This window comes from Lactuca serriola, chromosome 7, assembly GCF_051521515.1.
Source record: "Lactuca serriola cultivar US96UC23 chromosome 7, Lser_US96UC23_V15, whole genome shotgun sequence".
Lineage (NCBI taxonomy): Eukaryota > Viridiplantae > Streptophyta > Magnoliopsida > Asterales > Asteraceae > Lactuca > Lactuca serriola.
Genome location: NC_136414.1, coordinates 41,996,857 through 42,068,945, shown reverse-complemented (window position 1 = coordinate 42,068,945; position 72,089 = coordinate 41,996,857). Strand labels below are relative to the sequence as shown.

At 34.5% G+C, this 72,089-nt stretch overlaps 3 protein-coding genes across 3 annotated transcripts; all 3 read right to left on the bottom strand.

Annotated features, from left to right (window-relative positions):
• Window positions 1-32,232: 32,232 nt before the first annotated feature.
• LOC145063906 (uncharacterized) lies at window positions 32,233-33,062 on the bottom strand. The gene is made up of 2 exons (XM_079011469.1): window positions 32,745-33,062; window positions 32,233-32,703 (listed from the first exon to the last, which is right to left on the bottom strand). The coding sequence occupies exons 1-2, from the start codon at window positions 33,060-33,062 to the stop codon at window positions 32,233-32,235; spliced, it is 789 nt and encodes a 262-aa protein (XP_078867595.1).
• Window positions 33,063-33,116: 54 nt separating this feature from the next.
• Window positions 33,117-34,163, bottom strand: LOC145063905 (uncharacterized). Its single transcript, XM_079011468.1, has 2 exons — window positions 33,486-34,163; window positions 33,117-33,401 (listed from the first exon to the last, which is right to left on the bottom strand). Exons 1-2 carry the CDS (start codon window positions 34,161-34,163, stop codon window positions 33,117-33,119), a joined length of 963 nt encoding a protein of 320 aa, XP_078867594.1.
• Window positions 34,164-54,707: 20,544 nt separating this feature from the next.
• LOC145061172 (Galactosyltransferase family protein) lies at window positions 54,708-59,923 on the bottom strand. Its single transcript, XM_079008572.1, has 7 exons — window positions 58,611-59,923; window positions 58,292-58,524; window positions 56,999-57,289; window positions 56,719-56,847; window positions 56,039-56,212; window positions 55,820-55,927; window positions 54,708-55,110 (listed from the first exon to the last, which is right to left on the bottom strand). Exons 1-7 carry the CDS (start codon window positions 59,545-59,547, stop codon window positions 54,904-54,906), a joined length of 2,079 nt encoding a protein of 692 aa, XP_078864698.1. The 5' UTR covers window positions 59,548-59,923; the 3' UTR covers window positions 54,708-54,903.
• Between the last annotated feature and the right edge of the window lie 12,166 nt (window positions 59,924-72,089).

Sequence of the window (72,089 nt, the reverse complement as noted above, 5' to 3'; positions counted from 1 at the left end):
TCAGATGCTCCGGAAATGAACAAGTGTATAAGCATCCCTCGATATCAGCAATCCATCTCATCGCAGCGATCGAATCCTGCGTCCCGTCAAACTCAGGTGGCTTCGTGTTGCTGAACTCCCGGAACAGCAACGAGTCACCTCCCTGTGGTCTAGCAGCGGCCACAGCTGCGGTAGCTGCAGCGGCTGCAGCCTCAGTCAATGCGGTGTACCGCTCATCAAATGTCTCCATCAAAGTGGTCTTAATAGACCCAAACATCTCCGGAATCTCAGCCCGGATCGCTGCAGCCACCTCCTCATGAATCATCTGACGAATCTCCTCGTCACTCTCACTGCTCGTACTGGGTCTGTGGCGTGGTCCAACCATGATGCCTCTGAAATACAACATAGAAATATCAGAGACTCTATCGAGCATAATCGCACTCGATAACGCAACCCTACTCAGTCTCCGATACCCAGGGATTCTTACTTGGGTTGCCTACTGACCCGGTGTCTTCGGTAGTATGGGCCCAATACTACCGACTACACCGCATCAGCATTCACCCCAAGTCTTCCTCCCTAAACCCCGGATCCTGAGTACTCTATTCTTGCCATGCACTAGCTACCCACTCGCTCTCAAAGCACCTCATAGCAACAGATTTCCCTAGACTAAGGCATCACAAATCAGGCCACTCTAGTCCTAATATGAATACCTAGTCTTCTAGCATGCGTATCATATCATATCATATTTCATAACACATATTGTAAGGGTATTTTGGGGATTTTTACCGTTCGGGCGCTGGCTGATCGTACACACTGCTTCTTCCTTGGTTATCACAAAATCCTTTATAAAAATTTTATGCTTTTGTTTTTTTCTGAAAGATCTCCTCAAATCCTCGGTTTGAGTTCAGTTACGCCCGAAGGTGCACCCGAATCCCTCAAACCAAGGCTCTGATACCAACTTGTACCAACGGAAATTTTTAAAACAATTTTTCATTTCTTAAAAATATATTTCCATCCAAAATAAGTCATAAAGATCCAATGTATCATGTCATAATACAAATCATATAAATCCCAAGATCATAAATCCTCCATCAGTGTGTACAGATCACGCCGGCGCCTTCCCACGGTCCTCGCTGGTACCTGAAACACATATCACAACAACTGTAAGCATAATTGCTTAGTGAGTTCCCCAAAATACAACCTACGCACATACGCCTTTCCAGGCCCTGACCTTCTGGTCCATGTGTCTCAGGGGACTTCCATCCCGACTAGGTAAACCTTCCGGTCCTACCCACGCCAACCTTACGGTCCACATTACAACGCCTTCCGCCCCATAACATATTTGCCTTCCGGTCCATATCAAGCATATCATACATGGCACATATAACGATTAACTTATCACACACAACACATATATCTCATACCATATCCGACCTTCCGGTCACACAGTCAAACCCTTCCGGGTATAGTATAGTGAGAAGACTCACCTCGTGGAAAGTCTAAGATCTCGTGTCCTCGCTAACACCGACCCCGAACGACGGCTCAACCTCACCTAAACATAAAAATATCATTTATTACACAAGGACTTCCACCACTTAGAACTTTACTCCTTATCATTATTCCTCAGAGGGTAAAATACCATTTTACCCTTCCTTGACCTAAAGTCCTCAAGTTGACCAAAACCTTAAAAGTCAACAAAAGTCAAATCCTGAGAGTACGCGGGGCGTACGTCGCCAACCCCTCCCTGATCGGGGTCTCTACCCAGTACGCTGCGCGTACTGGAAGTTACGCCCAACGTAACCCCCAGAATCAGCCACTCTCCATTTCCGGTCTTAATCGGTTAAGCCATTACTTCCACTTCTAGATCCGACTCTTCTAGAGTGTCTAAACCCATAAAGTCGAGACCTTTAAGCCTTGGCACGACTGTAAAGGCTCCAACATCACATAACAACCCTTTATTCAAACTCAAGGACCTAGATCTCATGCATGGTGCAAACCCCACGTCCAAGATGCCATTTTTATGAGTCTACAACCCCAATAGATCAGAAATATGAAGTATCTAAGCTTATGGAGGCCATTTGCACAAAAGTCTCCACCTTTGGGACTTAAACCCTAGAAAATGACCTTTTAAGCATACAACATGAACCAAGTGACAAGATCCGAACTTTATACCTGGAAATGAAGCTTTAGCCCTTGCAAAGTTCAGATCTACACTTGAGCACCACTTCTAGCCTCTCCAACAAGCTCTTCTTCTCCTTTGCAACCTTGAAATGACACCACCAAGCTTAGAATACACACACAATGGACTAAGAATGAGGGTACACTCTTTTTAGGGTTTCACTCTGAGGGATGGTGGCTGAGAAGACCAGCCACATGTTCCTTTTATAGCCCCATCAAAGGAATTTAGGGTTTGGGTCTGAATAAGTTACGTCGGGCGTAACTTTGGGTACGTCCCGCGTACCTAAGGGGAAACGCGTCCAAATGAGGCGCGCGAGTACGCGCAGCGTACACCTTGTACGCCCAGCGTACTCGCCTACCATGAAAACCCTAAATCATCAACTTAACCAAGATGTAAGGCCAAAAGAAGAATATCTGGATTTCGGGCTGTTACAAAATTACTAAATTAAAGATTCATTAATTTATTTTATTTATTTATCTAAATTATTTGTTAAAATTTAGAGAAAAAAAATTAAATCTTTATAATTCAAATTTTTTTCTCATTTTTCTTATAAATTTAAACTTCTTAATTTAAGAATTTTATATTTAGTTTTTTCTTTTAAATAAACTAATGTAATACATGGGTTATATACCTATTCATCCAATATATAATTCGTAAATTAACTATATATAGCTCCCCATCTAGACAAGTCATTCATTAATTAGTTATTTTTTATTTGTTTTTGTTTCAATAAATTGTTTTAAGTATAGTTACATCGATCTCTCTCATATCATTCATTGAAGTTATGGACATTCTTAATAAATGATTGATTTATGTTGCATCTTAAAAAGCATGATATATAAGAGCATAACAAACGATAACTTACAAATAAATTTATTTCAAAAGCATAACTTTATCGACATCCTAGCTATTCCAAAAACATTCAGACTCATACTGTGATACTCATGAGTCATGACAAGTTCGCCTATGGTTTAGCATTTGACGTGGGAACCATGACTAGCCCTTATAAGTAGTTCACGTGCTTTCAGTTGCCAAAATATCTTACTTCTAACGTGCACCCAACATTTACTTTTGGATTGGCAAGGGCACACAAAAAATATATATGATGCTTTAGTTATTTAAGTTTTTGGTATTGGTTAAATTACTATATTTTTTGCTGGGGACTTTTTTGTTTTATATATTCTTTATTTTCTTTTAATTCAAATAATTATTAAATATTAATATAAGAAGATATAAATTATTCAATATATATATCACTAAATGGATTTTTCTTTTTTTGAGATTTAAAAAATTAATCCAATATTGAATGTATTTTGATATTCGTATATAATTATCTTATTTTAGTTTTTATATATAAAGTCTAGCATGTTGAATTGTTGATTGTTCAACACGTGTCTACAAAAAAGCTTTACATTGCCTAAGGCTATACAGAGTGAGCGCGGTTTGGAGCCGTGGTTTTGCCACCTGAACCGCGAACACCGTCCTTTGGGTGCGGTTTTCTGCTGTTTTGGCCGCAGTGTGGCTAGAAAGTACCACGTATTTTGATGGCTGCTGCACTCATTGACCGTTCAACGGTCCTTGTGTTTGAATTGATTTATTTATATATTTTTTATTTTTTATTATTATTTTTTTTACTTTACTCTATATATATACTTACAATTTTTTACATAACCTTCAATCAAAATCCTTACAATTTTACCTTATTTTCCTCAAATTTTTTTGAAAATGTTTTCTTCCAAAAGGTCCATCAAAGAAAAAACACTCGTTAGAAACATCGTAACCCCAATACTTTCATTTGATCAACCGAATCAAACGTTGAAGCTCCGCCCCTGACCGTAACCCCAATACTTTCATTTGATCAACCGATTTTGTCGCCTCCGTATTACCACTATGGCTGTATGCTTCCGTAAACACAACCACTACCACAAACACTGCCACAACCCGACACAGATTTTAATCCATTTGATTTTTTGTCTCAACCCAAGTTTGTTCAACAAACACAAGCACAACCACAAACGATCGTTTCTGATTCCGAACTGGAATTCGTTAAAGAAACTCAGCTCACTCGAGCAGCAACTAAAAGAAAAGAGAAGGCGGAGAAAATGATGAACAAGGAAACCATGTTTTTTTAATGATTTGTATACCAACATGAAACGTCAATGGAAAAGTGGAGAAAGCGATGATGTGATTTGAGGAAAAGTGTAGAAAGTGTATCAAAAAGAAAACCTGAAGGCTTTCAAGTTTCTTGAAGTTTGGAATTTTGTGAAAGATAACAAGAAATGGCAAAACATCAAAACATCAGATGAGCATATCGACAGTGGCTCAAAACGCAGCAGGACTTCTGAGTCCAACCACACTACATCAGATGCTCGTGTTTAATTTGATCTGAATGCAGATGAACCTGTTCTAGTTTCACCACCTTCCCGACCAATGGGAAGAGATAAAGCAAAAAGCAAAGGCAAAGGCAAAGCGTCAGATTCAAATGAGTTGAAGAAATGGGGCCCGACATGAAGGGTATATAAGATAGAATAGACAAGATTTTGCAAATTGCTTCTGAAAGAGAGCTTTGGATACAAAAGGGACAACGACATGAGTACTATCGATGGACACGTCGAAAATGACCGGGGACGAGCTTCAAGTTCTTTTGGCGATGAATGAGGAAGTGAAAAAAACGTTATACAAATCGTGACTAACTTTTAGTATTTTTTTAAGTTTCTAATCGTGTGGTTTTTTTTTTTTTTTTTTTTTTTTTTTTTTTTTTTTTTTTTTTTTTTTTTTTTTTTAAGTTGTAGGTTTTATGTTTCTAATTTGCTTTTCTAAATTTTTAGTTTTTTTTTAAAGTTAAGCAATGTATGACATTTTATTTTTAATTAATGAAATATTATCTTTTTAAAAAAAGAGATTTTATCCATTAAAAAAATAATAAAATAAACCCAAGTAATGCAATGTAATGTTTTTTTTAAATGAAGTTTTATTTGATTAAATTATTAAAAAAAAACAACAAAAAGTGTGGCACCACTCCTTGGGTGTGGCAAGAAACCACATTTATGTGGTAAAAAATAATGTGGCGCCACATATGGCATTGAAAAGAGTACGGTTCTGGTGGCATCACTCCCTCTAGCCTAATTGGTTTGGGGTTCTTTGCTCGAATGGATCAATCAAAATACAATTTCTCTCGAATTAGGTTTAAAGTTTAATGCATGTGACAATTTAGGTTTTCGCATATTTCGTCTTTTATTATTATTATTATTATTATTATTATTATTATTATTATATCTAGTAGGATACAGTTGGTTTCTGTTTCAATGTCGAATCATGGAGGATGAAGTTATGTTGATAAGCGTAAGGGTTCGAATGATACTAAGGGATGCATATCTGATAGGTGAGGGCTAAGAGGGTATACACAGAATGTTAGCTTTGTGATAATGATTTAAATCTCATATCGAATAATATTACCGTTGTTTTACACCATCAACATTTGGGAATAATGGAACGAATGTGCGAAACACAGGACTTTGATGGATGTCTTTATTGCTATGTGCCCATCAAATTATTTGGCAAAATGTTTTGATTTTTCTGATTCATTAAGATGGAGGGCCTATAAATATTAACAATAAAGAACTCTTCTTATTGGATTGGAAGTTACAAGGTCTTTTTTATAGTAGCAAAGTTTGATAGAACAAAAAATGATATGAAAGCCATGGTGGTAGGGTTAAATCCTAACAATAGATTGCCAAATGTAACGCTCGTAAACTTGGGGCTATATAGAGGTGTAAACGAGCTGAGCTGATGTAACGCCCGTAGATCCGGTCTAGTTAATTTAGAGATAATAGGGGTCGAAAACTGTGACAACCCGAAGTTCGTTCCGTCGTCGTAACCCGATACGTCATTTAAAATTTTGCCGTCTTAAGTTGTTTCCGTTCATTTCTAAATTTAAGTCATTTATTTTTGATATTATGACTTAATAATTGACCAAATACGTTAAAAATCCATGGAAACGCTTCAACTTATTAATTTGAAAAATAATTGTTTTATTCCGTCAAGTTATAAAAATAACTTAATCGGGTGCGACCAAAAGTCACGTCTAACATCGGTATCGGGTAGAATTTCACCGTGTCCCGAACTTAGGACCTATTTAAAACTCAAAAGACTTCATTTGAAGCGTTTCCTCTCTCTCACTACTCTCTCTCTAACCTCTCTCCTCAAATCAACTCTAAGGGTCCAAAATCATCAAATTAAGGCTTCTAATCATCAAGGTATCCACCCTAACTCCTAGTATAGCATCTTAGATCTTCAAATTCGAGTTCAAATCATGGAATAGGACCAAAATCATGTGTTTACGGCCCTGGAACCCCCTTGGGATGTGAACACATATAAAAGGGGTTTTTATGCCTTAAAACCCTTCCAAAACACCATTGAGGCTTAGATATGGCTTGTAGAATTATGGAATTGGACTTAGAACACCTTGAACTTAATTTTTAGAGAGTAAACATGAGTTTACTGCCCAAGAACATGCTTGGGCCGTAAACTCCATATCATGGGGAGTAAACTCATTTTAAAGTGTTAAATTGTCATTTAAACACACCAATAGCCTTGGGATAAATTCTAGAATCAACCACAAACATATTGGAAGCCTTAAACTCAATGAAAACACCTTCCTTAGGAGTTCACAGCCGTAAACCCTCCCAAAAGGGGTTCCTGGGCCGTAAACTCCCAAATCATGGCCAAAAGACACCCTTAATTCCTTCCAAGGTTTGTGTAGTAGCTTAAAATCACATGTGATTAATGGAAGACCACCAAGAAACATTTTGGGCATGTATATATATGAGTTTATGGCCGTAAACATGTAGTTTACTGCCGTAAACTCCTCAAATGGTCCCTAAATTGCTTAAATCAATTTTCCATACCTTGAAACCAACCCTAGAAATTCCCTCTTAAGTGATTCAAGCCATTTTTGCACCAAAAGCACCCCACCATGAGTTTACGGCCGTAAAATCATGGGGAAGGGTACATTAGGACCGAAAACTCTAGTATGAGTTTACTCTTGAAGAGTAAACTCCATATCCAAGCCTTATGTGTCCTCAAATGCCACCCGGGTCCCTCCAAACGCTTGTAATGAAGTGTTTTCATGATTAGAAGTGTTTGTCCCTAACAAATAAATTATTCAAATCCTAAATGTGTATCTTTTTATAATACATAGGAATCTTGTGCGTTTGCAAACCCAGAACTGACATTTAGGATCCAAACCGACGCGTTTCTCAATAGGTGAGTTCATACCCCTACCCTTTTTCAAATGTTTTTCAAATGTGTTCAGGGGGAATACAAGCAAAAGTACAAGGAAATCTTGTACTCATACTTATTGTTTTCAGTTTAAATGTCTATATTATGTATGTTTTACTATCGAAAACTGTGATTATCAAATAGTTCGAATGACGAAGTTCGCTTTCAGATTAATCATAGAATTCTTGATAAAATGTTATAATCTAAATTATATTTCATAATCTACGAATAATTCATACTAATCATCATTTAGAACTAATATGAATACGAATATGAAAGTACAACTAGGAAAGAGAACGAATACGAAAACACAACTAGGAACAGAACGAATACGAAAGTATAACTAGGATTAAAACGAATACGAATACGAATAGTACTAAGAGTAGGAATAGGGATACGAATACGACTGCGAATACGAATACGAATAGTATTAGGATTAGGAATAGGGATACGAATACGACTGCGAATACGAATACGAATACATATACGAATACGAATAGTATTAGGAGTAGGAATAGGGATACGAATACGACTGCGAATACAAATACGAATACGAATACGAATAGAATTAGAATTAGGATTAGGAGTAGGAATACAAATATGAATATGAGCAAAGATAAGAATATGAATATGAAGGCACACATCTAAGTACATTCAAGTGTAACACAATTAGGATATCAGAATACCTAGCTAATATGACAAGTATAATGGATAACTAAACTATTAGGAAAATATGGGATTTTCCTGGGATAACATAACAACTAGTAAACGAATTAAGAAACGAATGGATAACTAAACTATTAGGAAAATATGGGGTTTTCCTGGAGTAACATACAACACGTAATCGAATTGGTAACAAATGATAACTAAACTGTTTTACATAAGAAAATATGGGATTTTCTTGGATAACAACCTTTCCAGAAAACAAAGGAAATTCGTTCTTTTCAAAACAAAACCGCTTATGAACTCACCAACTTTATGCTGATTTTCAAACTGTTTGTATTCTCAGGTCCATATTAGACAGGTACCCGCGATCTTTTGGAGAAGACGGAGCATACAAAAGACTCGTCTCTATTTTGTTCATATATACATATGTATAACACTTGTAACAATTTACTTTTGAACATATGTAAATTCTAATAGTTAATGTAATGGTTGTTTACTTGCTTACTATGTACATTGGATTTGATACTCAACGTGGAGTCCGCCCCGGAAATGTTTTCGCCTTTGGTTTTCGGGGTGTAACAAAAACGACTTTTCGACAAAAGATTATTTAGAATAAATAATCTTAAACAAGTTGTATAATATGTCTCAAGGGTTCCGTACATATAAAGAGCGCCGAAATCCGAGTTATAACGAAGAAGTTATGACCCGTCGAAGTTTCGCGACGGAATCGACACGGCACCAGGAAGACGTAAATAGTGAATTTATAATAGAGCGACTTTTAGCCTTAGTAATCTAAATGAAATTCGTAGAATATGTTAACCTGAGAGCGTCCAGAAAAACAACACCCAAATTTGACTTCGTATTAGGAAGTTATGATTTTTCGAAGTTTCGGCTTATCGGTGTACAGCCCGAAGTTCGAGTATTAGATCGAGCGATTTTTAGCCGACACAACCTAAACAAGAATCGAAGATCTCGTTATTAGTAGTGTAATGATAAAAAGACAGACGAAAATGGACACCGGATGAAGAAGTTATGAGATTTTAACGGACCAATCATGTTCGGGTCTGTTAAAAATATAACTTTAAAAATAAAGTCAAAATTAGTCGACGGAGTCTAAACGAAAGTTGTAGAGTACATCTCCACCTACGCGTGGATATAAATAACGTCAAAAACGAAGTTCGTATAAACGAGTTACAAATTATAATAACATATTTACGTATTACAATAAAATATAAATCATATATATGTACACATATATATACATATGTATATATATCATTAGAAAGGTACCGACGATGCGGTCATTATAAGACTAATGTTGAGTTCTTTCGACATTAGTTTAGTACAAATATCGTTAAATCTATTTAAAATAGTAATATAAATGGGTGTTTAGTTGTTTATATAACTATAAGGTCATTAAGTAATTATGGAGGGTAGTTTTTGAAAATTCAATTAGTATAAATAAGAGCCTCTAGCTCTCACATTTCTTGCATCATTCTCTTGATTCAAGAGTCTTTCTTTTCTTAACACCCCCCCCCCCCCCCCCCCCCCGCGGAGCATTTCGGTCCCTCGTGATTCGACTTCTCTTTCTGTAGTTTTAGTATAGTAAGGTGAGCGCTGAAGCGCTGTACGAATCTTTCTTAGAAAGATTCAGCGACGAAGTTCTGCCCCTGTAGAGCCCGACTCCCAGCTAAAATCTCATTGTAAGTAAGTTATGCTTACCCTATTTTAAATATAGTTTATATTTAAAATTAGTATTGTTATTATGAACTTATAATAAATATTTGAGCTATTATTATGACTTATATAAGTGTCATTATAATATCTTTTTAACTACTCGCGGTATGGGGAATCTGGTTTAAAGGGCCGCATAGGGTTGTTGGATTTCAGAAGTGCTATATGCCAAAATGGTCATGCCCTCCGGTGTTTTTTGTCTGGCCCCTGTCTGTACATAGTGGTTGGAAAGTATTGTTTAAACGCTTATATAATAATAATAAGACTAATAATTAGTCAGGGCAAATATTAGACTAAAATCTAGTGGTAATAATACTAAATGTCCTTATAATATATTTTTAACAACTCGCGGTATGGGGAATCTGGTTTAAATGGCCGCTAGGGTTGTTGGATTTCAGAAGTGCTATATGCCAAAATGGTCCTGCCCTCTGGTGTTTTATGTCTGGCCCCTGTCTGTACATAGTGGTTGGAAAGTATTGTTTAAACGCTTATATAATAATAATAATAATAATAATAATAATAATAATAATAATAATAATAATAATAATAATAATAATAATAATAATAATAATTAGTCACGGTAAATATTAGACTAAAATCTAGTGGTAATAATACTAGGTTTCGTCGAAAGAAATTATTTTAAAGTTAACGAAGCGTTGTCCAAGTACCGAGTCACCACCTTATCAAGTGAGTGCATAGTTACTTTCATCTTACACATAGATATGAAGTATTTTATATAAATTACGTGTTATATGTTCATATTATCTGAGTACTTGTTGTCTATGCTAGATGAACGATTTTATACATGTTTTAAATGATTTAAACTGTATATGTAAATGTATTTTATATCTACGATAATGTTGGGGTAAAACATGGTTAGATGTAATAGATGAAATATGAGTTGGATGATGAGTTGAGAGGTGTTATAGACCACGAGGTGAGGGTGAGAGGTGGACGATGTGAGAAGCCTTTCTCAAATGATGGCCCCGTCATTCAGCAGAGTATGGATGACAACCACAAACTATTATACAGTGGAACACTACCAGGCTTGCAACCTGTAGGTGTTGTGAACGATGTGTTCACCCGGTGTACTCTAAACCCTGGCGTCCATGTTGACTTGGTGCCTAAACCTAGGTGATCATGCAGACTTGATGCCTAAACCTTGGTGATCATGCAGACTTGATACCTAAACCTTGGTGATCATGCAGACTTGATGCCTAAACCCTGGCGACTATGCAGGCTTAGTGCCTAAACCCTGGCGACTATGCAGACTTAGTGCCTAAGCCCTGGCGACTATGCAGACTTAGTGCCCGTTGTGTAAACCGTGGCAACGATGGACTTCGTGTCGATTCCTTAGGATGATCCTTAGGAATGAATGAACGAGGAATAGCTGATTCTTAGGGTAGATCCTTAAGACTAAAGAAGATAATGGGGTTGGGTAATTGGGTTGATTGTTTGATTGTTTAAACATAATAAATATATTATTATGGGTTGAAAACTCTATGTAGTCACCGGGTTTCCCAACCTAACACACTCAGTTTATTTACATCACAGGTGTCGATATGAAGTGACATTACACTGAGAGATTAAGGAGATATAAATCACCAGTGATAATAAATGTAAGTTCTGTTTATGCTTATGTTTCTGTATTGACAATGACATCCCAAATGTTTTAAAATGAATAAAATACTTTTATTCGGAAATGCTTTGATATCGTATTTATCATGTTTTACTGAGAATAAATTATGCAACATTTTTATTAAAAGAGGTACTCTGATTTTTATAAAGCATAAACAAAATCGGTCTTTTCGGCTCGTGAGCAATTTAGTGAGCTCGCGAGCCTAAACGAGCTAAAACGAGCATATATATATATATATATATATATATATATATATATATATATATATATATATATTAAAGCTCGTTTAGACTCGATTAGGCTCGCGATCCCACTAATTGAAGCTTGTCTCGAGCTCGTTAAATAAACGAGCCTTATATTTAGGTTTGAGCTCGGCTCGGGCTCGTTTAATTCGATCTCAAGTCGAGCTTTTAACGAGTCGATCCCGAGTAGTTCACGAATAGCTCGACTCACTTACACCCCTAAGGCTAGAGTTCTAACCCTTAAGCGAATTTCTATATAATTAAAATTAAAATAAATAAATCAAATAATAATAAATAAATAAATAAAATTATAATATAGTAAATCATAATAATAAGGACTTCATGGCTTTAAATAAATAAAATCTAGAATTTTAGTCAAAGTTTAGTAAATTAAGAGTTGACTTGGGTAAATTAGGAAATATCTCTCATGTAACTCACTTCACCCCGATACAGAATAACTTTGTTAAAAAATAAGTTGGTTAGGGCTGATTTGGTAAATATAAAAGCTACTCAAAGAGTTAGCATCATTTTGAAGCCAAATAAGTGAAACCACAAGTTGAAGGTCCAAATATGTCAAATTGAAAAATATTGAACATAAACTCTCAACTCTCACTCTCTCTTATTTTCACAATTCACATATTATAGAGAGAGACTAAGAGGCGATTTTGATGATTTAAAAAGGAATGGATGCTTAATTGAGGTTCTCTTGAAGATTTGGTGTTTGAATTATCAAAAGAGGCTTACCAAGGTAGCATTTTCATTCATCTTCATCATCTTAGTGACATATGGTTTGATTTATCTTGTGATCATGAATAGGTGTTAGAATGGAGTTCTAATTAGAATTAAATTTGTGATGTGATTTTGAAACTCATTTAATGTTGCTTGAATTAAATTTATGATTTGATTTTGAAACTCATAAACCTTAGATTAATGAATTAGTAATCTAGAGCTTTAAAGGACAAATTTTAGTAAGTGTTATAACTTGGATGTTTGTGTTGAATTCTCAATCTAAGGTTATGAATTCAAAGCATGAGGTTAATAACTTATATTAGGTTAATTGAATGATTTCAAACTATTTATGGAGTTCATGTGTTCTTATGGCCATTTTGAATCTAATATGTACATGAATTGGTTTATTTCATTAGATTATCAATTATTTTTATGAATTTAGTTTGGAATTATCATTTAAAATCATAATGTTTGAGATCTACATTCAAGTGTTGATGATTAATACCTTGAGTTAAAGTCTATGAACTCTCAAGGTGAATGTTGGAATTAAATCATTTGAATCTTCATTTTAGCTTGCTAATCATTAAGTTAATGGTTAAGTTGGGATGTTAATGAGTGTTTAAAACATGTAACTGAATGTTAGATAACTATAATAATTCATTAGGAGCTGAAGGAATGAAGTTAGGATGGATTTAGACATATTTTAGAGGCTTAAAAATGTTTAATCTCAAATTTGTTTTGTTTGGGAATCACTCTACTGAGTGGAATTTCAAGGAAAAATCCACACGATCGAGTATAAAGCTGAAAGGATTGTGAAAATGTTATAACTTTGATTTTGTTGATCTGTTTGACCTCAAACCACTTCCATTAGTTTTCAAATGCTAGTTGTCTTTAAGTGCTTAATTAGTGGTTATGTACTTAGTTAAACTTTGATGTATGGGTAACCATTAGTCATTCAAACACTATTAGAACTATGTCTGTGCATTTTTTTAATGAACTTTTGAATATTGGGATTCAATTGGTTTGAAAAGTGATTTTGATATGAACATTTGCATTCACTTAGGATAAGCATGAATTATGTAGCCATTTATGTCATGGGTATAGTAAATAAATTAAAATTCACGCTTTTAATCTTTTAAAATGGCAAATTAATGTTTGGGTGATGATCCATACATAACATTTATTAATCATAGACAATAAATCATATTTTATACACTTGTATAGTACAACCATATTGATGATTGTCAAAACAATATTATGTCCAAATTGCAGCAAAGTGCAATAGTACATGGGAGTGAAATAAAAATACTTAGATTTGTTCAACAATGTGGTGAGTGATATAAATGGAAAGCAAAGTAGTCACTTTGAGAGGGATATCTCTTTGACAAACTAAATATAAATCATTTGATATGTCACGTTGCTTATTATATTATTTATTTATAGATTATAGATGACAAATAAAGTTATATTTGATAACGAAATTTAAAAAAATTAGACCTACTACGTATACATATGTATATTTTAAATCCACTATGAATTATAATTTTAATACTTTATGATCATATTTCTACTTATGTTACATCTGCAACCATGCCGAATCCAAATATCCAATTTCTGTTTGGAATAGTGCAAGCCATTAGCGAATAGCGAAGCATGATCAGATGTTGTCAAGTTCAGTCCTTCCAAACCAGAGGTGAATACTAATTTGTGATTTGGTATATTTTATAGTAAATCCATCTAAGTAGTGGTTATGCTTAACCGTTTACACAAATTTGTTTCAAGGCCAGGTCCGGATACCAATAATTTTTCTATAAATATTTATTGATTGAAATAAAAGAATTGTTAAGAAAATATACGTTTATAAATATTTATTTGATTAGAGTAAAAAATGCTTAAAAGTATATTTTAAGTAGTTTTTAGAAAAGAAAATAAATGCTTAAAGAAACCCAATTAAAATATCTTGATTGAAATTAATCTACACCTCTAAGAAACCCAATTAAAATATCTTGATTGAAATTAATCTACACCTCTAAGGTCATCTATTATACCACTACTAAGATCATTTTCAACTCATTTTCATTTTTTCCACCACAAATGAAGTAAAAAGGGATAAATAGTGTTTCATCTCCAACCCTACTTCATTTTTTATTCCATTTTTACCTCCAAAAAATATATTTCATTCTTTTAACTTATATAAATTATCAAATACATCCCTCTATTAATTTGGTTTTAACAAATATATAGTCTATATTTTTTTTTCATTACAATAATATTAAATAAATAATATTATATTTATAATACGTAATTATAAGCTTTTGTAAAATACGTTATCGTGTTTTAAAATTTTCAATATGTATTTAAACTTTAATATGAATTTGACAAACAAAAAGAATATTTATATTTATAATTAATTAATATAATTTAATATATAACACAATATTATAAGTACTAAATATTACATTTAAATAATAATTAGTAGGTAAAAAAATCAAAAATGTATAAATATATAAAACGAGAGACTAAAACAGACAATTCAAAGTTCATCCCTATTTTGGGGGAAATGAATAGTATAACACCTTGGTGTTATACTATTCATTTCCCCCAAAATGAGGTAGGGTTGTAGAGAAATGGGGGAAGAAATGAAGGAAATAATGGAGAATGAAAGTAGGTTGGAGATGCTCTAACCACTATAGTAGTGGATGTCACATCATAACCACACTCCCTACCACTAACCATGAGATACATACCACTAAACATACCACTCCATCTTTTTTTTAACTAAATTTAAATAAAAAACACATAAAAATCATATAATTTTCTTTTTTAAAATACTAGCTTTCATTAATTTAAAATACCAAATTACATTAACTTAAATAAAAAAAATAAAAATTACATTAATTAAAATACAAAAAAAAAACATTAAAAAAAACCCTAAAATTACCAAGCTTAACTAAAAAAACTATCCCCTATTCCTAGGTTGGACTCGAACAGACTCCTTCATCGCGAGAAATAGCTTCAAATTTTCGCATTCGAGGTCGTCCGCTTTCATTTTTAAGAATCACCGATTGTTTTTCTATCATTTTTGTTCTACCCGACTCAACATCTTCGCATTCGTTTCTTGAACGTGTACATAACGATCAAATTTCTCTCCAAATTGATCCATAACACTATATCCTTAAGCCGTTTTTTTTGCTTTATTTCTTCCAACGGGCCGATGAAGAGGTTGCTCGTCTTCAAGATCGAGCGGATCATCGTTGATGTCAAAATGTGTTCGCTCGTCCGATTGTTGGGAAGTTGCATCGGGGTTTCTTGGACGCTTTGAACCAAAAGATTGTGAACTTCCTTCCCTTTCCTCTTTCCATTTCGAATCATCTTTCAACTTTAGCCAATGTTTCACATACGGAAAAGCGTTGCGAGTTGGCGTTATTTTTTCAAATTGGTTGAAGACATCAAAATCGTTTTACCCGCTTTTTCGTATGTTTAGGATGTTGTTGTAAATTCTTCCAAATTCAATGCATTTTAGTCGAATATCGCGCCACTTCGAGCTAATTTGATAAGGATTTCGAATTTCACTTCCCGTTAACTCATAAAACACCGCACAGACTTTCTCCCAAAAACAACCGAACGTTTGACTATCGCTTTCGATCGGGTCTTGAGAAGCCGAAATCCATGCATTAGCTAGCTTTTGTTCTTCGTCTTTTGTCAATGGGACCCTTTATTGGGTGGTGTTGGGTCGGGCTAGTTTTTTTTTCCTTTTTTCTTTTTAGGTCGAGGTGGTGGTGAAGGTTGAGTTTCCGAAACAAAATCCGACGAATGAGGGGGTGGTGATGGTTATGGTTGGAATTGTTGTTGTTGGAATTGTTGGTAAGCTTGATATTGTTGAAGTTGTTGTTATTGGAAGACCGGGAAAGCTTGATATTGTTGTTTGTTGGATAGGGGAACTGGTTTGAAGCAAATTGATAAAACCACCTTGAGGTGATTCCATGGTCGGGAATTGGCAAGGGGTTGTGTCTAACGCAAAAGCATTATCGGGTTTGCGGTTTCTAAAGTTTTTTTTTTTTTTTTTTTTTTGGGGGGGGGGGGGGGGGGGAGGGTTGTTTTGGTTGGGATCCATTTTTTATTGATATGAAATTGTTGTGTGTGTATTGTATATAGAGAAAGAAAAGAATGGTGTAAAGAAATGAGTGTAAAAATGTGGTATTTATAGGTAAAAAAAGAAGTTGTTTAAAAATTGTAGTCGTTCAGCGACTACATTCTTCTCCTATTCTCCCATATTTACTGAAGCATCAGTACATCATGACAGAAAGAGTTATCGTCCTTTGTGGTGTATCTGAATAATTTGTATCAAGATGTACTAGATCTATTAGTCATTCACTTGCCTCACATAAACATGTGAATAATGAGTTTAGTCATAATTTTTCAATGAACAAGATTCTCATGCATCACACAATTCGAATTGTATGACTCCAAGTCTCTGTCCAATTGAAACTTGGTGATGAGATTTATTTTCACATGGTTGATTATGACAGTACCACAAGCGATATCATAAGAATCAAATCAGCAATTAACATTGTCATTATTAGAAACACTATCAACATATTCATTTACGCCATTGCAAGAAAATATAAATTGAGAGAACCATATGAACCAGAACTTCATTTTATTGAAAAAGAAAATTGAAACTTGTCCTTACAATGCATAAAGAGAAAACTATGTTTCTAGATATCTTTAAAAGGTAATATCAATCTATAGCTCCAAATTCCGACCATCGAACCATATGACAAAAGTCCATCTCTCACGATTAGATTTAGGTCAATTTTCTTAATATAACACTCGGTTCCAGGTATGCATTTAATCAAGTCAATTTTATAATTTTACCCTTGGACTCGACGAGTTGAAGGCCCAACTCGTCGAGTAAGATCGGATCCGGGGCGGTAACTAAGTAAGTCTACTTGACGAGTCGGAAGACTGACTCGGCGAGTAGGCGTTGTCTGATGAAAACCCTAATTTCAAGGGTTTGTCCCCCTATATAAAGAACATAACGCCCCTATGACCTTCCTTATCACTCCCTCAACGTCCAGAAAACCCTAACTCGCCACCTTGAACCTTGTGAGTGTTTGAGTGCCATTTTCTAGTAAACTTGTGTGGTTTGAAGCTAGTGTGAAGAAGAGGAAGAAGGAGGACTCCGAGAGAAGTTTGTAGATCCAAGAACAACAACAGTTTCTCCTCATTTTCTGGTAATCAAGCTTTATACTTGACTTGTGGTTTTATAGATTTTCTCCTTTGCCCCTTTGTGGAGTTTTGGGGGTCAACAAGCTTGATCCTTAAGACTTAGACGTCCCAAGTTGATTCATCTTCATATCTAGACTCTAGAACCGAGTTCATGGCATAAAGATGCAAGCTTTATGGCCATATTAGCCCATGCACCCCCTTTACACCTCATTTTGGCTCCTTAAAGCTTATACTTCCATGCATGCACGTAAAGTTCATAACTTTACGTGCTAGATCGATCTTAGAAGCCCAAATCTACATTATGATTGAGAGTTGTACGTCAGAAATCGAGTTATAGACTTGGACAATAGGCGACTCAACGAGTTGTTCTTGGAACTCGATGAGTCCGAGGTTTCAGTCCCCAATCTGTTGTAGTTCAAAGGAACCCAGCTGAGTGATAGCAAGGATTTAGACAAGTCCATAGGAGTGATTCAATGTTTTAAGACATAGCCATTATCTGGAAACCATGGAACTCGACGAGCATTAGAACACACTCGGCGAGTCCAAGACAATCTTCTTACCACAAGAACAGACTCGACGAGTTGTTCATACAAATCGACGAGTCATAGTCTGGATGTGTTCATATGATGAAGGAGGACTCGATGAGTTGTTCATACAACTCGGCGTGTCAGACGAAGGTTGAATAGATATAATTATAGAAGAGGAACTCGTCGACTCTTTGCAAAACTCGACGAGTAGAGTCAGATACAAGGATAAAAGAAAGGATAGGGACTCGATGAGTTGGCAACCTAACTCAGTGATTCAAGTCAACTGGAAGTTGACTTTGACTAGGGGTAAAATGGTTATTTTATCCTAAGATTAGTTATCAGTGTTTGATTAAGTGTCTTTATGGGAATTGTAGCCAAGGAGTTACCGGAGCAGCAGTCAGACGGTTCCCGATCAGCTTTTCAGCCGTCATCCTTACGAGGTGAGTTTCCCTCCAGTAGGAACGGGTCTACGGCCACAATGTTGGTCCGTTTAGATGATAGTAGTTCCGGACTTCGGCCCGATGCCGGGCGGGGCCCGATGCAATAGTATGAATGCTTGATGTCTTCGTGATTCATGCATGTTGTGATATGTGTTATATGATTCGGACTTCGGTCCGATGCAGTATGTGATTATGCTATTTGTTCATGTTATGTTATGTTCAGTTTATTCCGGACTTCGGTATGATGCCGGGCGGGGCCTGATGCAGTGGGCGGGGCCTAGATTATGTCGGACGTTGGTCTGATGCGGGGCGGGGCCGATGTAGTGGGCAAGGCACAGTATGTGTTATTTGTGTTATTGTATGGTATGTGGTAGTTTGGGGGAGCTCACTAAGCTGTGTGCTTACAGTTTTCAGTTTTGGTTACAGGTACTTCCACTAGCAAACAAAAGGGCTCGGGTTGATCGCATGGCACACACCACAGTCACAGCCTGGGAGTTCACTCTGATGATTTGATATGAGATTTTGATTTGAGACAGATACTATGATGTTTTATGATACATTATTATGATTTTACTTATGATTTTGGATGGTTTATGGTTTTATTAATGTTTAAAAACGAAATTTTTGGGTTGTATTTCGGGATGTTTCACTTAAGCTTCCTTCTTTCTCTTAGATCCTACAATATAATTAAAATGTGATCATCACATCATGTATTAAGAGTCTATTAATAGGAACTTATAACACAATGGAGTTAGATAATGGATGTACCTGAAGTAGAGTCATACAAATTGACTTTACCATCTCTGAAATCCTTCAGGTACTTTGGGTAGTTTCGCAACCAATGCCCTTTCAACTGGCAGTAGAAATAAATGGACTCTTTGGTGTTAACACATGAAACAATCCCAGAAAAACCTTTTCTCTTTACCATATGATCAAACAATTTGATCTTGTACGGCCCTTTTCCATTGGGACGAAAAATATTTGCAGGACCACCATTGCTAATGTCCATGGAAACCTTGGAGTCAGACCCTATAAACATCTATGCTTAAGAGTTGTTCTTATGCATTTCTGCTCTAAAAACAATTAACATTTGGGTCAGATCAATTAGGGCCACATCGAGTTTCCTCATATAAAAGTTCTCAATGAACTGATCATATGACGTTGGAAGCGAGAGAAGAACCAAATCGATGGCTTGCTCCTTTGGGAAAACGACACCCATTCTATCTAACTTGTCAATGTATGACTTCATTTTTAGAACATGCACACATACATAATTTCCACTTTGATGTTTACATCACATTTAGTCTCATATCTTTCAACTTGGGGAAAATGTGACTTTAGGAAAGTCAAAAGAGCAAGAGGTGGAAGAGTTGATGAAGTGTGATGTCCAGTTCCACCATTACTCGAAGAATATAAGACATTTTCACCTTGATCAGAATGTGGAAGACCATCTTCAAAAGATTGAGGAAATCCATTTACATAAGAATGAGGAAGACCATTTCTATCTTCATAATACATCTAAAATGGGAAAAGAGAGAATTTATGTTAGTTGATATTAGCCCTTAATTATTAACCCAAAATTAAATTAAGGCTAGGATCGATGTTTTCGATTCGAACTTTGAAGAGGGATGTCGTAATCAAATTCGAATTTTTTTAGATAGGTAAGTCTTTTACCAATTTCAATCTTATGAAACTCCTAGATCTTTTGAGATTCACTGAATCTTATCAATGACATGTTTAATATTGGATTATGCTCTCACTTTTGTGACTAAGACGCCGATAATCACAAACGAGATGTGAATAACCATGCAAACCCACTTGGCAACATCGATGTCTTTTATCATCTCCAATTGATGTGTCGGTTAACCACACACGCTCCATCAACAATGATAATTTACGATTTGCACCATCATTCAACTTTATATTCCCAAATTAGTATGTCGGTTAGTCATGCACGATGCACTAACGACATATAAAGAATGATGTGCGTTTTCATGGATTGGTATACAATTTCACATTTTTCCTAAAGTAACTAGAGTAGGATGTTAATCAAGATTCTAGTACTTTATATCATTATACTTTTAATGAGGTTATGTCCTATCGAACCCATTCGGCTAACGACCCTCCACCATATAGGAAAGCGGTGGGTGAAAAGGACATCCATCCAACGATCATTTATAGGTCATTTCCTTATACCTCTTAATAGCATAGTTTCGTGAATGAGGCCTACTATTGATTTGACTAACTTTTCTTATACATACAGTAATTAAAATTTTTATTAATATATAAGGTGTATTTTAAAACTTTTCAAAATACAAGGTTTAAATATTAATTATATGAATTAAACTTTTAATTAATTAATATTAAACCAATTATGATTTATCTTTATCTTTTAACTAAACAATTAATTAAATTATATAAATCATTTAGGGATTGAACAGTTATTTGAGTTAAAAAAAATTAATAAAATAATTCAAATTTAATCCTAATCCAAAACCCTTCTAATTTTCGAAAATTAGGGTTAGCACTATCAAGTTTTAATTATTCAAATTTTAAAACATTTAAAATAATAGTTAAGGAAACAAGATAAACCCTAAGGAAACCTTAGAGCCATATTTTTGATACAAGGGTGGAGGCTAGGGTTTCAAGAACCCTAGCCAAAATCAAAAACATTTATGATTAGGGTTTATTTTTGATAAACCATATTTTTTTTGATATATTCATTTTATGCACAATCAATAGAAAACAATGGCTATGATACCACTGATGAGTTTTATAGGTTGTAAATCTATACATGAGGCAGAAAATACTTATCTCTTAAGTTCACATGCAACCTATTTGGATCTATGTTATCTCTATTGATAGCAATAAACTGTGAACATCAAGAACCCTAGTAAACCCTAGGTAATTTAAAAAATGAAAGAGAGTTAGGGTTTACATACCTTTTGATTATTATAGTAAATAACCAATTCAAATCCCTCTTCAAAAACCTTGGAAAGCAAGTACCATAAATATAATGCATCTAATGGTTTGTATCCAAATCCTAGTAACAATAAGACTTGAGGAAAGAGGAGAGGGGAGGAGAATTTTGTCTATTCTCTTAGTAAAAGGTTAGATGGAAATGAGGCACCCTAAGGGTCCTATTTATAGTTGATAGGGAAACTCTAGACACCCTAATATTGAATAAAATAAGAATATTTCAAAATTCAAGATTTAATCTTGTTATCTTTATCATCATGAGGCTTCCAGAAACCCTTATGGGCTCCTACAAAAACGGTGCACATCTGGAAGGTTCTGGAAGCCTTTTTTTGCTCAACTTTTAAACAGTTACAACCTAAGTCTTTGTACCTTTAATTAAACCAATTAATCCCAAACTTAATTTAAACTAATTTCTGATTAATTGTTAATTAAACAATGTTATTTCTAATTAATATAATAATCTCATAATATATTAACAAATCACTTATTTCTATTTATTAATCATATAATAAACCAATAATCAACTTATCTCTCCAAAATTCATTCTACACAATTACTAGTTCTAAGGGTAACCCAAAATGGACTTTGCTTCTATTTGTAGCTTTATACCAATTTAGTTATGGTTTTCACCTTAATCTAACAATATTTGGTAAATACTTCTAAGTCTTAAGAACAAATACTATACAAGTAAAGAATAACATCTTTGGTAGTTGATTCATGATTGGTGGATACTTCTAGAGAAACTCTTCTTTTAGTAGTTAGCCATCTTCATCAACTTCCTAATTATCAAAAGGACCAAAGTCTTCAGAGGTTGTAAATTTCTTCCTTTCTATGGTTGTTTTAATATTCCTAAGCTTTGCAAAATAATCATTGGCGGGTAAAATTATTTTAGTGTATTCAAATCTAAAATTGATTCCGTTGCTAATCATGTCAAGTTTGACACTATATTTAGACTATTTTTGAATAAAACCCAATAATTTATATAAGAACCATTTTTACAAACTTGGCTAGATTATTTGATAAGATGTTAAAATCTTTATCTTTGGAAAAAAAGGATGATTTTCTTTTTGTAAGAAAATTCATATATATTTTTTATGACAACTTATAATTGTTATTTATTAGTGACAAAAGTTTACATGCATTTTCTATCAGGTGAAAGTTGTTTTAGAAAAAACAAAGTGTTGTTACATATATATATATATATATATATATATATATATATATATATATATATATTTGTGTGTGTGTGTGTGTGCATATGATGTACATAAACTAGCCATGGACCACTTATGAATGTGTTTGTGTTGATTTGTTAAAATGGTTATAATATTTAATTATTCATATGATATGTAATAATTAAACAAATAGTTTGCATTTATTTTATTTTTGTAAGTAATAAATTTGTTTTAGAAACAATTTTTTTTATAAAAATGTAACAATAATGAAGACGGTGGCCATTTTGAAGATCAAAGTTTATAAACTTGGTTTTCTTTAAGTTTCTCAAACTCTATATCAAGATGTTAAGCAAGTGGGAGCATGAAGACATTACAAGATTTTTGGTCTTTTATGTCCTTTTAGGAATACACTTGACATTTTTATGATGGCCCATAAAAATATCACTAGATGGTTAGTTTATGCATATATTTTTCCATGCTTATGTTGTTCAAATTTATGTTGATATTTCATATTATTGTTAAATTACATTTCACATGTATAAAATATTTTGAACATAAATAACATTACAATGAGTTTGGCTTTAATAAAATTTACCTTTGAACATAAGATGGTAAAAATACTTTTCAAACTAAAATAAACTTTATTGTTTAAAACTAGCTAACGGTAGTAAACGACAAATTTCGGGATTAAAATTACATAAGTTTAAAATTGAGATTTTAGAGACTTATCAAACTCCAAACCTTATTTTATATATATAAAATAAAGTTTTATTAAAAGTTTTATAAATGTTCATTAACGTTTACACGTCCAAACTTAATATTAGTTATTAAATCTAAAATTTGATCGCGTCAATTATATATAATTTAGATTTTATAAAAGAAGATTATTAAAATGTGATTTTAAATAAAAGTATACCATGGTTTTGGATGCATGCAATAACCATGTTATAATATTTTTTTAAACTATATTTATAAAAACATTAAAATACCCTTTAAAAACCTCAAATCTGTGCAATCTTATTTGTATAGAACTCATACGTCTCTTGTATGCACTAGTGGGATAAAGGTCATCTAACTATTTAGTGTTATCTTTTGATGGCCGAGGTGTAGTCATGATTTCTTTAGCCAAGTTGTAAGCCAATTACACAAGATCTTCAAACAAGATTATTAGATCGAAAATATGTTGTGATAAAGGTCAACTATGCAATAGAGATCTGATGCATATATGAGACCAAACATGTCTATTAAATTTTGTTATTAGTGATCAAACTATAAGTTGTGTACTTTCCCATTTTTTGACCCGATTCGTCTAGAATAGTCTGTGGTCATCATCCATACCCTACTAGGTAACTACATTACTAGTCCGATAGTACTATAAAAGTCTGAAACATCCTAAAAACATGACCAAAAAATTTCAATTTTTATTTAAGTAAAACAACATTCCCAAAACATTGTTCATACATCCCAATAAAATAAGTATGTTAAACATCATAAAAATAAGAGTATGTCCCATAAACAGAATCCATATGGTGTGTGTGATGCAGTCAACTCGAGCTCTTCCCCTTGGAACCAAAAGTACCTGAAACATAAACTAAAAACCGTAAGCACAAAGCTTAGTGAGTTCCCCAAGATATTGTATACCACACATATCATATAATGGGCCCCGCCCAATGAGATACGGGCCCTGCCCACACTCGCATAACGGGCCCCGCCCAATAAACATACATATACAACACATACAATAAGTATATCAACGTAACTAATCAAGGGTCGACTTTGGTGTCGTAGACCCGCTAAACCCAGCGAGGAAACTCACCTCGAATGTTGAACGATAACTGAAAAGGTCCCGGCTCCGAATATCAGCTCTACCCAACACCTAAATAGTAATAATTCCTTATATACAACTCAAAATAACTTAACACCCCCTTATAGGTTAAACTTGGTCAAAGAAAAAAGTCAAAAGTCAAGGTTAACAGCCCATGTTGACCCAACACGTCGTGGTTCCCTTTGAACACGTCGTGTTTCCCCTTATCCTCATAGGCAGGAAAATCCAAGCCAACATGTCGTGTTTCCTCGAGTCCCAGCAGCTTAATACATTAAGTCGTTGCCTTCGCCTCCAAGAGTTCCCAAGCTGATATCTGAACCTAATTGGAACTTAGAAGGGTAAAGTTTCCAACTTTACCCATAGGGACTACCAAAAAAGGGTCCAAAACTCAAACCCTAAGGCTTAATATCACAAGGCTTAACCAATAAGCACTTAACTCATGAGTCAAAGCCCCCAAAATACAAATCTGACCTCCTTGAGCTAGAAAACCACGTAAAGTTGCCAACTTTACGTTTATGAATGCCTAAATGAAGCTCTTAAACTTAAAGAGGAACTTAATGCATGCATGGGACCAATTCTTCTCATAAAGCTTACACCTTTAAGCTCGAAGGGGTCCAATGCCACTCAAATCTGGAATAACAAACCCCAAAACGACTTCTCACACTCTCCAACCCAAAAAAACCAAAAGCATGACTTAAGGAGATCTAAACATCTAATAGTCAAGGTATGAACTTGATACCTCAAAGAGATTGCAACAAGTGGAGAGATTCTGAATCTATGAACTTCCTTCCAAGCTAAGCACCTTAAATCTTCAAGCTTCCCTTAGAAATGAGCAAAATAACCACAATAATCCACTCAAGGCTCAAGAACACCACCAATAAAGCTTATGGGATGAATTAGGGTTTTAGTGGCAATGGAGGATGGTAAGGAGACCAACCCTTGGGGACTTAAGGATATTCTATAAGGTGCAGCACCCTAAAATTATGGTTTCCTTCTCAGCTGACAACACGCCAGGTTGAGACACCACAACACGTCGTGTTGGCTCATTAAACTCCGTGGGCCAAAACTATATCACCACGCAGTATTAAGCCTTCAACACGTTGTGTTCAAAGATAATTCATGAACAAAATGGAAACAATTTCATACCTGGAATCGAGCGTTACACGGGCTCTCTTTATTATTTTCATCTCTCTTTACCCTTCACTACCCCATATATTATATGTATACAAAAAATACATATATGGTTAAATAAAATCAGCTCATATAAATTCGTCTAACATAGAAGGTTTCAATAATAGATAATAGGCACACATAGCACTTTAATTATCTAAATACTTCATATTTATGTGTAAGATGAAAGTAACTATGCACTCACTTGTTAAAGTGGACGACTGGAAAGTTGGACAACACTTCGCTTATCCTTTCCTTTGATGTCACCTAGGTTCAATTATCACTAAGTCTTAGTTAATCATTTCTTATGACTAATTAATAGTCTAGATTTCTCAACAATCCCAATGTCTACATCAATATCTATCTAGTAAGGAGCAACCATGTAAGATCATATATGAGTTAGGGTCTGTTTGGTATACGTAATATACTGTATGGAAATCCTACTTTAAACACCTCACTAAATCTTGTCTAGACATCACCATCGTAAGTAGATCAATCAATATAATAACTTGGAATTACAGATAAATCTTATTTATAAATTCATAATAATGACTATGAATATAAATATATTTACACAACAATAAAGCTGAGTGTAATTTAACTTAGACAGATTTCCTAGACAGAAGTCAGGAATTATACTGGCACTACTCTGGCTTGATAGCTATTAGTTGTTAGGGTCCTAGGGACTTCTTGGCTTCGTTGAAGACTAAAAACTAAAGGAAATGGGCTAAGGTTGAGAGAAACTCGAGATAGTGATTGAGGAAAGGTGTGGAATGAAGTGAACTTCGACTACTATTTATATACAAAAAAGTAGGTGCGCATCGCACAAGTTTTCGGGTGATGATGTGGCCCCACTGGAAATGACATGTGGCGAGTTCTTATGGGTTCTCATAGGCTCTCCGCGCCTCCTATTTGTGTGCGCGATTGCACGCGATTTGTTTTGTTTGTTTTAATTAATTCATATCTTTTCCATATGAGCTCCGTTTTCGACGCATTTTATATCCAGGTGTAGCTATTGACTAGATCTACAACTTTCATTTAGACTTCGTCGAATAATTTTGATTTTATTTTTAAAGTTATATTTTTAACGGTTTTAGACTGTTAAAGTCTGTTAAAATTTCATAACTCTCTCGTCCGACGTCCGTTCTAGGTTGTCTTTATATCACCAAACTCCTATTAAAGAGATCTTCAATTCTCATTTAGATTGTTTCGGCTAAAAATCAACCTATCCAAAATTCGATTTCTGTGCTAACATAGCTGCGCTAAAACTTCGAAAAATCATAACTTCGTCTCACGAAGTTAGATTTAGGCGTTCTTTATATGCACGCTCTCGGTTTTACAACTACTGTGATTTTTGTTTAAATTACTTAGGCGAAAAAGTATTTTATCAATATTTCACTTTTTACGATACACATAGTCGTATCGGTTTAATCGCAAAATTTCGAAGTAGCATAAATTTTCCATACGAAGTCAGATTTCAGAGTTCTTTATATGAACGGAATTCTTGCCACATATACTATAAATTTGGTTAAAGTTATTTATCCTAAATAACCTTCTATGAAAATGTCATCTTCATCGCTTATTATATCTTAACTGTCTAACCAGAAATTATTTATGGGCGTTACATAGAACATAAAGTACTTGTAATGTAAAACATTATCTTTTTTGGAACAATGTATGTTTTAATTTAGCATGTCTAAATTTATGTCTCAGTTAATTTATTAAAATTTGATTATTTACTTAATTCGTTTTTCATAACGATCACCTTCATATTCTATAATGATTAAAATTCTATTTTAGAGAATTAGATCTATTAATAGAATTATAACCTAATATCAATGTTTTTTAAAATAAACAAGTTCTATACGCAAACATTTTTTACTTAAACTTGTTTTGATTCAAATTTATCTAAGACATTGTTGTCTTTATTATATAAATAAAATATACATATACCAACTTCAAGAAATGGATTTGAAGGGAAATAATGTAGTTTATTTGTCATATGTGAATGTTATCTACATATAAAAGATTGTTAATGATATTTTCATTAAACTATAGAGAAAATAATTATTAAGGAACTATACACTGCGATGTATGACTTTCTTTCTAATGAGTGTTAAGTATTTATCACACGATACCAAATCAACTTTATTAATAACTGTAGTCATTGTAATTATATTTTTACATGTTAAAACATAAGTGTGAAATCCTTGTTGAAGTTTTCAAATATAATGTTGAGATATAAACCAGTAGAACCATATAAATCCTTAATGATAATAAAAGATGATCTAGACCTTACTAGATATGGTTTATTTTCTAATCGGTAGAACTTATCTTCCTTTATACTTTTGGGATTGTGCTTTAATCACCATCACTTGTACTTTGAATACAAACACCAACTAATAAGTAGATAAAATACTTTGCAAGATCTAGTATGGAAAGGCTCCATCCTTATCTTACTCAATGTTTTGAGGATTTGAAGCTTATGTTAGACTTAAGCTTATAAACCAAAAAGATACTAATTATATATTAGTAGAATACTCTAAAAAGTTGCTTATATTATTTATTCAAACCCACCAAGAATAAGTTTTCTTATTCCTCTGAGAATTTAGTTATTAGAAAGCAAGTTTCTAATGACAAAGCATGTGGAGACACATACAACTTGAAGCGACTCAAGAACTATAGCCTAATGTCGCAACAATTGGCATTAGTTTCAACAAGGAATTGTTGAATATGAATAACAACTATTCATAAACATAAATTGTTTGCATATTTGGTAGAAATCATATGTAATATGAGAAATATGAGATCACTCGTTGATGATTTCTGGAAAATTCATCAACTACCAAAATGTTATATCAGATTTTGAACTTGAATAATGACTTTGAGTCATGAACATGAGATCTAATCCATGGATAATAATCAAGAATGAGTTTGATTAATCTTTATCTATATATCAAGGCTATAGTGAGTAAGTAATTCTTTTAGAAAGAATACATACATGTAGATCTATACAAATTTAGCAGGACTTGTTGTAAAACATTTTTCTTATACTCATGCCATTGACTATGATCCTTATCACACTCATGGCATTGATTATGATCAAACCTTTTCACAAGTAGCTACGATTAGATCAAGAAGGATATTATTTACCGTAGCTGCATATTCTGATTATAAGATATAGCAAATAGATTTCATGAAAAAAAAGATTTTCTTAATAGACACCTACTTGAAGATGACTAAATAGCTTAGCCTAGAGGTTTTCTTAATCCAAGTTATCCTAATAAAATGTGTAAACCTTTAGATCCAGTTGTAGATATAAAGCAAACATCTCAAGGTTGAAATCGTCATTTTAATATGAAAACACAAGGTGTGCTTTTATATCAAAACGAAGATAACACATATGTTTACTAAAAACTAGTGGAAGTAACAATGATATCCATAATATTGTATGATCAAGACATACTTAATCATGAGAAACTACATTCTGACTATGCAAGGCTCGTTTCACCTTGACTCGGAAAGTGTTTCTAAGAGGAAGGACTTAGGAAAGACAAGATACATTCTTAGAATGTTAAATCTACAAAGATATATAAAGATGAATGTTAAAGTTTTTAAATCTTTTGCATATATTGACAATATCTTGAAAAGATCAAGATACAAGATTCCTTTGGAGGACTCTTGGCATTAGAACATAGCACCATTTTGAGCACGTTTCAAAAGAAGCTAACACATAGGTTTGAGATAGATAAAATTATTTATATTATATTTGCTTAGGAAATGAATTCATCATCTATGCAATATTATGTACAAGAATAGGTATATGATTATGTTGTGAGCATATCATAAGATACCAATTGAATACATGGATAAGTCACTGGATGACTATAAGGACATTCTAAGAGTACTTAAGAAAACTAAGATATTGTATATAAGATAATCAGTTTAGAAGAATATCTTTATGTAAAGAGATACATAAGATACCAACTTCAAAACATATAAATATAATTATGAATTATAATTGGATTAAGACTTTATTATGGAATGAAGAGTAAGTTTTGTTGGAATGAGGTCCAAGCAAAATATTATAGCACAGTCTACTATAGAATCATAATACATGAGTACTTTAGAAGTTGTAATCAAATATAATTAGATAAATGAGCTTATTGAAAAACTATATTGATTCCTACCATTCAAGGATCACATAGAAATCTTTTGTGACCTCAAGAGTATACTTAATCAAGATAGGAGAATCTATGTCACATTAGAATACCAATCACATTCTTCAAGATATTGAGTTATACTTAGAATAAAGTCAAATATGGAGGTGCTAGTATTCATAGAATTCACACAAATTAAATTTAGTCGAAATCGTTAAAGTCTTTTCTTAATCTATGTATGAATGGTCACACTTCAGCTATAATACTTTGTTATTCTAGAAATGGGATTTGATTTGGATTTAGTATTTGGATATTGAAACATTGTGACAACAACTATTATTTATTGTTTTTGATATATTGGGATATGATCTTTACAATAGTAGTTGTTGTGTTCTATATTAGCATGTTTAATCCATGAATAATCTTATTATTCTAAAAGTTTATAGTCAGGTATAATTATGGGAGCAATTATGAAGTAAGACTAATATGAATTGAATTGGTTGACTCTTACTAGATGAAAGTAGGCAGTGGTTTGTAACAAATATTCATACGTTCTTGTCAGAGAACTGATATTGAACGGACCTGCATCAAGATCTCGTCATGGATCTCTATCATGAGTGATGCTTGATTAAAAGGTATTATCTTTGTATCCTTCATACCTGAGATACATAGTAGGACTTAAATGTAAGTAGTGTTATGCTTTGATATGGTAAAATGATAATCCTTAACCGGACAGGTATAAATGTTATTTTTGTTGGATTAAGGTGTCTAAGGTCTTAACTAAATTGTTATATTATTATGAATAAAAGAAAGTCCTTTTTGGGTTACCCTCATATCCATAAATAGCTAGGAATGATATTAGAAGAGAGAGGAAATGATTTATTAATTTATTATATGATTGATAAATTAATTAGGAATTAATTTATAATTAATCAGATTTAAATGGAAGTTAATTGGAATTAATTTGAGGTACAAGGGTTAAGTTGCAATTGCTTAAAAGTTGAAAAAATGAGGGATTCTAGAACCCTACTTGCGTGGATGGTTTTGAAAGCTTCTCTAAGGGGTTCTAGAAGCCTCCAAGTGCAGATAAGGAAGCTGATTTTAATAAGATTAAAATATATTATTTTAATATTCAGATTAGGGTTTATCCTTTGACATTTGATAGCTATAAAAGGACCCATAGGGCTATATTTTCGACAATCTGTCCCTTTTTTTAGCCTAGGCCGAAATTATGGCTCCCCCTTCTCTTTAAATCGATTATTTAGTTTCTAGGGTTTGGGTATGAGCCATTAGAGGCAACCATAATTTTGGTGCTAGTTTTCTGAAGACTAATTGAGGGTCAAAGAGTGGTATGTAGAATTGTAAAACTAAGGTATGTAACTCTACTTGAGATTTTCAATTTTATCTACGGTTTGTAGTAATTTCAATAGTATATTGCTATAATGTGTAAAGACATAGATCCATAGGTTGTTTGTGCCCATAATTAGATTATGTGTTAATTTTGATGTAAAAATATGTTTAATGTAACCTATAAAACCCATCAGTTTTCAAGTGTAGTATGAACTACGCAAGAGGCTTATGTAGTCTATATGAGATTTGTTCTTCTTATGTGTTGAGAGTTAGACATCTACAAAGTGGTATCTAAAGTTGAACACCCAATGATTGATTGCGATCCAACTCATGTTCAATAGAATGTCTGTAACCAATGTATAACTGATAAACTTACCTTATACATTAATTCTAGCTTTGAACTTTTGGGAATTGGATGTTGATGAATGTAATTCTTCGTCATGTATTATTAGAGGCATTCAAATGTTGTTAGACGTTCTCCACTGTCTATATCAATCTATGATGAGTCTTGTGCAAATCGGAGATTAAAATATCTTTCGGCCAAAGAGTCATTATAAAATGTTATTGTTAATCACATATGATCCTATAGGGTCACACCTTATAACAAGTTACCATTTATTGATTATTTATTAGAGTAATTTGATTATTAATAAATATAATCACAGTGGCGGACGCAGAAAGTTGTCACAGCAGTGGCACAATTTTTTTTCGTCCGAATATAATAACATAAAAATGTTAAAAGTACTAGTACATCAAATCGATCCATTACATCTTAATATCTAAATTTGACATCTACGGGTACACATTTTTTGAAACCGATCCATTACATCTTCGAACTTCACTTTCATAAGTGCTTCTTTTTCAACATAAGAAAACATGGCATCGTTCAAAAAAATCATCACCTATTTTGTTACGCAAATTCGTCTTCAAAACTTCATCGCTGAAAAACATCTTTCGACCGTTGCGGTTGCAACGGGTAAAACCAAAACCAACTTCAACAAACTATAAACCATAGGATAAGACCGATGTTTCCCCGTTTCCACCATCAAACGAGAAAGGTCGGAAATTCCTTGCAAACTAGTGAACCGGTCATCTTTATGCAAAGCGTGATAATATATTTCAAGTTCACCATCAAGTTGCATCCTCTCCGCATCATCAAAATATTTTGTGTATAACTCACTCAACTTTAACAACTTTGTTTTGTCAAATTTAGCAAATGAATCACAAGGACTCAAAGCTCCAATGTATTCTAGTAATCGGGTGCTAAGTTCACTAAATCGGTCCCCGAATTCTATAATTTGCATATCCATGACGGTGTTGAAAATTTCAACTTCAAAATGAAATTGATCAGTAACTTTAGTCTTACGGCCTCTTGATGTGACATAATTTTCCGTCATCTCCACAATTTAATATCATGTTTTTGATAAAAAGAGAATACCTTCGATAAAAGTTTAGCAAACCCCATGTCTCTTAAAGACTTCAATGCGTCCGTTGTCCCTCTAACCAAAGAAGTCGCTTCTAAAATATCTTGATCCTTTTTTTGAAGATGCTTTGACAATATGTTCGTGAGGTGTAAAATTTCATACATCAAATGTAAGTAAAACACGAAATCTAATGTCTTGAAATATTTTAAGATACCAAATGCTTGATTTCGGTTACTTAAAGTGGATCCTTCCTCTTCGACATAAGCAAGAACATGACGAACCTCCGGAAATAATTTCATCAAACTTGTGATGTTTTGAAATGTGAACACCATCTTGTATCTCCCACTCGAATAAGCGAGCTCTCTTGGTTTAACCCTCTTCCAATTTCAAGTACCATTTCCAATTGACATTTGCACCCTTTCTCTTTGACTTTTCCGTAGCATGTCTTGTCTTTTACATGAACCACCTACCACATTAACCACCATATAAAGTTGCTCAAAGAAATCGTCAACACCATCATGCTTCTTTGCTACACCCACAATAACTAACTGAAGTTGGTGTGCAAAGCAATGCACATAATGTGTTGAATCATTATCTTGTAAAATCAAAGTTTTTAGACCATTAAATGCACCTCGCATATTGCTTGCCCCATCGTAACCTTGTCCTCGTACCTGATAAAAAAAGATATTAAACATTAAAGCGAATAATATTCAATTAAAATTCATAATAAGGAAGAAAAAAAATGTTATATTTACCTGAGACATACTCAAATTGTTACGGGTAAAAACGTCATCTATGGCTGCTTTAAGAGTCAAAGAGGATATATCCTTCACGTGCACCACTCCAATGAATCTTTCCTTCACCACTCCACGATTGTCGACATACCTCAAAACTATGGCCATTTGTTCTTTTTTTGATACATCACTAGATTTATCAACCAATAAAGAAAACACATCTTTACCAATTTCTTTGCAAATATCTAAAACTATTTCTGTTGAAAAGTATTCAACAATTTGCTTTTGAGTCCTCGGGCACGTCACTTGATTATTTTGAGGAGCATTTTTTAAGGTAACATTGCGAATGCCTTCATTATGGTCTCTCAAGAAAGATAATAACTCCAAGAAACGCCCTCTATTAAGAGAGTCACTCGACTCATCATGACCCCGAAATGGTAAACCATTTTTCAATAAACATTTACAACACCAAATTGAAGCACCTAAATGAAGTTTATAATTACTCTCCTCAATCTTGGTTTGCTTCTTGAAGGCTGCACTAATAGATTGTTTTTCTTTCAATAAAAATTCACAATTTTCTTTTGCTTTGTGATGAAAACTATCAATACCACCCATATGATCTCTCAATGATTGTCTTTTATTCCAACTATCAAAACCGTGTGAAACAAATGCATCTTTCCCATGTTGTTTTCCCACCATCTCTCCACATACATAGCAAAATAAACAAAATGTTTTGTTCTTTTTTATGTTATATTCTAACCAATCAAAGTCATCAAACCATTTAACAACAAAACGTCTTTCTTTTGAACCTATTTTCTTTGAAGGGAATATATGACCCCTTGGTTGACAAGGGAATATATATATATATATATATATATATATATATATATATATATATATATATATATATAAACTTGTTAGAGTTTATTTATATAATAGTTAATTTTTATATAAAAGGGTTGTATATAAAAATATATATGCTAGTTTATATAATACAGTGAATCACACACAAAGAACTAGTATTTGTCCTAAAACCACTAACTCCTTGATGGAGTCGAGGTGGAGTGTAATGCTCCATCCCTTTGACTTTGTTGAAAGCATGGTTCATTGATCTTGACGTGGTGGTATATAAACCATTGTAGGACTTGGTTTGTGTTAGTTTTTTCTTACTCTTTGTTTTTTTTCCTTGTAAAAAATACTGTGAGCATGATGCTCCTTTTTCCCCATTTTAGTGCAATTTGGTGTTAGATTAAAGCCTCTTTGCTGCTTCTCTATTGAAGGTATATTTGGTATAATTAGAATTATTCAGAATTAATTTTATTATTGATTTTGTATTAATTAGAAGTAATTAAAGGCATAAGGGTTAGACCGGAATTGTTCAATAGTTCAACAAGGAAGACATTCTACAACCTCCTTATGATAGACACTTCTAGAAGCCCTTATTAGGGTTTATGGAAGCCTCTATTTGCTGATATGATTAATGATTTAAATCATATTACAATATTATTATTATAATATTCAAATAAGGATTCCCTATAACTATAAATAAGGATCTATAGAAGGCTTGAAAAACACTAGATAATTCATAGCGAATTTCGAAATTACTCTTCCTCATCTCTCTCTAATTTTCGATCCTAGGTTTTCTTAGGGTTTGGGTGTGACGCATCAGAGGATTCTACATTATTGGAGCTAGCTTTCAAAAATTCGAATTTCACATAAACAATTTGGGTAAAATGGATTCCTTTATAGATTAATTCTTGCGTGTAGTGTATGCTTAAAAACAAAATTCTCACTATTCCAAACTTAATTAAACGTGGGATTGTGTTGTCCTCAAGTTTATATCCCTTTTGTCGGTCAACGTATGAGAGTTTTCTCCTGCATATGTTATGTTGACTCGGAAATGTGAAAGTGGCCAGTAGGATGGTCTTACATTCTTCATAATAAACCTTCGCCTTGCTCTGAATTTCTGTATATGTTGAATTCTAGTACCGAAGAAAAAACAAAGATGCAAAAACTGAAGGTGTCTCTAATGTACTCCACCTTATGGATGTCATTGTTTTCACGAACAAAAGATCAGAAATTATGTGTATTAGGGATAAGGATAATATTAGTATTTACGCTTTCAATTGAATAAATAATAGATCTAACTTATATAAGATTGATTGGTCTAGCTGATGTATGTTTTTCATTTTTTTTTTAGTGCAGCATAAGGTGTTCACTGAAGTTTTTTTTTTTTTTTTTTTTTTTTTTTTTTTTTCTGTGTTAATACTATTTGGTCGCTATAAAAATGAAAGAAAGAAAGAAAAACAATGATAGGAATGAAGAGATTGGCTACGTGTATAACATGGCCTAACTCCTTGCCGACATGTACCGGATGTTTGGTGGTATTTTACAACCGAAAGAGGGGCCTATTCAACACTTAGGGACCAATCTTTTGTCTTTATGTAACATGACTATGTAATAAAAATACTATTTAGATTTTTGTGTGGATAAATTAAAAAATGACATAATTTTTGCTAAATTATTATTGTTATTTGCATTCGAATTAGATAAAAACTAACACATTAAGTTTCATTATTATCGTGTCTAAAACGTATTACAAAGTACAACCTGGTAGTTCGATCGATATATAATAAATTAAGACAGCATCTATATGATTATTATAGTGTCTAAGACGTTACATGATTTAAAAATCAAAGAATCAAAATCCCTTAATTAAGTATTGCATAACTTAAAAAATTAGATTTTTAAAGAAAAATAATTGATAGATGGGGGCCACCTGAAAACCCACTCCTTTCCTAAAAAGCTCCATGGAACCACAAATCAACAACTTTAATTGTTTGAAAGAGATATTTGTTGAACTTTACTGACAGCGTAGATATTAATTGTTTAATATCGTATGTTGTTTGTTAATAAGTAAGGTTCGCACTTACTAACGTTACAATAGGCTGTGTTAATTTAAGAAATACAGTCCAACATATATTAAAATGAATATGTAAAATAATAAAATATCATTTTGTAACAGAAGCCTAAAATGTAAAATTAGAAATTATTTTAAAAGAACACGCATAAAAGCAAAAAGGTAAAACGGCAAACTCTTAAAAACCCTGTATAAAAACGAAGATATAAAAATTGTAAAAGAATTAATTCAATATTTTTTTGGTAAAACATATCTGTCAAAAGAATGTTGTAAAAAAAGATGTAAAACACACCTTTTCGATAAGCGGATGATGTCTTCTTCTAGTTTTGACTTTTGATGGTATATGATAAATAATAATAATAATAATAATAATACGAACAAAACCAATATTATCATGACTCATTTTCCATATAAAAAAGGAAGACAACGTTTTTGTTAAACCGATGACGTCTTCTTCTAGTTTAGAAGTGCCATTTTGACACGAAATTTTTGGAAGCGTTTAGGAACTTCTAACTTTTAGCTTTTGACAAAACGTTTTAGTTTAAACAAAAAGTTTCGTTTGGTAGTACAAACGTTGAATTTTTAGTTTAAACAAAACGCTACAAATCCAAAAGCTACTTCATGTAGCGTTTAACAAAACGCTACTGAACTTTTGAATTCAATTTACATAATTACCCTTAAAACTATATTTACATATTTATTTATTTTTAATCAATTGTCTTTTTATGTGATTTTATATATTTCAAAAGTTTTTATATACTCTTGCCAAACACTCATATAACAAATAAAAGTTACAGTTTCCCGCTACCAGCTACCCGCTACACGCTATCTGCTATCCGCTTCCAGCTAACAGCTACTTTTGCCAAACACGTCCGAAACCTATAAATAGTTGACACAAAATTATTATTTATCATTTGCACGTTGCTGCGGAATTTTTTGATGCAATTTTTTTGGGTTAAATGGTATGGTAATTCGTAAAAGAACATTTATAAGAAACCATACAAAAGTTATTTTTTTTTAAATCAGTAGTGTGTTATTTCTTAAAAAGAAAAGATAACGTTTGTAAAACCATGCAAAAATTAAAAAAAAAAATGTAAAATTTCAAAAAAAACTAATTCATAAAAAAAAGATGTAAAAGATATTGTTCAATTAAAAAAAAAGCCATAAAAAAGTTCTAAAAAAGATTTGGGGAAAATTGTAAAAATTATTTGAAAATAAATGAATTTTTTTTAAAAACTTAGTTTTAGCAAAAAAAAAAAAAAAAAAAGTTGATGAATTTTTTTTTAAAAGAATAATACTTGTATCATATTTGTAAAATACATTGAAAGCTGGTTAAAGTTATACAAACAAAAAGATTTAAATAAAAAAAAAAAGTACTTGTATTTGTAAACGAAAATGAAATTGGGCATTTATGCACTTTTCAGTTTACAATTTATAATTTTAAAATTAGTATTTCAAGTTTATAAATTTATTTTTTTCATATTTATTTTTTGTATTTTTATCTTAAATCATTTTAAGGTTCATTTTTTATCTACCAAATCTTCATGTCATAAGTTCATAGGACTAATTTAAAAGTGGATTTTAAAATAATTAGTCATAGACTAAAATCTGGAAAAAAAAAATAATAATAATAATAGAAAAGGTAGGTGGTAGACTGCTAGCACACTTTTGATAAAATTTTAGGAAAAATGATTTAGGAGGGTAACTAGCTCTTATTTGTGTTCACATATTGACAACTTCTTTTTTTTGTACATAATAAAGCAACTAACTTGTTTTAACTGTTTAAATTACACCAATATTACCAGCTAATACATGTTTTAACCGGTAACTCAAAGGGAAAATGACTTAGGAGGGTAACTACCTCTTATCCGTGTTCACATATTGGCAACTTCTTATTTTTTGTACATAAGAAAGCAACTAATTTGTTTTAACTGTGTAACATCTCAAAAATCATGACCAAAAATTTCGTTTTTAATTTAATACTAAAACCATAATTGTCAAACCATTAATTTAATACTCCGGCATCAGGCCCCGCCTGGCATCGAGCCCCGCTCGGTATACAAATTTGTCTCTTTTAGGCCCCGCCTGTCTCCAGGCCCCGCCCGCTAAACACATACAATCATATAACATGCTAACACATAAAGAAACATACTTTACTGTATCCCTGTCCTAAGAAACATACTCTACTAATAATGAGATACGGAACATCGTCCGTACTCAACTAGTGATGAGATACGGGACCTCGCCCACACTCACCTCCCTACCAGGCACATACAAGTATCACACACACAACAAGTATAATCTAACATGGAAACATTCATCGGGCACCCGCCCGACATCGGACCTTGGTCTGGAATAACATACTAGCATACAATGCCTAAGGCTAACCCCCGGGTCTTCCTACTCATAGACTACATGGGCTGGCATTGTGGCCTTAGACCCATTCACACAGTGAGGATACTCACCATGCACTGTTGAAGCCCTGGCTGGAACTAGCTAAGTACGGACGAAGTTATGTATCTCATTATTAACAGAGTATGTTTCTTAGGACAGGGATACATTAGAATATGTTTCTTTATATGTTAGCATGTTATATGAGTGTATGTTTTTAGCGGGCGGGGCCCGGAGACAGGCGGGGCCTAAGAGAGACAGATCTGTATACCGAGCGAGGCTTAATGCCAGGCGGGGCCCGATGCCGGATTATTAAATTAATGGTTTGACAATTATGGTTTTAGTATTAAATTAAAAACGAAATTTTTGGTCATGATTTTTGAGATGTTACACAGTTAAAACAAGTTAGTTACTTTCTTATGTACAAAAAATAAGAAGTTGCCAATATGTGAACACGGATAAGAGGTAATTACCCTCCTAAGTCATTTTCCCTTTGAGTTACCGGTTAAAACAGGTATTAGCCGGTAATATTGGTGTAATTTAAACAGTAAAAACAAGTTAGTTGCTTTATTACGTACAAAAAAGAAGAAGTTGTCAATATGTGAACACGGATAAAAGGTAGTTATGATGGGTTTTGGTCATAAGACATCCTATGTGCTCATACAAACCCTAATGCTTGGATCTAGGTTTCTTTATTGTACATGCTTTGAATCCAAGACTATAAACCCTAATTCTAGCATATGGAAATCGATATTAACATATAATTAGGTTTATGATATTACCTTGATTGTTATGTAGCAATAACAATCCCAAATCTCCTTGTATTGACTTTGGAAGGCTTAGAGTCACAAGTGTCACTCCTCTAATTGTTCACAAACACCATAAGCAAGAGGATGAAGAGGAGAGAGGATGGAGGCTGCCCAAAAACGTCTACAAACCCTAGAGGAGTCTTGTCCACGTTTTTGGTCCTTAAGGGGTCTATTTATAGTGAGGCTATTAGGGTTATCTAACAAGGAAACCCTAATTTGGATGCTTAAGCCCTAAGCAACCCATAGGCTCCTTTAATCAAGCCCTTGGACGATTTCCTTATGGGTTTCCCATTAGAATTCGTCCACCCCTTGATTCAAGACAATCCATGGCCCAAATTGCAATTATCTTATAATTACAATTCCAGTCCCTTAAGTTTAATTAATCTCTTTTAGTCACAAAACTAATTACCAATTAATTATTGACTAATATTAATTAAACAATATGATTTCTCCTTTAATATATTATTCTCATAATATATTAATAAATCATATTTAATCCTTTCTCTCCATAATTCATCCTATCAAGTTGCTTTGGTGAAGGCAACCCAAAAGGACCATGCACCATCGGGTCAAGTACATACCAAAATAGTTATGGACTTAGACACTAATCCAACAATCTCCCACTTGGATAAGTCTAATAACTATTATGCGTATGACTTCAGATCCTGATCTGCAATCGTAGCTTTCCAAAGCCGCTGTCAACTCTGATCCTATCAGATACGCGTGTCCTTAGATAAGGGATCATATATTCCTCCATTCTAGATATCATATGAGATATGATTTCAAATCATTATCTTTGTACTATATCTCAATTCCCGATTTATGACGACTGACTAATTGAACAAATCAAATTAGCCCTAGCCCGGCCGAGCATTTACGTTTGTCATCACTAAATCATCGAGGGGCCCAAAGATATCGCTTTTATCCTACTTTGGATAAAAGGAACGGATAAACTTTGATACAATGCTTGCTTGCACTTACTCACCAAATCACACACAACAATATGTTTTATAACACCAAGTTACTAGTGCGTTTACATATTATCAATGTGCAACTGATTTGCAAGATACAACTCACACATCTCAGTTTCAAGAATATAAGATGTTATCGTCTCACCAATCACTCGTGATACAATTCATGGAGTGATCCAAGTGAGCGTGGGTTTAATCCAATGCTCAAATCATATTCATAAGCACTCATGAACGTTGCAGCAAACATTTGCTTATGTCTAATACTCTTTTAGACAATCCACACACCAATTCACGACAGTCTTCTTTCATATCTACTTCCAACATATGAACGACTGTGGCCCGTTTGAATAATTTGACTATTCTTAACCAATTAAATTATTCAGGAAGTCAAAACATGCAAAATGAAACACAAGAATAATACTAATCCGATATGGCCTCAAACCGTTAAGCATAAATAAAACACCTTTTATTTATCACCATATCGATTACTCATTATTTGTCGTTTCGGGTAATCAACTTCTTACTTGAATTCCAACACTTGTCCCATGCTTCTAGCATGCATACAATGTTTACCTATGGTTCTTACTTTGTGAAATAGATCATATTGAACACATTTCCAATCATTCTCATTTCACAACTCCAAATCCTTTTTCCATAAGTGAAAGAATATCAAATTCTTGCTACTTATAGAATATGCTAGATTCTAACATTTTATGCAATGACCCTTTCGTAATATCACTGCACCAAAGTCACAAAGACTATTGCCAATGATATTACAAAGTCCTCTATCGGAGATGGTTACAAGACAATTCCATAGACGTGATGTCTCTCACTCAAAGTACATTCCTTTGAACATCCTTTTGCATAAAAGTTTCTAATCTAGTCATAGATTTTTCAATATTCAATTCCCAATATGGACACGTTTCCATACTTTCCATATGACAACTCATTCTAAATAGAATCTTGTCTATTCATAATGATGTCGATATGGTCCATCCAATATGGAAACATTTCCATAATTTCCATATGACAACTCATTCTTAATAGAATCTTTTCTATTCATAATAATGTCGATATGGTCCATCCAATACCATGCTTCTAACTACTCACAAGCGACCAATCCTCGTCAAACTTTGGATTGTCCTTCGATAGTTGTTTAATTATTTTAGTCAAAACTGATTCTGGTCCTTTTTCCCTCTAAATGCGCTAGACATTTGGAAAATTTTAGAATGGTCAAACATTAAAGCATTTGCAATCGATCCTATACCCGAAGCGTATGGGACACGACGCATAATGTTTTATTTGCTATGTTCTCAAAATTCGAATTGTGAAGAGGAATGCCGTAATCATAATCGAAATTTTAAGAACACACTATGTACCCTTGACTAATATTATTAACATTTCTCAACCTAATCCTTTAGATTTGAAATGAAGCATAATATTCTCTCCCTTAATTATAGCAAAACAACCTTTCAACTCTTACAACTGTGCAAAGTATGACTCTTGTTTTCTATAATTAATACTGCTAACCTTGCAATACTTTTCTTAATAATCATACAATCATAACATTTATGCTCCCACTATCATGATGATTATTATAAAACATAACACTTATGCTCCCACTAGCTTCGACATGTATTCATAAACATCTTAACTTTCAGAAAAACAATTCCTATTGAATTTCTTAAGTCCATGTTTCTAATACTTAATGCTTTGATAATCTTTTATCAAGGCCTCTTGAACTTATACATTTTTGCCTTAGATAGTTCATATGTGTGTCCAAACAATTAAGACTAATTGCCAAACCTCACAATTCAAATTATGGAAAGGGATACCGTAACCATAATCGAATTCGAGAATGCAATTTTACAATCACTATCTTCTTAAAATCTTTGTTAGTGAAAGCATTTCCTCACAATCATTTTCATGAAGGAGGAAATCTTATGACACTTAGATTCAAATGGTTCATGTGTTCCTATCCATGTGAATTTGTTAAAACCAAAGTTTACGACAAATTCAAACTCATATGGACCGAACTTTCTTGATCTTGATTTCTTGCCTTATGGTAGCACAGCTGCCCACCACGTCTTCCAACTAGTTAAGCAGCTCACCCTTTCCTATCAATGTACCTTTCGTTGATTAAGGTGCTTTGCCTTTTATGCGTTCAAAATGAGAACTCATAGGACTCACATGCATAATTAACTCAATTGGAACAGCACAGAATCAAAATAATGTCAACACGATAGGTTGTAAACCTCAACTCGTGTGCTAGTGATGATCGATAAGGTTTATTTGATTTGTTCTTGAAACCTTTCAAGACCATTAAGACTCCCACTGACTCCTTGACATATAAGATTCTCTTGTCAATAAACATTTCTTGACAAACAAATATTCAAGAGTTAGTGTAGTTTTTATCAAAACACTTCATAAATTGGTCCTAGTTGGTCTTTGTCTTATCCAAGACATCACAACTTTCCACATTTTATGATTGTTATAAACCTTCTTAACACTTATCACTCAATGTCACAATCTTAACTCTAAGACTTGTTTTTGGAACGAAGTATGATTGACTTCTTGATTTAACCATTTCTTCAATCCTTGATTCCTCTTCTTAAATATACAATTGTACTAAGACTTAATCACTAAGACCTATCATAAAGCATAAAAGCTACTCTCCCTTCTTCTTAGAATGGAGAAACTTTTATCTTTCTGCCTACTTGATTCTTCTTATTCGTTTTGCTATTGATTTAAACTTTTTCAATCAATTCAGAATTACACTTAATCTTGTAAGTATAATCATATTTACTAAACTTTTAGTAAATCATGACGAATATCTTGTTACTCTTATGGTGGACTTGATCAACACACAACGTTGTGTGCTCGATCTCCTAGTCCTTCAATTGACACTTTGTCAATGAATTAGTCTAATTTCCAAATATGAAATTTCTCCTTCATCGTGCAACCAAGTTGCATGATTCCAAGTTTCTGTCCAATTGAAACTTGGGCGATGAGAAACTCTCCCTATTTGGTAAATTCTCGACTTTCCATAAATAACATAATAAGAATCAAATCCATTATAGAAACATTTGAACATTAATTTTTCATACACGCCATTGCAAGGATAAATAAATAAAATTTAAAACCAAAATTTATTTTATTGCGGAAAAATTTGTCCTTACAATGCAATTCATTGAAAAACTATGCTAATACATCTTTTTTAGCAATCTAATTCTAACTCTAAGTAGTAGCTCAAGCATCTAATCTTCTAGAAATGCGATCAAAATCCATTCTTTCACGGTTAGATTCTGCTCACTTCTTCCCTTAAGCTTCCTTTCTTTTCTTCGATCCTATAAAACATCAATTGTGATCTTATCACATTATGTATTAAGAATCTAGAATAGAAGCTTAAAAGAGTTAGTTAATGGATTTTACCTATATTAGAGCCATACGTTTCGACTCTCCCATCTCTTAGATCTCTTAGGTAAATGGGGCAACTTCGTCTCTAATCCCCTTTCTCTTGGCAATAAAAGCAAATTGACTCTTTTGGAACATGACATGGAACTACTTCAGACATTGCCTTTCTCTTATGATCAAACTTTTCGATCATAGCATGTCTTTCGTTGCCATTGTCTATATCCATAGAGGTCTCGAAGGCAGATTCACCAATCAACTTTGTTTTTCTATTGCGCCAAACCATTGCTGATTCAGCAGCAATAAGCATATAGGTGAGATCTACAAGGGTCACGTCGCGGTTCATCATATAGTACTCTCTTACAAACTCACTATATAAGTTAGGAAGTGACTGAAGAACCCAATCAACAGCCATTTCCTTGCAGACAACGGATCCCGACATTCTTAACCTATCAATGTGTGACTTCATCCCTAGGACGTGTGCACACACCGGCTTTCCTTCTTTATGTTTACTTGCCAAAAGGGCTTGAGTGATCTTGAACTTTTCAAGCCTTTGAACGTGTGGGTTAGGGAGAATAATTGGAGGAGGAGGAGGAAGTGAAGTATGATCTCTTGTTCCTCGATCGAATCGTGGAATATCATCTTCATGTGGAATGCTTGTTCCACGGGATTTGAGAAGACCATAGTTGTCGAACTTTGACATCTACAAAATGGGAGAAAACAAACTCAAGTTAGTTGATTGATTGAGTCCTTAGTAAATCACCCAAATGAGATACTAAGGCTAGGACCCAACACAATATTCTACAACTCGGGAGAGGGATGTCGTAACCCAAATTGCAGAACATTTGAAGGTAAGTGAATGACGATTCACTAATTTCCACCATGAAAAACGAAAAAGAAATTTAAGTTTTAAATCTATGAAAACTCCTAGATCCTTTGAGATTCATTGAACTTTCAATGGCATGTTTAAATCTCGATATGCCCCTCTTGTTTGTGACTGGGATGCCGAGGATCACAAAGCGGGTGTGAATAACCATGCAAACTTACATGGTGCCCTCACATGTTACAATCACCTATTCGATGTGCCGGTAAACCACACACGCTCCACCGAACTATGACAAACATTGAGTCACCCTTTGCTACCTTTGCTTAGAACCATTTAGTGTGCCGGTAAACCACACACGCTCCACTAACGTCTTCGCAAGGGCACAAAGTGTAATTTCATGGAATTGCATCAATTCACTTTGCCTAAGTAACTAAGATTGGGAATTTGAAAAACATTTAGTTACTTTTGTATTTCATTATACTTATAATGGAAGGTTTCGTCTTATCCTACCCGTTCGGCTAACGACCCTCCACTAGTCAAGAGTGCGGTGGGTAAGAGTGGATACCCATTCAATCGCCATTTTATAGGCAATTTCCTTAAACACCCCTTATAGACCAGCTTTGTGAATGAGGCCTACTAACAGTAAGACTGACTTTTACTCATACATATATATAATGTTAGACCTTTAATGTTATATATATATAGTATAGGGTGTATTTTACACTTTTAAAATATTAGGTGGTCAAATTTAACAATTATACTTTTAATTCAATCAAATTTTAAACCAAAAACTTTATGGATTTATTAAACCTCTTTTAATTATACACCTTAATTAATTAATAAAACCATAAGGGTGTGATTTGAACATTTTCAAAACAATACTAGGGTTTTAGAATTTAACATTCCTAATTAAACTTTTAATCAACTTTTAAATTCCAAAACTTGAGGGCAAGTTTTGAAACATTTCAAAACATTAGGGTTTAGAATTTAAATATACATCAAAATTAAACTATTAATCAAAATTTAAATTCCAAAACTTGAGGGCAAGTTTTGAAACCTTTTCAAAACATTAGGGTTTCAACTATTTAAATTTCAAAACTAAACTTTTAAGTTCTAATTTAAACTATAAAACCTAAAGGGATTAATTTGAAACTATTCCAAACTTTGTCAAGAATATTCTAGATCACATAATTCAAATAAGGCAATTAACTATAATTGGTGGTTATCTAATTAGATCTAGTTAAAATTCTTGCAAGATAATGATCAAATAATTTCCATAACTTAACATATATCAAATAAGGTAACAATTATCTAATTAGATGACCAAAATCTTTTATTTTGACAAGGATAATCATAAGGGATTAACAAAATTCGAATTTTATTAAGTTTAAACAATTATGGCAATTATCCTAAGTCAAAATAGGTAAAAATCCCGAAAATCCGCCTGTCTGACAGCTAAACTCGCCGAGTCCCCTTATGGACTCGCCGGGTAGGGGCCTACTCGCCGAGTCCACAATGGGACTTGCCGAGTACATCAGGTAGGAGGCAAAAAAAAGATTTTTTCAAGCATGAACAAATTAACAAGGCATCAATACAATAGAAACCATAAGGGCTCTGATACCACTGATGGGTTTTGGTCATAAGACATCCTATGTGCTCATACAAACCCTAATGCTTGGATCTAGGTTTCTCTATTGTACATGCTTTGAATCCAAGACTATAAACCCTAATTCTAGCATATGGAAATCGATATTAACATATAATTAGGTTTATGATATTACCTTGATTGTTATGTAGCAATAACAATCCCAAATCTCCTTGTATTGACTTTGGAAGGCTTAGAGTCACAAGTGTCACTCCTCTAATGGTTCACAAACACCATAAGCAAGAGGATGAAGAGGAGAGAGGATGGAGGCTGCCCAAAAACATCTACAAACCCTAGAGGAGTCTTGTCCACGTTTTTGGTCCTTAAGGGTTATCTAACAAGGAAACCCTAATTTGGATGTTTAAGCCCTAAGCAACCCATAGACTCCTTTAATCAAGCCCTTGGACGATTTCCTTATGGGTTTCCCATTAGAATTCTTCCACCCCTTGATTCAAGACAATCCATGGCCCAAATTGCAATTATCTTATAATTACAGTTCCAGTCCCTTAAGTTTAATTAATCTCTTTTAGTCACAAAACTAATTACCAATTAATTATTGACTAATATTAATTAAACAATATGATTTCTCCTTTAATATATTATTCTCATAATATATTAATAAATCATATTTAATCATTTCTCTCCATAATTCATCCTATCAAGTTGCTTTGGTGAAGGCAACCCAAAAGGATCATGCACCATCGGGTCAAGTACATACCAAAATAGTTATGGACTTACACACTAATCCAACAAGTTACCCTCCTAAGTCATTTTCCCAAAATTTTATGCTATGTAATAAAGTGTCATGTTCCATTATAAGATAAGATATTTTAAAAAATATAAGTTAAAATTACTTACAAACTGGTTACAAATTTGAGTAAACTATTTTTTTTAACATGTCACATATTTAAAATAATGACTTGGCATTACAAATCAATATCTACATGGTATTTTCTAAATAAAATTTGTTATTTTTTAAGTTTTACCATGATTTCTAAGATATCATCCTACAACCAAAAAGCGATTTAAATTATAGTATTATGGATTTTTTTAACAACATATAGTATGACCGATTCTAAAGTAAGATTTATAACATGATCTTAGAATTGCAATTCTAATTGTAAGATCTTACCTAAGATATTGTTGGTGATTTTATTGTCATCATGTCATTTTAAGTAACTGAAACTAACATGTGAGGTACGGGGCTTTATAATTGTACTCTAATATATGTACGGAGTTGTGCGGAGTGCACGCATGTATAAGATCGAATTAGAAGTCGATTCGAAGACTGGTCAGGGGTCCGGGGGCAGCGCCCATTTGGTGGGGTCTAGGGGCAACGCCCCTAGCGGGGTCCAAGTCTGCCCTGGTTGGGGTCCCGCTGAATCCTCATTAAATTTTACATATGAGAACATAGTGAAAAATTCAATTTCTTGAGTGTGATTATGGTAAAACTAACGAAACTCGTTAGTTTTGGTAACTCTAAATCCTCATTAAATCCGGATTAACATTACTTGCTTCCAAAGCAACTAATGACGGCCCAACCCTAATGAAACCCTAATCTTGTTTAATATATAAATTGATCTTCCTCTACAGAAGGGGGTTACGATCTTAAGTTCTCGTTTTTCATCATACTTTCACAGAGTCCTCTAGCATATTGGCTTACGTTTTCTGTGCCTAGAAACGTAAGTGTCCACTTGGATTATCCTAGGCTGAATTTCTTGTAATCCAGACATAAGATAGAAATATCAGTTCGAAAAGTGATATAACGATCCAAGTTGGTATCCAGATCTCCACTACAAACCCTAAATTTCTCTACAGATACAATCCCACTGCTTTAATCTTTATTCTCTAATCAAATGTAACACCCAAAGTCAGGAAGGCCAAGAAAGGAAAGGAAGCCCTAAGCTTAAGGGTCGACTCGGCGAGTCCAAGGAGGAACTCGGCGAGTCCGAGCGGGATCCGGGTCGAGGAGTAAGTGACCGACTCAGCGAGTCGGCCAAGGAGACTCGGCGAGTCTGGCCTGTACGAGGAAAACCCTAAATTCGAGACTTGGAGCCTATTTAAACGTCTCATTCTCTCCCCTAGGGTTCCTTTACTTCCTCTCTCACCCAGAACACGAACCTTAAGTCTCCATTGTTGTGCATTCAAGCTTCCAAGCCATTTTTGGGTGATTTGAAGAAATAAGAAAGAGGGGAATCATTGAAGCTTCAAGGGTTGACCTTAGATCTGGAGTTTGTGGCACCTTTCTGAGTTATTGAAGGTATTAAGTCATTTCCTTCCTTTAGATCTTCTATGGTTGTGAGATTTGGGGCTTTTTAAGCCATGGTTAGTCATCCATTCAAGTTGGAAGCCGGATCTGGAGTTGCTACTTCAGATCTAAGCATATTTTGGTCTTGGGAAGCATAAAGTATCAACCCTTGAGTTGATTATGGAGCCTCCTTGCCCTAAACCCTAGTTTATGGTGTATTTAGCCTAGATCTGCTTCTCTACACGTAAAGTTTGCAACTTTACGTGAGGAGTAGGCTTGGGAAGGGTAGATCTACATTTTGGAGTCCATGCATGACTCAAAAGTCCTTTGCATGTATGTAGATCTGAATGGACTCGGCGAGTCCTTTGAGTGGGCTCGGCGAGTAGCATGAAGATGAGGAGGAACTCAACGAGTGGGATGAACAACTCGTCGAGTCGGATGAAGTTGGGCAGGAACTCGACAAGTTTGAAGAACAACTCGGCGAGTTTGTTGAAGGTTGTCTTGGACTCGGCGAGTCTGTTCTTGGACTCGGTGAGTCAGGTCGCGAAACCCCAAACCCTTCGAGTTGAGACTCGAACCAGTGAGTCGAGTGGAGACTCGGTGAGTCGGACAGGTCAGGACTCGGAAATCGGTAGACTCGGCGAGTCATGGACTGACTCTGCGAGTCGAGTCGCGATTGGAAGGACTCTGAACTTATGAACTCAACGAGTCAGTAGGGTGACTCGGCGAGTAGGGTTGACCTGGGAGGTTGACTTTGACCAGGACTTTGACTTTGACCAGAGTTGACTTGGTTGTCTTTCGGGGGTCAGTTAGACTAAGTGTTGCATTGATATTGATAGCTCGGGGAGCTAGTGGAGCAGGAGTTCAGAGAGTTGCCGGGCAGCAGCTAGTGGGATCATCAGCGTGTTCAGCCAGTGTATGTGAGTTTCCCTTTTATGTGAATGGGTCTACGGCCACAATGCCGGCCCATGTAGTTATGAGTAGAAGACCCAGGGGTTAGACCTAGGCACAGTATGCTAGTATGATATTCGGGACGAGGTCCAATGATAGCGGGCAGGTGCCCAAGGAATGGGTTATTTGATAGTTTATACTTGCTGTCTGTGTGACACTTGTATGTGCCTGGTAGGGAGGTGAGTGTGGGCGAGGTCCCATATCTCACCAATAGCAGAGTGTGGATGGTGTTCCACATCTCATTAGCAGCAGATCAGGGGCAAGGCCCAAGTTAGGGAAAGAGTGAGTGTGGGTTGGGTCCGTATCTCACTATCAGTAGGAGCATGGACGGGGTTCCATGACTCATCAGCAGGAGGACAAGGCTGAGGCCCAGGATAGGCGAGGCCTTTGGGCAGGATCCGTTAGTATGTGTTTAGCTTATGTGTTGTGATATGTTTATGTGCTATTCTATGTTAGCGGGCGAGGCCTAAGTGAAACAGATCTATATCCGAGCGGGGCTCGAAGCCAGGCGGGGCCTGGAGCGGTGGGGTCGTTGTAGCAGGCGAGACCCGAGGTAGGGGGTGAGGCCCAGGATAGCGGGCGTGGCCCAGTATGTGCAGTATGTGGTTATGCATGGTATGTGGTAGGGTGGGGAACTCACTAAGCTTCGTGCTTACGGTTTTCAGTTTTGGTTTCAGGTACTTCCGGTAGCGGAGGGAAGAGCTCGGGGTGATCGCATGGCACACACCATAGACTAGACAGCCTGGGAATGTTTCACTCTGATAACGTATGTGTATTTTGGAAATTAAAACTCTGATTATGTTTGGAACTAGATTATGACCCGCGTTAAACGCGGGGAACACATAAATAAAATACAAATTTATATAGATATTACAAAATAATTATAAAAAAACAGGATTATTGGTATTATTGAAATGTCTACAAATTACACTAAAATAGGTAAATATGTATAACGTTGAAAGACCTCTTTATAGACAATATTTTTTGTTTTATTAGTTCAATGACCTTGCTTGTCGCATATAAGTTTCTTCAAACATTTTTTATTTGTGACATGGAAAACAACTATATACAGCCAACCATGCGTGAAAATTGGTCTAAACAAGTATAATCCAACATTTGACATGTACTTTCAAAATATATTGTTATTTTATAGCTATATTACGAAATATAACTATTTATTTCAAAAAATAACAACTTATTTATGTTCCTTCAAATTGAGTCACATAAAACCCCCCACAAAGAAACTATAACCAATAAATATGCAACGAAACTAATCATCCCCTTCCACTTCATCTCTAATATCAGGTCTTTTTTTTCCTTAATCTGAGTTGTTGTCACTATCATCGACAATGTTAAGATTCATTGATGACTTCTTTTTTATTTTAGGGATAACTATGACATAAATCATTTATCAGGTCCATCATTTATGTTTATATCTTCGTTTTTTTTTGTTGATTTTGATATGCCTTCTTCGGTTTACCACCATCTTTTTTTTTCAGAATCCGTTTTTTATGAAATAACATTTTTTTGTGAAATTCGTTCTACGGTTTTTAGTATGTGTAGGTACATTGATTTTTTTTGAAGTAAAGAAAGTAGGGTTTTTGTTTGATGTTGAGTACACACTTCTATTATACCGTGCATTCTTACCTGCCCATGTATGGTACCGATTCTTTTTGAACAAAGAATACGGGAGCCTATTTTAATCATTCACAAGATGCTTATATTTAACATTAAAGCTCACATTAATTGTTGAGAAGGTATATTTCTTATTGTAATTGTCTTTTGTACAACCCGTCTGTTATATTATGTCATGCCATCTCTTGTCTTGTCTATTGATTTTTTAAAAAGGTATACACACACATGTAACATCATAATTTCATTATATATAACATCCAATTTTAACATGAGTTTACTGTTTTTGAAAATAGGATCATAGTTACCGATTAAAAAGATGGAACCAAGAACCAAACACAACATCAAAAAAATCAAAAACAACATTATACATCCAAATTATAAGTATTCAACGAAGAAACATACGAATGAGTAAAAACATATAAATTCGAAAAGAATATCAAACTTATAGATTAAAAGGATTTAATGAAGAAGTACATACATTTATTCGACTAATCCGACTGATGGGAAGGTTGAAGTTTTTTTTGCATTTGTTTTCTGCGGAGGAATTATGACATAATGTTTGTGTAAATCGATTATTAAAAAGGTTTGGAATATATATATACAAGTGAATATGATGAAAATTAGCAGGTAATCAATTGAAATCTCATTTAAACTTAGAATAGAAGATATCATGCTTCAAAGTATATTGGTTCATAATAATATCCGAAACTTTTGAAATTTGAAATTAATAGTTTCTGAGATTTCAACATATAATATATTTGGAAAGCAATTTTGAATGGAAATAGAACCTAAATTTAAGGTTTACATTAATAAGGAACCAACTTTGTAGTTGTAAGTTTGGAAAGAATTCAAATATCATTTTCATTCAATTCCTACATTTAATTTCCTAATATAACAGGTTGATTTCTTGTTTGATCAAGGTGACGTAAGCAAATTGATCTAAGGGTGTAAAAACTATAAAGAAAACACAATCAACGACCTACATTGTTTTAGATGATGTCATAATATTTCTCTTTTAATAATATTTAGAGACGGTAATACAAGGTTCTTCATCTTCTTATTTATTTATTTACTTATTTTTTAATTCAACTTTATTACAAAATTAAATAGCTTTTTTTGTTGATATTAATGTTTCTTATTTAGAAAAATATGTGATATGATCAACTTTTTGATGCTATAGCAATGAGAAAACTTGTATGAGCAGGAAGTGAAATAAATTTATAATTTATTAACTTTAATGAGAAATTAATTAATTACAATTTTGTTATTTAATTTGAAACACAACAGGGATTATATCAATAGATCCTGAACGTGCAAGAAATGATCCAGTGGTAGCAAAGAACATTCGTTAATATAAAGCAAAGAGCAAATTAGAGGCAGAAGTGATGGAGCTCAATCCACCACCATGACCTCAAAACTATGGGGGGTGGATCAGTATAAACAAAAGTTTCTTTATTTATTTTTTAGTAATTTACATATTTGGTCCTTGTGTTTAGTTGTCGGTTTTGGTCCCTAACTGTTAGTTTTTTTTTAAATGACCATTTTGCCTTTAAACCAAAAGTAAAAAACATATAGCATGACAACAAAATTTATATTTTTCTTTTTTTTTTACTTAAGTTTAGAGTAAATTACATTTTTGTCCTTGAGTATTCATGATTTTTTTTTTCAGAAGGTTCTGAGGGGTGTTTTTGGTATTTCAGGGTCAAATGCTGACTCTAGTTAACTACACACTTCTATTATACCGTGCATTCTTACCTGCCCATGTATGGTACCGATTCTTTTTGAACAAAGAATACAGGAGCCTATTTTCATCATTCACAACATGCTTATATTTAACTTTAAACCTTACATCAATCGTAGAGAAGATATATTTCTTATTCTTATTTTGTTACTACCGGAGACATAAGAAAACTTTCTAATGAGGGCGTTCATGTCTTTTGTACAACCCGTCTGTTATATTATGTCATGTCATCTCTAGTCTTGTCTATTGATTTTTTACAAAGGTATACACACACATGTAACATCATAATTTCATTATATATAACATCCAATTTTAACATTGAGTTTACTGTTTTCGAAAATAGGATCATAGTTACCGATTAAAAAGATGGAACCAAGAACCAAACACAACATCAAAAAAAATTCAAAAACAACATTATACATCCAAATTATAAGTATTCAACAAAGAACCATACGAATGAGTAAAAACATATAAATTCGTAAACAATATCAAACTTACAGATTAAAAAGATTTAAGGAAGAAGTACTTACATTTATTCAACTAATCAGACTGATGGGAAGGTTGAAGTTTTTTTGCATTTGTTTTCTACAGAGGAATTATGGCATAATGTTTGTGTAAATCGATTATTAAAAATGTTTGAAATATATATACAAGTCAATATGATGAAAATTAGCAGGTAATCAATTGAAATCTCATTTAAACTTAAAATATAAGATATTATGCTTCAAAGTGTATTGGTTCATAATAATATTCGAAACTTTTGAAATTTGAAATTAATAGTTTCCGAGATTTCAACATATAATATATTTGGAAAACAATTTTGAATGGAAATAGAGCCTAAATTTAAGGTTTACATTAATAAGGAATCAATTTTGTAGTTGTAAGTTTGGAAAGAATTCAAGAATCATTTTCATTCAATTCCTACATTTAATTTCCTAATATAACGGGTTGACTTCTTGTTTGATCAAGGTGACGTAAGCAAATTAATTTAAGGGTGTAAAACCTATAAAGAAAACACAATCAACGGCTCAGATTGTTTTAGATGATGTCATAAGGTTTCTCTTTTAATAATATTTAGAGATTGATGATTTTACTTTAAGTGATGTTTTATTAAAAGAAATTTTTAGTCTTAAATTTTGGAAGGTTACATCAAATCTTTAGTTTTCTTTATCCTAGAAATTTCACCAATTCAAATCCCATACATATTCAACATGAAATTAAGCTAAAAACTAAAAAAATTGTCCAATTAACTCAAAGCAGAGTATTATGGATCACACAAAGTCTCATGGAGCATTAGAACTTCATCCATTCATCTCAAATTTGCAAAAAATCACAACAATCATATTAGTTCATTTGTGATTTTATGTCTTACACAAGATGATTTTATTTCTTTTTTCAGCTTACTATGTTTCTTCTCAATCCTTGTGGTTTGCATCTATGATTTTAAAAGGTCAAAGTTGATTCAACCATCAATGTTTTAATCAACATCCGTTTATAATGAGTATTCCACAAACACGACATCATAAATTTGTTTCCTATCTTTTACCCAATAAAAACAAGTCCACTTTAACTTTTGAGATCATTTATGTTACAATGTTAGTCACCAAACTGGAAAATTTCGCATAGTTAGCAGGTGGATTTAAGGAAAAAAAAAAGAAACACGAAATAAAATTGATTAGTGTTTGGTACGAAAAAGAAAAAAAAAAGGACATGATTGGTTCTATACAAATTAATCGTACAAATTGTGAATTACTACAAATCTGAATCTCAAGGATCCTAAAAACCTATATTGCCCACAAATAATCATATAACAAACATAACATGGTTTCATCTTCATCACCACATTACATAAGCAAAATCATGGCCCACATGAACCAAAACTGAAAATCATCTAAAAGTTGCAGCATCTAGGTCTTCCATTTGCCAAATTATCCCATAAACACACCATTTGTCTAGGGGACTGATAATGTGCTGTGTAGTAGTTATCCATACATCCATACTGACAAAACTTCCCATGGTGCGAGTATTGAACCCGACTCTTGCTACTATTGAACTGCTCCACCCACATTCCCATGCTCACGTCTTCCATTTTAAATATCTGCCAAACCAATACAAATACAAGGCCATTTACGTCTTTTTACCTTTTTAGTTGCTACAAAAAATTGCAAAGTCTGTCCACAATACAAGGTCCATTTGTTTTGTCTTGTCAGGTCCTGATAGGATGGGACCGACTTTTTTTTATGACGGGGAAAAGGAGGGCATTTATGTCTTTTGACCATTTTTGCAAATTTTGTCCCAATCCAATGCATGCAAAACACCGTACATTACGTCAATTTATTCTGTTTTGTCATGTCTTGTCAGGTCTTGACAGGATAAGACTGTCTATTTTTTATGATGGGGAAGAGGAGGGCATTTATGTCTTTTGATCATTTTTGCAAAATTTGTCCCAATCCAATGCATGCAAATTGCAAAACACAGTCCAAGGTCAATTTGTTCTGTCTTGTCTTGTCATGTCAGGATGGGACGTGGGACTATTTTTTATGATTGGAAAGAGAAGGGTATTTATGTCTTTTTGCATAGATGAGAGATAGAGAGAGAGAGAGAGAGAGAGAGAGAGCGGGTAAGTTTCCAAGGTTTTTGGGTGTGACAAAAAGTTGAAAATATTTGTCTTGCTAAATATTAGCATTGGTTATTTATTAAATTTTGTTGTTTTGTGTGAAAAATAAAGAGGATTTATATTTTATAAAAATAAAATATAAAGAGAATTTATATTTTATAAAAACAAAAAGGGAAATGTAATTGAGGACCCTGAGTTTTCTTTTGGTGTGTTGAGAGACAATGAAATTGGCTATGTCACTGGAAATTATGTATCCTGGTCCATTTGCATAAGGTGGATAAACTGCTTCAGGCCATTCCTGCAAATATTAAATGTTGATTTATGAACATAGGTTTGTTTTCTACAAAAAAATAAAAAAAGTTAAATAAATATTGTTTATGAATTAATTAAGAATGAAAAGTTGTGATACCTCAAAACTAACTGCCCACTTGCCATGTCTGAGAGGGCGATGAAAGAGATTCAAATTGCCCATATAAAGAGACTGTTCACGTGGGACCCGGTCGAGTTCTTTTAAGATTATATCCACCCTTGTGAAAGTGTCATCATCACATTTCATTACGTATGATGCACTTAGATTTTGAACCTACATTTCAAATGGTATTTTATTATTGAATCATAGTAAATAAGAAGCCAATTCAGAAAAGAAAATTTTAAGAAAATATGCCTAATCTTGAGCATATTTTTGGAAGGAGGGGTATTATTGGCATAAAAGCAAAGATAGGGATGTATTTCAATGAGGGCCATTGGCGAACATAGGTTTGTAAAAGGGTGTGTTATTGGCACAAAAGTAAAGTCATGAAAATATTTTTGGAAGAGGGGGTGTTATTGCCACAAAAGCAAAGATAGGGGTGTATTTCAAAGAGGGTCATTAGTGAATATATTTTTTCAAGTAAGCACAAAAGCAAAGATAGGAATATATTTCAGGGAAGGTTATTAGGGAACATGTTTTTGGAAGAGGGGGTGTTATTGGCACAAAAGAAAAGATAGGGATATATTATGAAAATATTTTTTGCAAGAGGAGGTGTTATTGGCATATTTTGTTAAAATTTTCACATAGAAAGTATAGGAAAAGGGTAGAATTGTAATAACCGCATATTCACAAATGGCAATAGTTTTGAGCACCACAAGCTCATAGTGATCCATAAATGTTAATACAACAACATCTCCAAAATAAGCAGCTTCCTTTTTCAAAACTGCATTTTGCTCCCTTCTTGGACTCTGCATTTTTTATTAAAAAGAAAAAAAATTGCTATGAGAAACAAATATAAAAATAAAATAAACCTACAATTAAATTAAAAGATACGGTGGAAGAAGCAAACAGATAAATAAATTACAAAACCATTTGAAAAGACAAGAATGCCCTCTTTACCAATGCAACAAAAAAGCGAACAACAACATCTGAGGATTTGATGGCTGAAGCTTGCATCCATGTTTTTCTAATAGCCATACGCTCAGCAAAGTGATTTGTAGCTGATAAAATCCCGATAAAAACTCGGATAGGATGAGCTGGCAAAGGTTTAGCTTTCCATTTTTCTGACATTTCTATTACCCTTTGAGGTGAGAAGCTTGGATGAGAGGCTGGAAGTGATGTGGCAAAAACTGAATGAACATCTACATCACCTTTAATTGCTAATCCTGTTGCATCCTCAAGTGTATGCCCCTGTTGGAAAAACACCAAAAGTAAAGAATCATTTATGTTAAAATAATTATTATTATACTTTGAAAAATCTATCCAGTTATATATAGCATTCTACTAAATTATTTGAAAGTGATTATAACAATAATTTGGTAAGTTGTTTCCTACTGAATTATTTGAAAGTGATAAGAACTTACTTTAAGGCAACTTACACTTTTACCCATGTTTTAACCCTAAGAGTAAATTACATGAATGGTCCCTATGGTTTGGGGTAATTTGCATGTTTCGTCCCTAGCTTATTTTTTTAACTCGGAAGGTCCCTACTATTGGTTTTTGTTGTGTGCTTGGTCCCTATCTTACCTAAAAAGACTATTTTGCCCTTGATTTTTTAATTTATTCAAGGGCAAAATAGTCTTTTTAGGTAAGACAGGGACGAAGCGCGCAACAAAAACCAACAGTAGGGACCTTCCGAGTTAAAAAAATAAGTTAGGGACCAAACGTGCAAATTACTCCAAACCATAGGGACCATTCGTGTAATTTACTCTAACCCTAAAAAAACAATATGGATAACAGTCTAGTTTTCGTTTCTTCATACCAATGACGTGCATACAAATTTACCCTTTTACCCTTCTTTTTTGGTCATTTAATATGTATAAAAATAAATAAAAATGGTAATTTTTAAACTGTTCAAATTAATACCACTTCTCAAACATTTTGGTTGGTATTCATTATATGAAATATGAAGCAATGATCATCAATGAATGTAAAGTTCTAGATAAACTTCAATAGGCAACATTAGGAACTCAGGTGTTGTTTCTTTTTACTTGATACTTAAAGCACGACTTAATAGAGAAGTTCAGGGAAATGAGGCTTTCCCCATTAAGTCCCAACTTTTTACAGATTTATCCTCAATTATTCCATATCCTTCTGTTTCTCCAAGTTGCTGTCATTTTCTCACATCTTTTTTACACATCTTATATCATTAACTGAGAAAAAAAAAATGTAAAGGGCTTTAGAGTAACATACTGTACGATATGGGAATGAAGTCACGTGTCTTCCTCCAACATTTATATGGTATCCATCAACTCCAGCACGAATGGTCAAAACAAACAGTTTACCCTCCACAAAAGGAAATGGCCATGTCACTTCTGGTTTTTGTGCACGTCCTATGAATCTCTTGAACCATGTTGTTGTTCTTGATTCTTTTGAATCAACAACATCATTACGCAACCATTTTTCACATCTTTGAAATCCATCAACTGACAAAGATAATACATTGATTGAATACCAAAACGAATGAAAAGAAACTCTTGTGATGTTAACAATATTTATATGAAAAACTTACCAAGCATATCATCATCGCCTTTTGATGGTAAACCATCACACCTCTGAGCTGTCCCCCATTGCATCCTGTAACACGTGTTATGTTCAATGACAGGTTGTTGACTCCAATCACCTCTCAATCGAGGATTTAGATGCAAGATTTTAGGTGGATCTTCTGCAACTACAGACTTTAGCCCTTGCAACTCAACCTTAAACTGGGAAACCAAAACCATGGGATCACCTGCTTTTATTTTTGCAAGCTGTGGAACATACTCATTATGAGCATGATGAGGGGTTCCCACCACTGTAATTGATGATCCTGCAGCAAGACCACAGGGAAGGAATGTGATTTGGTCTCCTTTAGTTAGTTCTTCACTACTCATTGATACCCATGGAGGACAATGCTCTTGCTTTCCTTCAAGTATGGAAGTTAAATCATTGTCCTTCTCATTGTACTTATGAACCTCTTCCCATGCCTTCAAACCTAAACTCCAAGCTTCATCTGCCATTTTCTCCAATCCAGTCATATCCCGAGTCCTTTGCCTTCGCCTCAAAATATCACCAGTTAATCTCCCATATCGAAGATCAATAGGTGGAAAACTATCATCGTTCTCTTTTTGACTCACTCTTTCAATTCTGCTACCATTTTCTAACCTTTCCCTAAAGTTATCATCAGGTTCCTCGTCTAACTTCTTCTCTTCTTTCACTTTTTCAAATCTGTTATCATTTTCTAACGCCTCGCTATTTCCATCCTCGTATGCAGATCCTAACGATGGCTTACTGACTTCTAACTGATCTCTCCGTACTGCTTCATCCTCAGTAGTGGTCGACGTCTCGAAATAAGCAGAGAACTTGAAGCAAACAAGGATCAAATACAATGCCGCTATAACAAACAAAATATGTGGCAGTTTTACCCTCCTCAAACCAAAAACTTCACTCCTCGACCTCTTCATTTTCATTTATTAGATAACCAAATCGGACACATTGGGCCTTAATTCTACAAACTAAAGCAATCTCGTCTCATAACTTCAGTTGATCCAAACACAAGTTGAAATCGATAAATAAAAGGGCGTAAGAGAAACAGAATCCTGCGTACCCTAATTTTCCGAAGATGCAGTTTTAATCTTCGCCTGTAGTAGGGGGATTTGCCTTCGATCGAATGCGAAGATACTCAGGAAATCAGCGGCAATTTGCAGAAACGGAAGTTTTGAGAGGGATCGAAAAGATTTAAAGACCTAAGATGGGAAATAAACGTGACAAAAGGTGTGGATGAATGTAATGAGCAGACATGGCATGATCATATATTATAAAGGTCAGGTGGAGCAATCTTGTCTAACCAAAAGGAAAATATGGTTTTTATGCCTCCGTTAAATGTTACAATTTGCCTAATACCCTACAAACTGCGAAGAAATTTTATTAATCAATATAACATATGTTGTAACTATTTAATGTTTAGTAAAAACAATGAGACGTCGAAGGGGAGTTTGGACCCAAAATCACACTCAATAAATGGATGGACCCAAGCACCACAAATAAGACAAATGATCGAACTCAAAACATGATCGGGTGTCAAAAGGGTCAAACAACTAATGCTTACATCGATGATAGAGGAATATTAGGGGTGAGCAAATCCGAACCAAGAAACCGATCAAAACGGACAAAACCGAAACCAAAACAAAACCGACAGATAGGGTTTGAAATTCTTAAAACCGAAAAATCGATTTCGGTTTCGGTTTTTACCCAGAAACCGACCCAGTCAAACCGAGAAACGGACCCATATAATGGATATTAATTACATCTTCAACATGTAATATGCATTAATTACTTTCTTAAAATAACTAAAATGATTGGTCCATAATCAATCATACATGCACACAATAGATAGTGAAAACAAAATAACTTAACCCTATATATAGACTTAGGTTCAAATGTTTTCACTATCTATTGTGTACATGTATGATTAATTCTGGACCAATCATTTTAGTTATTTTAAGAAAGTAATTAATGCATATTAAATGTTGAAGATGTAATTAATATCCATTATATCTTCAACATTTAATATGCATTAATTACTTTCTTAAAATAACTAAAATGATTGGTCCATAATCAATCATACATGCACACAATAGATAGTGAAAACAAAATAACCTAACCATATATATATATATATATATATATATATATATATATATATATATATATATATATATATATATATATATATATATATATATAAAACACCCCTTCCGTCGTTCTCTCTTCTCAATTCACTCTGGAACTCGCCTCCCACATCGATTTCTCTCAACCAGAAGAACCCTCGTAGTCGGCAACCTCACAAACCTTCGACGGTAGTCGACGCACCCCCAAAGTCCCAAACCTCTCGTGCCACCCACAAGACCTACGACGCCTCTGAATCTGGTTCGTTGTCTATTATTGTAATGTGCGACGCCTCTCAACCTACAAACCCACAAGACCCACACACATCCTCGCACACTTTCGTGGTTCTTTGTTTTTTTGTGTGTGTTTAATGTGCTTCGTTTTCTCTGATTTCATGTTTATGTTTATGTTTCCTTCGCTTTGTTTTTGCTGTGAAACCAACCCATGACATTTGCTTCGTAATTCTTGTGAAATCTTGCTGTAATGTTGTTTTTTTCTCTTGGTGTAAAATCTTGAGGAAATGGTATTTTTGTGTTGATTTCTTGTTTATGATCGTCACTATTGTGAATTCTTCCTGAAATCTTGTTTTTTTTATAAAATCTTACTGATTTTGTGTTTATGTTCGTTTTTGCAGTGAAATGTTGCTGAAATCTACATTATGCTGTCAAATGATGTTGAAAGAGTGAAATCTACATTATGCTGAAATCTTGTGCAATTAATCAAATTATTTAAAAATGTATGAGTATGTGGGTTGAACCCAAGAAACCGGAAAACCGCCAAAACCGACTCCAAAACCCAAGAAACCGAACCAACCAGAAACCAACCATATTGGGTTCTAAAAACTAGAAACCGACAATTTATGGGTTGGGTTGGGTTTGGGTCCAAAACCGACCCATGCACATCCCTAAGAAATATAGAGCCAACATTATATCGTGCTCTATCCATCTACTAGGATGAGCACATTAGACAAACGATAAAAAAATCCTAGTATACAAACAAACTTTTTAGACTGTTTGAAATGAGCACATGTGTCCTCAATAACAATATAAATACCTCCTATATGGAAAATTTTCAGTTTAACATAACACACTTCTCTACGCTTACCCTTTTGTACTGAAACATCCCCAAAAATACAGCCTAAAAATTTCGTTTAGTTTCATTAATAAGAATCATAAATATCATCCATCGTATAAAAGTCATAAACTATGCATCTCAAAATATCATAACATCTGTCAAAATATATCAGAGTATAACATCCCAGGCTAAACAAATGGCGTGTGCACTGCAATCATCCCGAACTCCTCTTTTAAAAACTAAGGTACCTGAAACCAAAACTGAAAACTGTAAGCACGAAGCTTAGTGAGTCTCCCGATTCTACCACATACCAAACAAATGTCACACAAACACATCGTGGGCCCCGCCCGACATCGAGCAAAGCTTAGTATACACATGATCAATCAACAATTACATAAACATAACCACATAATAATAAACATATAAACATCACATTGGGCCTCGCTCGCTACATCGGACCCCGCCCGACATCGGCCCCACCCGGCATAAGGCCCCGCCTGGCATCCTACCACATCAGGCATCGGACCAAAGTCCGGTATACATATAACATATCATCAAGCATATAACATACACGTAACCTAAACATAACTTGGGCCTAGCCCACTACATCGGGCCCCGCCCGGCATCGAGCAAAGCTCGATATACATAAGCATATCGACATATACATATAAACATAAACACATAACATAAACATATAAACATTCCTCGGGCCCCGCCCGGCATCGGACCGAAGTCCGAAAACATACAACAGACACATGCAAGAATTACAAAGAAATCAAGCATACAAACATTACTCGGGCTTAACCTGGCATCAGATTGAAATCCGAAAAGCATATATACATGCACCAGGCCACACTCGGCATTGGACCGTAGTCCAGAATTACTACTAACTAAACGGGCCGACCTTGGTGCCTTAGATCCATTCCTACTGGAAGAGGACTCACCTCACACTGCTGAAGTCCCGCTGACAAAACCCTAGCTGTTGGATGACAGATTCCTGAATCTGTCAACATCAAAATAACACCCAATTAATAATTGGGTTCCAACACATAACCATAAGTCCATGCTTGGGGTAAAAGACTACTTTACCCCTATCTTAGCTTGATTCAAGCCCAAGGCCCAACCCAAAAGTCTAATAATGAACCAAGACCCAACTATGTCTTAATTTTCCAAATTGGGCCCAAACCCTTACATGGTCTTACCCTAAGGCCCAACCATTTATTCTTGGTCTAACACTTGACATTCTGATGGTCCAATATCTCATAACCATCAAGGCCCAAAATATGGCCCATCTATGGCCCAATTTTCCAAATTGGGCCCAAACCTTTCCAATGGGTCGTATCCTTAAGCCCAATCCAAGTGTTCAAGTCCATTTACTTGTTAATAGTTGGCCCATCCAGAGTCCAGACATATAGGCCTAACTGAAAGGCCCAACTCTAAACCCAACACAATTAGGGTTTTCACATGAAATGACGATTAGGGTTAAGTGTTTCTCACTTAACCCATTAAGGACTCAATCCATTAAGTTCATCACTATACTAGATAAATCATATGGTATGATTGGGTGTAATTCACAATTCCATTCCAATGGCCCAAACGTGAGTCCTGATAAGTCTAAGGCCCATATATCCAAAATTAGGGTTTTCTAAACCCTAATTAGGGTTTCCAACCCAATCCCAACCCAATAGGCCCAAAAACTAAATCTTTTAGATCCATTAGGGTTTCATTAGTCCCATTAGGGTTTCACTAGGCCCATTAGGGTTTCGCTAGTCGGGCACCACCCACTACCACCTCGGGTAGTAGTGGTCAACAGTGGCTCACAACGGTAGTCACCACCTCGCGGTGGTGGTTAGTGTTCTAGTCCAATCGAGTCCAAGCATCCCAAAAGTAATCCAAACACATGCAAAGCACACCGCCACCCAACACGGCGGCCGGTGGCGGCAGTCACCACCTAACGATGGTGGTTTTAAGTTTTTTTTCATTATTCCGACACTATTACAGTTTTACAATCTGAAATCCCAAATAACTCACACATTAACCTAAGCTAAACACACACATACATCCACCCTTGTGGTGGCCAACAGTGATACATGGTGGCAGCCACCACCTCACGGTGGTGGTGGTGGCTTCCTTGGTTTTCCGGCTAGACAAAACACATAAATAGATAAACACACACACACACACACGCACACTACAGATTTGCGAGATGCACTCCAACCACCGACCTGGTGGCTCACAGCGGCGACAACAACAAATTGCAATGACAGCCACCACCTCACGGTGGTGGTGGTGGTTCTTTTGATTCCCAACCGAGCGCAACAGCGGCAAAAGATGGCAGTGGAACCTCTGTTGAAGTGGTGGTGGTGATAGAGCGATACAATACGGTATCCGACGGCTGGAGAGTCAAGTATCGACGATGTCTCGGCGGCTACGGGTGGTGACAGAAAGAATGAGAATGAAAATCGTGGAGATGTGGCGACAATGGCGGCTGAGTTTCAGTGGTTCACAACAGCCACTAATCCTCTAACTGTCGTGCTCTCTTTCCGAAGTAGAAAGGATATGTTTCGGCGGCTGGCTTCAGTGGTTTTCGACTTCACAGTGGCTAGGAGGTTGCGGCGGTTGGAAGGGAGCGGGAGGCATAAGGGTGGGTGGCGGCTGTAACATGGGTTAGGGTTAGGGTTTGGACGGATGATGCATATATATTCGATGCCCTACAAACTACTCTCCATAATGCCATTTCTGGTTACTCCCTTCCCTTTTTCTTTCAAAGTGAGTTCGAAATTTACCTTTTTAACCCTAGCCATCCAAAAACCATTCAACTTAAGTCCCAATAATTACCATGCATCCCCTCCCTCTACAAAACCTTTTCAACTTAGGTCCAAATTTTACTCTTTAGCCATGCTTCCATAAATCCTTTCATATTAGGTCCAAACGATACCAAACACCTCTTGTCTTCTAAAAATCTTTATGAAATCAATCCAAAACTTACACTTTGCTCTATAATTACTGATTTTAGGGCCACCATACATTCATTAATTAATTAATTTATTTATCAAATAAATGGGGTGTTACATGTACACTCTTAGAAAATACAAAAACACATCCTAATAATACTAGTTCCTTTATTAGGCATAAGAACTTGATTGTTTGCAAGAACTTACAACAAAAAAACTCACTACATCAACCTATTCTATGCTCAAACTAAATCTACTCACAAGATGATAAAGAACTGAGTGAAACAAAGGATAACAAACTGAAACCCTATCTATCGTTTACGAAGAAAATGAGAGAGAATACAACAAATATGTGTGTAAAATGAGAGCAAACTGTGACATCCCAAAATTTACGGCCATTTTAAAACTTTTTATGCTTATTTTAAATTAGAGTAACCTTTATAGATGCGGAATTTGTCCCATAAAAAGTATTTTCCAAAGAAAATGTTTTTCATTGATTTATTAAAAAATTGGGATGTCATAACCGATACAAAACATAAGCATAAACAAGTCTCACATCAATATTAAATCAGCCTACGAACTCCTTTAATCTCTCAGCAAATGATTACATTATCTATCAGTATCTTCATATTCGTACCTGTGATACAAAGAAACTGCATGAGTCAGGTTTTCCAACCTAGTGAATACATAGGGATTCCAATCTCACAATGTTATTATATATATATATATATATATATATATATATATATATATATATAGAGAGAGAGAGAGAGAGAGAGTGAGAGAGTGAGAGAGAGAGAGGGTTAGGTTCATATATAATCCATAATTATTGTGTGAATGTATGACAAAATTTTAACCACTAGATTAAAAGAATAAAATGTTGTGATCTTATGGTACATCTTATTTACATAGACTCGCATATACTATATAATTACATCCTCTCTCTCCTCCGCCGGATCTCCGACTTATCTATCCTTATATTAATATCGTTCCCTCTCCTATCTCTCTATCTATCTTATTTTAAAAAAACAACAAAAAGAGTTGGGAGTTTCTAGGGTTTCTGTGGTTTGCTTTGTTCGGAGTTGGAAAGGCTTTCTGATTTGCAGGCTATTTATCTATCTAGGTTTGGATTCATATCAATAAAGGGAGAGGGAAGTTAACAAAGCCAAAAAATTAGAAAATTTGGGGAAAAGGTAAATATTTCTAGGGTTTTGAGATGGCGGCTCAGGTTCAAGTTCAACCTCAGGCGGTGAGTGTTGGTGTTGGTGGTGCTGCTCCTGCTGGTGCTCAGCAGTTTGTGCCGACTTCATTGTATGTTGGGGATCTGGAGTGGAATGTGATGGATTCACAGCTGTATGATCTGTTTAACTGGTTAGGTCAAGTGGTTTCTGTTCGAGTTTGCAGGGACTTGTCGACTCGACGATCGCTTGGTTATGGCTATGTCAACTATGCGAATCCTCAAGATGGTTAGTGTTGTTTAACAAATTCACCTTCTCATAGTTAGATATTACAATTCCTTATGATGTCAACACTATTGAAAGCATTAGTTCTTACTCCTCTTGTTATGTTGATGACAGCTGCAAGGGCAATGGAGGTACTGAACTTCACACCTTTGAATGGGAAGGCGATCAGAATAATGTATTCTCATCGAGACCCAAGCGTACGCAAAAGTGGCTCTGGAAACATATTTATCAAGGTATTCAAAGCAGAAAAACCTTAATCTATTAATCACTGTTTCCACTTTCTTATAGTCTTCTTTACCTACTGACTTGTATGAACAATCTAAACAAAAACAGATTCTTGATAAGACAAATCAAAAGGCCTTACACGGCACATTCTCTACATTTGGCAATATTCTCTCCTGCAGGATTGCGACAGATTCAAGTGGCCAATCAAAGGGGTATGGTTTTGTTCAATACGATGCTGAAGAATCTGCACAAAAAGCCATTGAAAAACTGAAGGACATGCTTTTAAACGACAAACAAGTATACGTGGGACCCTTTTTGCGCAAACAAGAAAGAGAACTAGTTGTCGCAAGACAAAGTTTACTTATGTCTTTGTCAAAAACCTATCCGAATCAACAACATATGATGATCTAAACAGGACATTTAGTGAATTTGGAACTGTGACAAGTGCTGTTGTGATGAGGGATGCTGAAGGGAACTCCAAATGCTTTGGATTTGTTAATTTTGAGAATGCTGATGATATTGGTAAAGCAGTGGAAGGGCTTAATGGTCAGAAATTTGATAACAAAGAATGGTATGTTGGAAAAGCACAGAAGAAATACGAAAGGGAACAGGAATTGAAGCAAAGATTTGAACAGAGTATAAAGGAGGCAGTTGATAAATCACAATCCATACAACTTTAGTTTTTCCGTTTCTATGGTCATTGAGGAATCGAAGCAAAGATTTGACAACATATTCTTTTAGAATGATAAAAAATTCTTTAAGAATGTTTTATATTTTATAAATTTTATGTATATTCTTCACAAATGATAACAGATTCTTATAAAATGTAGTGTAAAAGGTTAGGTATATTTTTTTAATTTTTGTATATATTCTTGTTTTGTGTTATAAAAATGATTCTCATTTTATAGAATATATTAGAGATTGTATTGCAATATATTTTTCTTAAATAATGTTAGGTTATTGTCTAATATTCGAGGTATATTCTTTAAGATTACTTAATGGATTATTTTAGAATCAAAGAATCAAAAAATTAATTAATGAAATCATATTCTTTATAGAATGTACTAGAGATTGTATTGCAATATATTTTTCTTAAAGAATGATAGGTTATTGTTAGGACTGTTCACTATTTGGATAAAACCGAATTGTCCAATTGGACAATTTGGATCGGACTATTTGGTTCGGATATTCAGATTTTTGGATTGGTTTTTAGCAAAACCGAATTATTATTTTGGATTTCGGATTGGTTTTGGTTTATTAAATAAAAACCGAATAGTCCAAAAAAACCGAATTACAATTTATTATTTTGGTCTTTTTAATATATATCTTTAATAAATTATAAATTTACTAAATTATTATTTTATTATATTAAAATTTTTCATCAATTATACTACATTAATATGTACTACTTATAAAAAAAATTGTCTATAAAGTAGTAAACTATAATATATTTTTCTTGATAGTTATTTATAAGTTTTAGCTTACAACTAATTAAACAATATTTTTTAGTTTATATTATAGAGTAAGTTAATACTAAAGTTATATATTTGTTGAAATGTCTTGATTCTTAAAAACCGAATTGTAAAAAACCGATCCAACCGAATTATAATTTGGTTGGATCGGATCGGATTTGGATTTAGTTTGGACTATTTGGATCTACGTTTTGAAAACCGAAATTAATTTGGATTCACTTGATCGGATTGGATTAAACCGATCCATCCAAATGAACACTCCTAGTTATTGTCTAATAATCGAGGTATATTCTTTAAGATTACTCAATGGATTCTTTTAGAATCAAAAAATCAAAAAACTAATTAATGAAATCATATTCTTTAAGAATGAATGAATCAAAATATGTGTTGAATGCAACCGTTTTATAAAAAAATCTGATTTAATTTAAATACATTGAATAAAATATGAGATTTGATTTAATTTTCATTAATTAATTTAACTTACTTGCCTAAAATGTAGATAATTCTCATTTCTCTTTCTTTATTATATGTCATATTTTCCTTTATACTTAATTAAATGTAATTATATAGTATATGCTAGTCCATGTAAATAAGATGTACCCTAAGATCATAACATTTCATTCTTTTAATCTAATGGTTAAGATTTGGTCATACATTCACACAATATTTGTGATTCATATTTGATCCTAACCATATATATATATATATATATATATATATATATATATATATATATATATATATATTGTAATCCTGCAAAACCAACTGTTACCAAACAATATATAGATGTGCCTCCGACTTGGATATCTATAACCCACATATCTAAACATACCTACCTTAATCGATCCTCACAGATCCTAGTCTACGATTATTAAGAAGGGTTATCTCACTTGATGAATCGTTAGAATAATCAAGTGATTGTGATCTGGAAGATGACCAGGCATATATTTACAGTTGCCTGATATGGACCCACCATTTCTGGTCATCCAAAGGAATATGCAGACATGCCATTACAGTCATTTAATATGGGCTCACCATTCCTGATCACCCAAAAGAATATGCATACATATCATTACAATTGTCTAATCTGGGCCCACCATTTCTGGTCACCCAAAATAATATGAAAACATACCATTATAGTTGCCTGATCTAGACCCACCATTTCGGGTCATCCAAAAAGGAATACAATTTATACTTTGGTATGTATTTCATATCTCAAAATGGTTATAAATGATTCCAAACTTATTGAAATATCCCAAAAATACAACCCAAAAAAATTTTGTTTTAATATTACTAAAACCACAACATCAAATGTTATCTAATAAAACCACGAATCGTTATGTCTCAAAATGCCATAGTAAATGTATAAAATCAAAACTGAAGTCAATATCATATCAAAATATCTGAATAAAACTCCCAGGATAAAACTGTGACTGTGGTGTGTACCATGTCATCATCCTGAGATCTTCCCCTTGCTAGCGGAAGTACCTGAAACCAAAACTGAAAACTGTAAGCACGAAGCTTAAAGAGCTCCCCCAAACTACCACATACCATACAATAACATATAAAGCACATACTGGACCTTGCCCACTGCATCGGACCGAAATCCGAAAACTGCATCGGACCAAAGTCCGGAAACTAACCAGGGCCTTTCCCTCAGCATCGGACCAAAGTCCGAAACTAACAAGGGCCTTGCCATCTGCATTGGACCGAATTCCGGAAACTGCATCGGACTAGAGTCCAGAAACTGACTGAACATAGCATAGAAAAATCATATCTACTAATATAACACATAAACTGCATATTGCATCAGACCGAAGTCCGGAACACATAACACAAAGACATGCTTGAATCACAAAGACATCAAGCACACTAAACTACTGCATCGGACCGAAGTCCAAAACTACTGCTGACTAAACCGGCCGGCATTGTGGCCATAGACCCGTTCCTACTGGAAGGAAACTCACCTCGTAACGCTGGCTGCTGAGATGCAAAATCTGAAAATGGATGACTGTTGCTCCGGAACTCCTCGGCTATAATCCCATAAACACTAAATCAGATACTGATAACTATTCTCTAGGTAAAATGACTATTTTACCCCTGCTATGCTGCGGGTCACAAACATGGCCCAAACCCTTAATTCCTTCTAAGTCCTCTAATGGCCCACTAAAGGCCCACTAATGGCCCCATTTCTAAATTGGGCCCAAATCTCTTTATTGGGCCTCACCCTAGGCCTAACACCTATACAAGGCCTAAATTCACTGACTTCTGATGACTCCTAAGGGCCAAAGGCTCTAAGTCCAAAGCACAGCCCACACCGAGGCCCAAATGCTTGAAGCCCAAATTGACAGCGAACGCGTTGGGGCGCTGAGCGTACTGGCTGCTGGCTTGTACGTCATGTGTACCTCCTTGTACGCCCAACGTACAACCCTGTTAAGCCAACTTCCTACTAAGTGCTTAATGCTTCGATTCAGAAGCCACAAATTCAGATCCATGTCTTATTCTCTTTCCTAAGCCATAAAGTTGCTTACTTGATGGCTTGGATAACTCAAAAAGGCTCAAACTTCAAAAAGCAATATCCTAACCCCATAGAAATGACTAGATCTCTTGCATGGCCTCATGTAAACCTCCAAGATCAAAACTTTATTGCTAAGGAGGTGCTTTGATCCCAAAGGATGGTAATTCCAAGCTCAAAAACGAATCTTCATGATCAAGGTGCAACCTTTGGACCTAAATATGTCCAGAACTTCAATAACTCTAGATCTAACATCTGAGGAAGAAAGTTTAGAGCTTTATACCTTCTTTTGGTGACAAATAGTGAGTCTAGTCCAGATCTCTAAGCTCAAGCTTCTTCTCCAACCTTTGCTTTCCTTTTTCACAACTTCTTCCTCACTAAAAACTCTCACAAGGAGCAAAATCACAAAAAAGAGAAAGTAAGGACGTATTAGGGTTTGTTTAGGGGTGAGGAGGCTGGTAAGAATCTAGAGGGAGGCTATAATGGGGTTTATATAGGTCTTAAACCTTTAAATTAGGGTTTTCTCATCTGCTTACTTACGCTGCGCGTAAGTGTGCACATGCCCGATTCCAACGTGGTCCATTACGCCTCGCGTACGCCCAGGCTACGCCCCGCGTACGTCTTATGGGCGACCTAAAACTTGGCCCAAGTACATAATTCCAAATCCAATACTCTTTTTCTTCCATACTAAGCCCAACTATAATTTAAGAAAAAAATTAAATAATTAATACCTCGAGAGACGGGCGTTACAATTCACCCCCACTTGAATCAGACTTCGTCCTCGAAGTCTGCTGCTAATGAATCTGAAAACAACTCTGGGTAATGCTCCCGCATCTCCTACTCGGACTCCCACGTCCACTCTGAACCCTTCCGGTGCTGCCACTGCACCTTCACTAGATGAACTACCTTGTTCCTCAAGGCCTTCGTCTTACGATCCAAAATTGCTATGGGTCTCTCGATGTAATTCAGGATGCTATCAACCTGAATATCCTCCAATGGTACAACTGCTGACTCGTCCACCAAACACTTTCGCAACTGAGATACATGGAAAGTGTTGTGAATCTGGCTGAGCTCTGCTGGAAGATCCAAACGGTAAGCAACTCGGTTTACCCGGGCCAAAACCTTAAACGAACCAATGAATCTGGGACCCAGCTTGCCTTGCTTCCTCCAGGGTGATACTTTCAAGAGGACCATATCGCCCACCTGAAACTCCAAGTCTAAACGCCTCTTGTCGGCGTAACTCTTCTGCCGACTCTGCGCAGTCTGCAGTCTGCTACGGACCTGCTGGATCAACTCTGTGGTCTTAAGTACTACCTCCGTACTTCCGATGACTCTCTGACCGACCTCACCCCAACAAATCGGGGTCCTACACTTCCTTCCGTAAAGCATCTCGAAAGGAGGGCGGTCAATGCTGACGTGGTAACTGTTGTTATATGAAAATTCCGCTAATGGAAGATACGTATCCCAACTGCCACCAAAATCTAGAACACATGCCCGCAACATGTCCTCGAGAGTCTGAATCGTCCTCTCACTCTGCCCGTCCGTCTGAGGGTGGAAAGTGGTGCTGAAGTGAAGACGAGTCCCCATCTCGTCATGAAACCGCTTCCAAAACCTGGAAGTGAACCGGACGTCTCGATCTGA

Bases quoted from the DNA above. Each gene is read 5' to 3' on its own strand.
- LOC145063905 (XM_079011468.1), bottom strand. From the start codon at position 34,163: ATGGTGGGAAAACAACATGGGAAAGATGCATTTGTTTCACACGGTTTT. The intron at 33,402-33,485 runs GTAAATATAACA...TTTTTTTATCAG, and splicing joins ACAATTTGAGTATGTCTCAG to GTACGAGGACAAGGTTACGA.
- LOC145063906 (XM_079011469.1), bottom strand. From the start codon at position 33,062: ATGGTGTTCACATTTCAAAACATCACAAGTTTGATGAAATTATTTCCG. The intron at 32,704-32,744 runs GTATTCTCTTTT...TAAATTGTGGAG, and splicing joins TTGCTAAACTTTTATCGAAG to ATGACGGAAAATTATGTCAC.
- LOC145061172 (XM_079008572.1), bottom strand. From the start codon at position 59,547: ATGAAAATGAAGAGGTCGAGGAGTGAAGTTTTTGGTTTGAGGAGGGTA. The intron at 57,290-58,291 runs GTATGTTACTCT...TTTTTCCAACAG, and splicing joins CTTCATTCCCATATCGTACA to GGGCATACACTTGAGGATGC. The intron at 55,111-55,819 runs GTCCTCAATTAC...TTGGTTTGGCAG, and splicing joins ACACCAAAAGAAAACTCAGG to ATATTTAAAATGGAAGACGT.